General features: G+C 38.6%; 1 protein-coding gene across 1 annotated transcript; it reads right to left on the reverse strand.

Moving 5' to 3' along the window:
* Positions 1-20,273: 20,273 nt before the first annotated feature.
* FRZB (frizzled related protein) lies at positions 20,274-59,265 on the reverse strand. The gene is made up of 7 exons (XM_047773022.1): positions 59,105-59,265; positions 57,958-58,510; positions 50,192-50,239; positions 30,401-30,466; positions 25,755-25,959; positions 25,301-25,364; positions 20,274-21,536 (listed from the first exon to the last, which is right to left on the reverse strand). The coding sequence occupies exons 2-7, from the start codon at positions 58,433-58,435 to the stop codon at positions 21,420-21,422; spliced, it is 978 nt and encodes a 325-aa protein (XP_047628978.1). The 5' UTR covers positions 58,436-58,510; positions 59,105-59,265; the 3' UTR covers positions 20,274-21,419.
* Between the last annotated feature and the right edge of the window lie 12,824 nt (positions 59,266-72,089).

Below are 72,089 nucleotides of genomic sequence, written 5' to 3' on the forward strand. Positions count from 1 at the left end.
TGGGATCCGAGCTGCGTTATGCGACCTACACCACAGCTCACAGCAATGCCGGATCCTTAACCCACCGAGCAAGGCCAGGGACCGAACCCGCAACCTCACGGTTCCTAGTCGGATTCGTTAACCACTGCGCCATGACGGGAACTCCTTCTAAATTAAATCTTGACTTCCACTTTTTCTTTATCTCAATCATACCCACTTTCCCTAATTCAGAAGATGGTATCCTGTTTGTTGAGAACCAGAGCCCATGTTCCCATTTTGCTTTGAGTCTTTTTGTCTTTTAATGTCTCCTGCAGTGAATGCGGGTGCTCTGAACAAAGGGAAGCCTGCCTGGGTTTACTGAATGTGCAGAGCTAGTAAATCTAAAGAGAACTTTGAAATAAATGGCTCATTAGGATTTGTGGCTGTTTGTTTTATATGTAGATTCCTATCACATGAGCAATTGAGAGTTCTGTGTTGGCGCTGTCGGCCATGCCCCTCCAACCAAATCACACACCTCTACAAACTCCCCGGAACCCGTCAGCCCTAATGTATGTTGTCCCAGCCCTGTGTCTACTCTGACACTTTTCTGGGGGCAACCAGGGCACCCTACCAATGGGGGCCCCTCACGAGCACCTCTTCACTCACCCCTGCCAACACACAAAACTGAAGTGCAGGGGCTTCCACACGCCAGGATCTCTTTTGACCAATAATACATTTTCTTGCCTTTTGCTCCATCCCTGAACATGGTCTCTCCTAGATTCAAGCAAGCCCCTTTTGCCTTAAGTCCTAAGAGTATTGTCTTTTGAGTCTTTGAAACCCTATCCCTTCTAATTCTTGTTTCTTTACAGAGTTGAAGTCAGGTTGTGGTTCTCCTAAAGAGAAGAATGATGAAGGAGAAAAAAAAGTGGGGAATGTAATGCTTATATAGGCCTGACACAGATGTGGTCCATCCCAGAGAGATGGGGCACTGGTAAGAGGGAGTCGCCAAAAACCATGTGTTACTTACATATTTTGTTACTTTGAGGGAGAAATAGAGACTTTTGAAAAAACTTTTCATTTAAATTTCATTTAAATCCTCTTACATTTATGAGAGCTCCTCTAGTTTTCTCTCCATATACTTCTTTGGTAAAACTTCTCTGTCTAGCCTGGACTTTTAAAGATCAAATTTACCCCTCTTCAATTTTTTTTTAACACTCTCATCTTAACTCTTACTTCCTGCCTTGTTGGCACTAACTCTGTGCCCCTTCTCCAAATCTCCACCAGAAACAACAACAGACGTTTTCTAGGAGTGAAAGTACCTTTGGATACACAGCAGTCAGGATTCGTATTCCAGCAGTGGTTCTCAAAGTGTGGTCCCTGGGATAGCATCCAGGAGTCCTGGAACTTGATAGAAATGGGAATCTCAGGTCTCATGCCAGACTTACTTAGAAAGTCTGGGGGCGTGGCCCAGCGACCCATTTTTCAAGCCCTCCAGGTGTTCCTGATATAAGCTAAACTTTTAGGCTATTATAGTAACCATTGCCACGTGGTTCTCATTCAGAACACCCAGGGAGCAGTGATCATTTAAGACCTACCCACTAGAGACCCATTTGAATTGGAATACGATGGGGCCCAGTTAGCAGGTGATTTTCCTGCTTGGCCAGAGTGCTGAAATATTGCAGTATCCTCAAATTGCTAAATAGGGAAACAATCTTTCTTCTATTGTGGAGGGTTTGGGGAGTAGGGGAAAGAAAGTGCAATACCGGTTTCCTGCTTTAAGTTCAAAATATTCAGCTCTCTTTATGACCTTAATTCTAAAATAGTCATTAACACGAGTATGAAGACTTCATGTCCAATTTTTAAAATCTTGCTTCAATAAAATATTTAAATGATCATTAGAATGTCTGAGCACATGTGGTAGAACTGCTCAAAGTAAGCAGAACTATTCCAAGCATCATGGACACGTAGATTGGCCATGGAGAACTTGTGGTTCATTGATGGCTGGCTGGCTGCCTTCCCCCTTCACAAATTTAGCAACCCTTCAGGTCGGTGCCCTGGGCAACTGGCCTTCTCACACCCTCATCTCAGCCCCCAGTCATCTGGAACACTACAATCCTGCTAATGTCTTCAGACAAAGGCATCGTTTTATTCAGCTTTTATTAATAGCAGCTAGTGTTAGAGACTTTGTAGACTGAACCCTGTGGGGGAAAATGTTAGAGACCGGGTGTGGATTTAAGCATTATGACACCTCATCAAGCCATTTTTCCATTTTCTTTTCACAAGGACCAAAATAGACAATGGAAAAAACACCAAGTGCAATTTTCCAAATAGAAATGAGACACTGCTTGGGGAGTTCACAAATGAACTTGATATTTAGATAAATAACACACAATCACACAAATCTCTACTTTTTCTGGCTTAATCTGCCTCCATTACTGCCCACTGATTCGATGTGGGGATTTTTTTTTTCTTTCAATTTAAATAATCACACAGCATGTGGTTAGAAGCAGTGTAACCTTTTTGTTTTAGGAAAGTTAAAGGTTGACCAAGGTACTCAAGTTTGAGTGTTTTCACCTTTGTTGCATGGGCTACCCTGATTAGAAAGTCAGTTACATTAACGAGAACCTACTATATAGCACAGGAAAATCTACTCAATAGTTTGTAATAACCTATATGGGAAAAAAGAATGGATATATGTATATGTATGACTGATTCACTTTGCTGTACACCTGAAACTAATACATTTGTAAGTCAACTATACTCCAATAAATTAAATTTTTTAAAAAAGAAAAGCCATCACACACACACACACACACACACACACACACACACACACACACACACACACACACACACAAGATCAATTACAACACAATTAGCCGAAACTCCGGTATGTTTTCTGGTTACGCCGTGAACTAATGGCTGAGCTACAGTTCAGGGAAAATCACCAAAATCACATGGCATTTATAGGGAACTTGAGTACCAGCTTGTTTTTATGTGAAACCACCAAAAAACACTTTATATCTATTCTGGGCTTGCAGTAGGTTAAAGAGCTTAAGGGAAATATGTAAGAGAAGCACTGTGGTTATCCTCTGAGTGAAGGCTTATCTGCTGTTTTGCTCACGGTATTCTGAACAGTGCTGGAGATGGTACGCACTGCAAAACTTACCGGCTGAGAATCCCATAAAATCTTGAACTTTGAAGTTATTGCAAAACTCAGGGAAAACAAAAGATGGAGAAAACACCGCAGAGATAATTTGAATGCTGGTTCATATCAGACACATACCATTTTACTCCTTAAAAATGTCACTAACTTGTCCCTGTTTTCAGATATGTAGTAGAGAGTTCAGTGAGACAGAACTTGAACTTGCCCCACGCAAACTATGAATATGCAGAGCCCAAAAGTAGCTGGGCAAGATTTGGACAAATTTGCAGTAGATGATTCCAGTCCCTTCTGAGCTTCCAAGTGCTTGACACCTGTCAGAGAACCTAGAAGAACTTGATCAAAGACCCAGCGGCAAGAAGTAAAAACATACCCTGTGGTAGTAGAGAAACCAGCTGAGGGACATGGCCACCACACCAACTGAGCCACCAAAGGGAGGCAGAGCTTCTAGGCCTTGGTGGTGGTAGTTCCCAGTTCTTCAACCTGACCCAGAGATGGAACCTTGGTGAGATGCCCTCTTGGCTGAGATGGCACCAAGGCAGGGATGTCATTCGACCTATAAGAGCAACAACTACAGCAGGGCAGTCTGCAGCAACCACATTTCTGAGGTGTGGAAACCTGCAAAGGGCCTGCAAACTCTAAGGAGATGTTATGTTTGGTTTCTTAAAATGGACCATATTACACAGAAAACTCCAAGACTGAGTGCTTCTTCCTTATTAATAAAATTATAATTCTAAGGAGCTACAAAAGAGTAAAAATTGGAATTTAAAATATGATGGGCTTTGGGAATTCCCACTGTGGCTCTGTAGGTTAAGAATCCAAATGCAAGAATTTGGGTTGCTGCAGAGGCGCGGGTTACGTCCCCAGCCACGCACAGTGTGTTAAAGGATTGGGTGTTGCCATAGCTGTGGCGTAGGTTGCAGTTGTGGCTGGGATTTAATCTCTGGCCAGGGAACTTCCATATCTTATGGGTACAGCCGTAAAAAACCATACTGAAGGTAGAGAACACTGTCGGCCTTGGAAGGTGTAACATAACTTCTGTCTTAGCTCTTATGGTTTTCTGAGGAGTCTGCTGATTCATCAGTTATATAGAACCAAGTTAAAACTGGGCTTGCTCCGCATCAAAATTACATCATCATTGGATACAGCAAAATGATTATGTAAATTTGGAAAGAATTTAAGGGCCAAAAGCAGAATACAGAAGAGGGAATGTTGGAATGAATCTTGAAAGATGTGCCTATACTTGTCAGGTTATCAGAGGGCAGGACTGCCAGGCCCAGAGAGGCAGCAAAAGGTAAAACACTGGAACCTTCAGCAGAAAAAATTTAAAAAAAAATTTTTTTTTAATCTTTTTAGCTATTTCTTGGGCCACTCCCGCGGCATATGGAGGTTCCCAGGCTAGGGGTCGAATCGGAGCTGTAGCCATTGGCCTACGCCAGAGCCACAGCAACGCAGGATTCGAGCCGCGTCTGCAACCTACACCACAGCTCACGGCAACGCCGGATCATTAACCCCCTGAGCAAGGGCAGGGACCGAACCCGCAACCTCATGTTTCCTAGTCGGATTCGTTAACCACTGCGCCACGACGGGAACTCCCCTAAAAATATTTTCTGCCCACAAAAAGACCTTTAAGTTGCCAATTATATATTGTATCATAAAAATAAAATCTACAGGGTATAGCTGATACTGTGAAAAATACAAATGTAGATATTTAAAAACTCATAAATATAGGCAACGCTTATGAACTTTACCAGCAGCCAGGCAGCAGCTCCGTGTTTTCTGTGCATGATCTCACCTGGTCATCTAGGGATCCTGTCAGATAGATAGGTGATGTTATCCCTCTCCCTTTATAGATGAGGAAGCTGAAATCTGACAGAGATCACCCTCCTGATCAGGACGTGATTACACAGCCTTTTTGTTATGAGTTCCTCCAAAGATAACCAGTGTTGCAATCCCCAAGGATGTTTATCACCAAGGTACATGTAGGATGAGAATTAATTTCTTGGCCCAAGTTGTAAAAGGGAATGCTTGGGGAATTTCTGCTGTGGCTGAGCAGGTTATGAACCCAATGAGTATCCATGAGGATGCAGGTTCGATCCCTGGCCTCCCTCAGTGGGTTAAAGATTCAGTGTTCTGTGAGCTGTGTTGTAGGTCGCATATTTGGCTCATATCTGGTGTTGCTGTGGCTGTGCTGATTTGACCCCTAGCCTGAGAACTTCCATATGCCGCAACTGCAGTCCTGAAAAAACAAAAAACAAAAACCAGTGAATTCTTGGCTCTCAGATCCTTCTATTTTATACTTTCTTTTGGCATTTTACAATTTTTAATGTTTTTAATGCAGTATCTTTTCCTCTGCATGTTTCTCAAATCATTTTCAGACTGCCAACTATACTTTTTATTTTGAATAATTAATTTTATTGATTTACAATGTCTTAATTTACAGTATGTTAATTTCTGCTGTACAGAGAAGTGATTCAGCCATACATATACACATATCTATTTCCCATATATGTTATCACAGAACATTGAGTAGATTACGCTGAGCTGTCCAGGGGGTCCCTGTTGATCATCCATTCCATATGCAAATGTGTGCCTTTGCCATTTCCAAACCCCCAGTCCATCCCTTCCCCACTTCCTCTTTGGTAACCGTATGTTTGTTTTCAAAGTTTGTGAGTCTGTTTCTATTTTGCAAATAAGATCATTTGTATCATTTTTAAAATTCCACTTAGAAGTGATATTGTATGGTATTTGTCTTTTTCTGACTTCAATTAGTATAATTTCTAGTTGCATCCATGTTGCTGCAAGTGGCATTATTTAATTCTACTTTATGGCTTAGTAATATCCCATTGTCCAAATGTACCACATCTTCTTTATCCATTTGTCGCTGGATCATATTGTAGTTCTACATTGATTTTTTTAAGGAACCTCCATACTGTTTCCCATGGTGGTTGTACCAATTTACAAACCCACCAAAGGTGTAGGAGGGTTCCCTTTTCTCAGCACCTTCTCAGCTTTTATTTTTTGTAGACTTTTTAATGATAGCCATTCTGACTAATGTGAGGCAATACTTCATTGCAGTTTTGATTTGCATTTCTCTAATAATTAGTGATGTTGAGCATCTTTTCTTGTGTTTTTTGGCCATCTGTCTTTGGAGAAATGTCTATTTAGATCTGCCCATTTTTTGATTGGATTGTTTATATTCTTGATATAAAGCTGCATGAGATGTTTGTATTCTGGAGATCAATCCCTTGTTGTTTGCGTTGTTTGCAAAGATTTTTCTACCATTCTGTGGGTTGTCTTTTTGTTTATTGTCTCTTAAAAAAAAAAAAAAACTATACTTTTTAAGTCAATACATTTGGCTTATCAGAAGTGGGAACCAAAAAAGATGTTTTGATGTTTACCTCTTTTTTAATCTCAGAATTTTTTTTTTTAGTCCATAATCATTATATGGACAATTCTGTGTCCTGCTTTATTTATTTATAATTTCTTGCATTATTAAATTCCTACAAAAACATTTGAAAAGTTGATAGTATTTTCTCTAAATATAGGCATTTTAGCCAATCTTCTGTCAAATGACAGACATAAATCTAAAATTGAAAATTAAGTTATCCTAACTCTTACCTTAGCTCTAGAGATCTAGAAACCAATCAGTAGATACTGCTCTCAGAATTGGTACCTAAAAGGCTATTGCAATCAGTAAATTATACAGCCTGTCACAGTTGATCAATTTTTACCATATTAACAGTGATTACATGTTTCTCATGTTTCACTGGGAAAGCAAATAATTGACCACAGCTGGCAACATTTTATTTTACACGGAACACCGCAGCTGGAGGAATGCCAGCCTGGCCTTGAACAGGGCTTTAATTGATGCAAACATTTAGGGGCAATGTCTTGTGCTGGCTGACTTTCCTTCCTTTGCTAACCTTTCACTTGGTGTCTGAATATTTTCAAAAGTATACACAGGAGTTACATGGCCTTCACCGAGGCCCAAGGAGACCCAGGAGTTTTATCCCAAGAATGCAAACAACCCTCAGATCATGTAGGATATGTCATAGGTGTTTTTAAAAGCAGTGTTTCGAAACTCATTTGATCCCCTCAGATTTTACAGCTGCTTCAAACCATAAGCAAGTACACAACTTCAGAGGACATGTTTTGAATACTAGTAATTCCTACCACAGTTTTTTGTAAGCAAGAATGAAATAAAAACGAGAAAAGCAAAAGTAATTACTTTTCCTACCACTTAGGTTTATAAACTCTTTCTGATACATACCATATTTTTTACCTGAATCAACCGATTAAACAAAGAAAGTTTCTATGAGTGAGAGAGTTGTAGATTTATCAATATCATGTTTATCCATTCATCAGAATATTAATATGCAATTGTGGTTGTTTTGTTGTTAGAAATATCAAATACATCCTACCTACATAATCCAAAGAATTTGAATCAACATGTTGTATAAGTTAGACTTTAATTTTCCTAAGGTTGATTTGTTTTCACTGGGCACTATAAGGAAAATTTTTTAAAAATCATAGGAAACATTTTTTAGGACATATCCTTGATTTACTGAAAATAGAGACAGAAGCAAAGAACCCAACGTCATTATGGTTGCTTTTTACTTCACAGAACAAAGAATGCTGCTGTCTATAGTAAAGTCACACTTGAAAAAAAAAAAACTCTTAAAAAAATTAGATTACTACAATATATGTCATACTCTAATTTTTCAAATGCAATTAAAGATCAGTTGGAATCAGCTGATGAAAATATTTTCTTTCTAATAGCCATATACATACATACATGTACACACACATACATATACTCTTCCCACAAGCTCTGGCCATCTGTGTAAATTTAAAAACTTTAATAAGTTAGCACATTAAAGCTTATTCATTATTTTCACTATGTGCGTATCCACAAAAGAATGATTGTAAATTATTTACTTTCAATTTTAAATGTAGGTTTCAAATGTCTGTTTTCATGGGAACAATTTTTAAAGTTAAACTGTTCTACTTTTAGCAGCTTTCAAAGCTTTACTTTAGGTATTTTCAAAATCTTACATTTAGGAAAATGTTGACTGGCATCTTTATACCTGCTTCCAGATCCTATGGGCCATTTTTCATGGCCTCTCCTGTGTTATCGCATTAACCAGGTTAACAAGTTAACCCTTGCTATTAACACACACCATACCACCAAGGAACAGCTTTAAGGGTAAAAGAAGTCCCATAGGTATTTTATTCCAGGGATTATTTCAATAACACCTCAAACCAAGATGTCTTTGTAGCTTAGAACAGTTTATAAATAATTTTAAGTGGAAAAATATGTTAAAATTCCAACCTACTAGTGACAAGAGGATGACGTCACACAATTTTAAAAACTAGTAACTTCAGTTTATGTTACTACAGCACATCGCCAGGAAATGCAAACTTCTATTATTTTTTTTTAAACGCAGCCTACAAACCTGCAGTCCTTGACATCCACAAGTGTCAAATGGAGCTGTTGTATTGCTACAGTGTCTTTTGTACCATCATGTGTAGGAATTTAGCAGCATTTTCACGACCACAATTACAAATAACAAAGAGGTATGTATTCATTCAGTATAAATTCGGAACATCAATAATTGGTGCAAGACTGGTGAAGTTATTAGACTGGTTCATATCAGGCTCATTGTGCTGCCACCTTGGTAAAATAAGCTTTCAGTGAGGTTTTCTCATGCTTGAGGCTAGACACCAGTTTATGGGGCAAAAGGCAACAGAACAATTTAACTTTTAGTTCAGTGTTTTTCCATTAATTGGGCCACACATTCTTACAAGCACTATTGCACACAGTTTGGTTCTGAGAAGATTTGCAAGAGTTTTGTGTGTCTTTGGTTAGTTCCAACATAGAGCTTATCCATGATTTAGCAAGCTACAGTTACACAAGACTTCTATTAATTGCTTTTCAGGCACAGTTGGGAGAAACAGCAGGCAGCCTTTAAGTGAAGGTTTTGTGGCCCTGAAATGGTAGCTTGAAGTGCCTCCTTTCCAGTGTTTATTATTGACAATTCAATTAGCATGCCAAAGCAGCTGAAGGCTGCAGAAGGCAGAGTCAACCAAGCTGCACAAAAAACTAATTTTATTAATAGATAAAACAGAGGGGGCAAAACTGTGATGCGTTTATCTTGTGTACTTACTGAAGAACATGACAGACAAGGGAAAGTATGGCCAGTTTTCCCAAACTTAATCTCATGGAAAGTCACAAATTGAAGCTCCCCCTGCCATTACTAGCTGATGAAATGTTATCCATTTTCTCTCTCTTCGAGCTTTAACAAAAAACATACTTGGCAACAATGAGATAAAGATCTCATATATCATTCAGGATGTTCTTCAATAAGTGATTTTTTTTTTAAACCAAAGGCAGGCAAACAAAATAAGTATCAAATAGGGTATTGAATGGACAATGCAGTCAACAACGATATTTGGGGTAGCCATAGCATACTGAATTATTTAGTTGCTTGTAGTAGTTCCAGTGTTAACTGGTGAGACAACCCAAACAGTGCCAACAGCTATGTGTAGGTAGATAAGCTGAGGTGACTACAGGGACAGAAGGGGAGGAGCTCCTGTGGTGGATCTGGCTCTGCAAGTGGGTCTGGGGGCCATTTCCAGACAGCTGATGTGGGTGCTCTCTGGAAGCCATGCAGCACAGCCTCCCTGGGATACCTGGTGGAGTTCAGAGGTGATGGCTACATTCCAAGTTTAGCACTGAGACTGGCTATAGCATCAGGAATGACTGACAGCCCCTTGGCTTGTCCCACTCAGAAGGAGGGAAGGGTCACTTTTCAGAATTCACACCTGGTGGCATTGGCTTCCCCGATGCTAACACTTCTAATGTCTTAGTTTGACTTTGGACATCAAAGTCTTTGTTGTTGGCTGCAGAGAGTCTGAGCTTGAGGCAGAGACTTCATAAGGAAACAGCTTAGGGTGACTAAGGGTGACTAACAGCTTAGGGTTCTAGCTGCCCTCTTTAGTTTACATGCCAAAAATTCTGCAACAGGCAGAATTTGAAACTGCATGACTTTTCTTTCTAGTCCTATCAGCACTGTCTCCTGAATCATTCCATTCTAATCCTATCATAGTCTTTGTTTTTTATCATGCCATGACATTGTACTTCTTTGGGGTTTAATACTCTAATTAAGCAACCCCCAAATTTCACTCCTAATGTTCTCATGTTGACTTCCTGTTGTCCTTATCATTTTCTCCTCCCTTCCTCATGCCTATCTTTCTTCCCCCCATATTAGACTTTTTGTCAAATACCACTAGGCTTCAAAATAAGTATTTCAGGAATTGTGTGTGTGTGAAGATAGTGGAGGGCAGAAGTCCTGTAAGGTAAGATAAAAAACTCCAAAATCACCAACTCTCATCAAAAATAGAAAAATCTGGGAGTTCCTGTCACGGCTCAGTGGTTAATGAACCTGACTAGTAGCCATGACGTTTTGGGTTCGATCCCTGGCCTCGCTTACTGCACTAAGGATCCAGCATTGCTGTGAGCTGTGGTATAGGTCGCAGATGCAGCTCAGATCCTGTTTTGCTGTGCCTGTGGCATAGGCCGGCAGCTGCGGCTCCAATTTGACGCATAGCCTGGGAACCTATATATGCCACCAGTGCAGTCCTTAAAAAAAAAAAAAAGAAAAAAAAATTAGAAGAATCTGAAAAAGTAGGTTGTAAAATAAGATGGAAACTCAGCCATGCAAAATTCACTCATGAAAGATTTCATATAGGGTTGAATGCTGAGTTGACAGCCATTCTTCATATTGCAGTTAGAGGTGTCAGTTCCTAAGAATCTTACTTTGCAGCCTAGTAATCTCCTTCTTGAATTTCAAGGTTATTTCAATACCTGTGTGTTTTCTAAAAGCCTAATGATTTAATGTAATAAGTTGTTTAAGAATAATATAACCTTAGGAGTTCCTATCATGGCTCACTGGTTAATGAACCCGACTAGGATCCATGAGGACACAGGTTTGATCCCTGGCCTTGCTCAGTGCGTTAAGGATCCAACATTGCTGTGAGTTGTAGTGTAGGTTGCAGACACGGCTCAGATCCCCTGTTGATGTGGCTGTGGCGTAGGCCGGCGGCTACAGCTCTGATTGGATCCCTAGCCTGGGAATTTCCATGTGCCATGGGTGCAGCCCTAAAAAGACAAAAAAAAAAAAAAAAAGAGAGAGAGAGAGAGAATAATGTAACTTTATGGAGCTACTGATATGTTTACTGCTATATTCCCTAAGGAAAAGATAAGAATTTTTTGTAAGACCAGCATAACTGTTACTTTCTCCTTACAATATCTTCACAGTTCTTTGATACTGTCTCTAACTCTACAGACACCACACACAGATATGGAATTGTTAGGATCCTAAGCCCTCAGACTGAGTTTAATTATAGCTGACCCCTACAACTTTCAGTTACACTTGGAAGAAATTAGAGAACCAGATCAGTCAATATTTCTCTTCCTTTCTTATTTGTAAAATGTGTCTTTAACTCTAGGAAGACATGTCCTAGCCAAAACTTCCTAAAGTCAAGGTCTTAATCCACAGGAAAACACAATGTTGGCCACATTTCATGCATGCTTTCAAAGCCTAGTTTCTTCGTTATTGGAATGATTCAGTGTAATTGTTTCTCACAGGCCACTAAGAAATGTAAACTAACGCTGATAACAAAGCTAAAGTCTGATTTGTTAAGATGGTAGGCATATTTCACATACCTAATTCATCCAGCATCCTCCAGTGGGATTAAATAACACAGAATTATGTCTAACTCTACAATCCTGCTCTTATATCACCTTTAAGGAGATGTCAGCATTGACATAGTCACACGTAGGTAGTCATATCCATTATATTAATAAATGTCTTCCTGGACATTCCTAATACAACTTTTTATGATTATTGCAACCTTCTGGCAGTAATTCTGTCCCACCTCCAGCATCTTTTTATTAAGAATCCTGTAGTTTCATGTGAAAGTATCTCTTCAACCGAGCGTTTCTGCTTCATCCAGTTTAGAGGGTTTGTCCTGTCTCATTTAATTAAATTATGGAATGAAGAACCAGTAGAAAGAACAGAAATAGGAACTCTATTATAGTTTAGAAATATGTTACATTTACCAAACATATGTTGGTAACACCTCAATTTTTACCTGTTGCTTTAAGTTCCAGACTCATACAGTTGACAGCCTATTCAACATCTTCCTGTTGAGTAACTTACTGAATGTCTCACACTTAATCCAACCAAATTGGAACTCTATTCTCTCATAACCCAGCCTTGCAAATTTTCCCTTTCCATCAACCCAATGGCTCTAGTCAAACAATTTATTCAGGTCATTTTTGACTCTTTTCTCTTCCCAGCTCCCTTCATCCAACCCATCAGCTACGATTTCAGTCTAATATGTACGTTAAATCTGTTCAGTTCCTTCCATCACCACTATGACCACTACTCTAATGCAAACCACCACCATCTCTCACCTGAAACATTCCACCTGTCTCCTGCCTACAATCACGCTCCCAATCCCATATCAATTATTATGGCATGAATAACCTTTTAAAAACATAAATCTGATTATGTCATTTGTCTGCTTAGAACATGCCAATGGTTTTACACATCTCTTTGACACAAACTAAACTCTCTAATGTGGCTACTGTGGTCCTCCACATTTGTCTACACTAACTCCTCCTACTCTCTCCCCTACCTCTTTCTCCATTCCCCATTCTACTCCTTCACATGTCCTCCGAGTGGCTAGACAATTTCCAGCTTTGGGATTTTCAAAGCGCCCTTTAACCCAACAAGACTACTATCCCCATATCAAGCATGGCAGGCTCCTTCTCACCCTATCGGAATAACCAACATGTCTCTTTCTTCTCAGAAATCTTCCTTAACCACCAAGCATGAAGTCAGACTTTGTGGGCCCTGAAGCTTGCACATTTGGGGAGAACTTTCTTTAATGGAAAAATTTTAAATCTTAAATTTGTAAATCTTATAAAAGCCTATGCTCATGAGACTCCTCCAGCTGGAACAAGTGAAGGACACAAAGTTTAGTGTCATTAACATCACAGTGATTCTCACTCCATGACTCTACTCTTGCTAAGCAGGTCCTGTCCACCTCCACATCCACCTCTACCCCAACGGTCTCTATTAGCACACCCTTCTTAATCTTCTTAGCTCTTCTCACAATTTATCATTTGTCTCATCTACCTCCTGAATCAGACTGTATGTTCCAACAGGGCAGCTGCCATGCAAAAACATCTACCACCAAACATTGCATCTGGCACAGTGGCACTCAGAAAAGACATACCATTGAATGAGTGGGTGACAAAGTGTTCTTTGAGATTAACAATGCTAGATAGGGAGTTCCTGTCATGGCTCAGCAGTAATGAACCTGAGTAGTATCCATGAGGACTCTAGTTTAATCCCTGGCCTCGCTCAGGGGTTAAGGGATCTGGTATTGCCATGGCTGTGGCTGTGGCCGTGGCTGTGGCCTGCAGCTGCAGCTCTGATTCAACCCCTAGCCTGGGAACTTCCATATACTGCAGGTGTAGCCCTAAGAAGAAGAACAACAACAACAAAAAACCCAAACAAACAAACAAAAAACAATGATGCTAGATAAAAACTACCTTACAATTTAAATTTGCCTGTCATTAAAGTGGGCTTGTTTTCTGTCCCTGTCTCCCCTGGCAAGAAGAACCTTAACGTGTGACATAATTCCTGGTGTGGAGGAAACAATTGTTATACCCTCTCTATCTGCCTCAAGCCTCAGGAACTTTTAAGGCCAGTTCATTTCCAGAGACAAAAAGAAAAAAGAATCTGTTGTTCAAGAGGATAGGTTCGGTTACCTGGGTCAAAAATCACCCATCCTCTGTGTTTTGGAGAAAGAGTTCTGCATCAACACAGCTTCTGGCCGTGGTGACACTAGCCAAGGGCCGAGGGCCAACCTCCACTGTGGAGACTGGGCTCATCCCAGGCTCAGGCCTTTCCTCTCTGGATATGTTTGTGCACCTGTTGCCTGGTTATATTCACATTGCTGTTTTTCGGCCTGGCCTTGTCACTGCAAGACGCTCTCTGGGCTGTGGCTCTGAAACGTGCACCAGGGAAAGGCCCTAGAGTTTGTCTACAAGGAGAGTTGACACCTGACCCTAGGAGTATTTGGAGCTCACACATTTTCTGAGCTTGAAGAGTAGAATGTGAAACCTAAGTCTGAAATATTTACCAATTTGGCTATTTAGGTGTCAAGTGCTGAACAAGTACTTGAAAAAAAGGAAGCATAAGCTTCATAGTTGTAGCTAAATATTTCATGTAACTTGACATTATTCTTACTCTAAAACCTGCTGTGTAACTTGCCAATAGCAGGAATACTTATTTAGCCTTAGAATTATCTACAAATAGAAATCATTAAATGACTTCCAGCATACTTTCTGAGTGGGAGAGATGATAGATAAGTCACTTTCTTAAATGGTTTCAGTGTGGTTTGACCTGGACTGGACAAGAGTGAATGGGGTTGCTACAAAATTAGAATGCTACAAACACTGCCTCCCACTGAAAGTCCCTCAAAGTCCTCAAAAAAGAATAAGCAGCATAAATTGGGAAATGAACTTGGGGTTCTTCTGTGTTTATACGAACGAACTACATTTCACTCATGGAGTGGCTCAGAATCTATGCTATTCGTTTATTTGTGGCAGGTGAAGTAGTCAGCTAGAGTGTATATTTTATAGTTAACCTGAGTTAGGTTAATTACGGTGGCAATTGCACCCCAATCCTTTACCCTGTAGATTGGACTTCATTGTGGCCATGTTCCACTCTAAGATACGGTATATCAAACACAAACTTCTGACTGGGAGCAGTTTCAGAATCAATTTACGTTCAAATAAAAAGGCCCTCCAGTGAGAGGTACATTAAGATGTTTAAATTATGGGGCATGTGGGATTCATCAAGCAGGGAAAGCCATTGTAAATCAAGCATATGGTGAATGGGTTAAACACACAAGGGGGTTTCAGTGCATGAGCAACAACACTTCCTGGTATCTTTTTCTACTTTTAGCAACTCAAACGGAAATATTAAAGAAATGGCAAAGAATAAATAAGGTTTTTACAAACAACAACTACTAACCATATGTTTAGTTTTTCACTATTACTCTTACACCAACTTTAAAAGTAAGAAATTATCAGCACTAGGAACACATTTTAATACACCAAACTAGAATGAATGGGAGGGAGGACAAGAGAAATAAGACTGGCAGTTAGAGGGACTTTGAAAAAGAATTATCCTTTGTTCTTGCTTCTTTTGCAGATTCTACCATTTTGTATTATATATGGATTTTCCCTGCTGGATTATCCTATTCCACTTCTTACCTTCATTTCCTAGTGCTGAGCCTTGCAACACAATTGATGCTTGTTGAATGGGTGTGCAATGAACGAAGTGGTGCTGCCTGTCTGGGTATCTGAGCACTCATTCATGCAGGACTTTATTCCTTAAGAACGTGCTTTTGCAGTAACAACAACAACAAAAAATGTTATTGGGTGGTCGAATGGATCCTTATGAATAACTGTTTAAAGGGTAAGACAAATACCTCCCTTTTTCATGGCTCTCCCCTTTCAATCCCCTTTTCTTTACCTGAGATGCTATGTATTCCCATGTAGTTTCTTCAGGCTGAGCTACTTAACTAAGGAAATGCTGACTTGATACATTTCTTAAGCCTTTGCATTTTAAGCAGATTCCTTAAAAGGGCAATATTCAAACCATAAATTAAACTTCTAATGGTAAAAATTTAAGCAAAGTCCTATTTAAGCACAAATCTATCTTTTCTTAGTAATTTCTCTATGCTACCAAAACCACCTATTTCATTAAGTCTAACAAATAATAAAATAATTCAAACTAGTCAGAGAGTATTTGATGAGGTCCACAGAGGAAAACTGTAGCCCAAGGGCTAGAAGCAGCCTACTTCCTATTTTTGTCAGTAAAGTTTTATTGGAACACCACCATGCTGACTCATGCATGTATTGTCAAAGTTTGTTTTTGAGTCTCAGTGACAAAAGAGATGGTATAACCCACAAAGCATGAAGTATTTGCTATGCAACCCCTGAGTTAGGTTGTTCCCTTTTTGAGCTGGCTCTTAGGTTATCTTCTATTTTTCCAGTTTGTACTAGTCCAAGCCCTTGTGAGTGTTCCTTATTTCCAAGTTTCAGTAAAAGCTGCCTGTGTTTTGAGAACCTTCAGTGTGTAGCCTGGAATGCAGAGCCTGCACTTTTGAAACATAAACACTTGGTCTCCATATAATTTTAGTACTTCTGGAACTTCCTAGGAAATGCAAAACACCAAGAAGCTCCCCTGATGAAATTCAGCTCATATTGAGAACGCATATCTTTGCAAGAGATCTCTCCTTGCCTACCTAAACCATGAACAATAGCCTTTTCAGAAAGCCAAATTTTTACCAATAATGTTAAGGGAAAATTGTTTGACCTGCTTTTTGTTGTGAAATAACTTATTACTTATAATGGATAATAGTAAAATACAAAAACCCAATTACACTTAAAAATTTAAAGATTAAGGAGTTCCCATTGTGGCTCAGCAGTAATGAATCCAACTAGTATCCATGAGGACGTGGGTTCAATCCCTGGCCTCGCTCAGCAGGTTAAGGATCCATTGTTGCTGTGAGTTGTGGCGTATGTCACAGATGCAGCTCGGATCTAGCATTGCTGTGGCTGTGGCATAGGCCAGTGGCTACAGCTCTGATTGGACCCCTAGCCTGATAATTAATCTGGAAGTTGATATCTCCATAGAGATAACCAGCTTAAAGTTATTAAGCTTTCTATGGGTTTACCATCCTCTACATTTGAAAGTGACTGGAGAAGTATTTTGATTTCTAAAATAAATCATATTTGAAATAACTTCATATCAGTGATTTAAGTATTTGTAGAAATGAGTACTATGTCATTTTTATATAGAACTTCTCTTTTTAAAAATTAAGTATTTATCTAGTCTCCTGGTCATGTTATTTTCTAAGCACATCTCTCTCACTGGAGGAGGAAAAGGGAAATGATTTTCCTTATCTCCAACTTGAGGATGAGTTGAGGGGATTTTTTTTTTTTTTTGAGCCTGGCGTCTTAAAAATGGAGGAGAAAGAACAGAGTCGGGGTAGGGTCTTGGAATCCACGTTTTCTTCTGGGTCGCAAGCCTATATAGCAAATATACAGCATGGGAACTGAGTACCTCACAGAGAGTAAAGGTGGAATAATTCTCACACTTATTAAGCACCTCCCATGCTCCAGGCACTGCTCAGTGGCTCCACCCAGCGCAACTCACCTGATCTTAAAACTCAGAGTAAGCTAAACAGCCAGTAAATTGCAAAGTGAGAATTTGAATCCAAGTGCCTGTGTTTTGAGAACCTTCAAGGTGTGATAAAGGGGTCTTTTTGAATGATTGAAGGTCTCTAAGCAAAAAGGTGTGTAGACAGCTGTAGTTCCAGGCCAATGGCATTGGGTGTTTACATCAGGAAGCACTTATCTTTTTATCAGCATCTGTGATGGTGAAAAACATATAATTTGTGAAATAAGAATAAGATGGTCTGAGGCCCAGCTGTTACTTACATAACTCTGAAGCTCTAAATTCTTGATTTCCTCATCTGTAAAATGGAAATAATTCCTCCTTCACAGGCTTTCAGGGATGTGAGGTAATGCACGTCAGTGTTTTGTAGAGAACTGCAGCCACTGTCAGACATTAGTACCCCAAAGAGATAAATTATCAACAGTATGAGTACTTCTAATAGAGTTGGCAGCCATATTTTAAAATCCTATTGGTTGAATTTCAGTAACAGCATTCGAAATCTCTGCTTTGGAGTTCCCACTGTGGCTCAACAGAAACAAATCTGACTAGCATCCATGAGGATGCAGGTTCAATCTCTGGCTTCACCTTGCTCAGTGGGTCAAGGATATGGTGTTGCCATGAGCTGTGGTGTAGTTATGTCGCAGACATGGCTCAAGTCTGGCACGGCTGTGGTATAGGCCAGTGACTACAGCTCCATTTCAACCCCTAGCCTAGGAACCTCCATATGCCGCGAGTGTGGCCCTAAAAAGACAAAAAACAAAAATAAAAACAAAAAAAAAAGAAAGAAATCTCTGGTTTACCTCATTTTTACCCATGTTCTTGAAAGCTTGCATTATTAAACTGTTAAAACTCAGTCTAAAAAAATGCTTAAACTGAAATATTTAATTTTTCAGTCATTTTATTTGTTGAAAGATAATAGAAAATAATTTCTTGCAGAATAAGTTGTGCTATTTACTTGAAGTGATTATAATTTTTGTATTTACCTTCTTAATCTATAGCAGATGTGGAATGACAGGACTTTGTCCCGCCCCACCCCCAAATGCTCAATGCAGCATATGGTACCGAATCAGATTACGCTCTGCATGTGACACAGTAAAATACTCACGTATCTGTGAAGAGAATCCAAGTTTGCTGTTATTTTAGTTTTTGCTCATTTATTCAGCATGCGTCTAACATTTTGTTGTTGTTGTTAGCTAGGGAAATTAAAAACCTGAAGGTGAACCAAATTTTCCAAAAAAAATTTAATTTTGCAGATCAAGGTTACTGACAAAGAGGCATATACAATAAAATTTTAATGGCTTTGAAAGCTAATACCTGCCAAAAAAAGTCTGTAGAGGGCATTAATTAGATGTCTGTATTATGGCAATTGCACAGTAAAAATGATTTTGCTGTTTGAATGTGACCATTACGATAAAAAAAAGTCGTATCTCTAAAGAGGCCTCTACATAATTTACTAACGGAGATATTGCAACTATTCAACTGAAAAAGCAAATGTACTTGATTCATGGACCTTAGACCATTAGAAAATTTAACTGACAGAACTTCATGCCAATGAGCAAAATGGAAGGCGGTCCTCTTTTGCTTATGAATATCATAATTGTATATGTATTGAGCATAATTGTGCCAAATCTCTACACAAAAATTACCCCCCCAAGAAAAGAGAAAAACTACAGGCACTTGAAACACCTGTGGCTTTCATTGTGCATCTAAATATTTTACCACTTAAAATTCCTCTTACTATGGTTTGGAAGAGTTGAGAACATTTTTTGGATGTAAGGAATCACTTCTTTAAATCTCCTGCAGTCAGTTCTTGCCCTTCATTCCACCATTAATGTGAAAAGGGCCTGAGAAAAAGAGGAAGAGGCAGAACTGCCACTTTCCCATCCTTAGTCCTTGAGGCTCAGGTTGAGGCATAAAGGTCAGGAATAAGAGATATGCGGTGTACTTCTTCCCATATGGGACTTCACTTCTACCCTGTGACACACAAACTTTCCTTTTAGGCTACAACAGCAGCACCTGGAAAGAAGTGACCCTATCTTAGTCACGTCAGAATAAAGCCCAAAGGGCAGAGGGTGAAATACCTGAAAGCAATCATATGGAAGCTCAAAGACTATGTGATCCTGATGCAGGCAAAGGTGAGAACTCCTTTGGGACTATAGAAATTGTAAGGGTTTGGGGGTCAGTCAGAAGGTAGGATGGGCTCTTCAAAAGAAAGAATTTAGATGAATTTTTTATTTTTAAATTTTTAAAATTTTTTTATGTTTTTAAGGGCTGCAAGTATAGCATATGGAAGTTCCCAGGCTAGGGGTTGAATCAGAACTACAGCTGCCGGCCTACACCACAGCCACAGCCATGCCGATCCGAGCCACATCTGGGACCTACACCACAGCCCACGGCAATGCTGGATCATTAACCCACCGAGCAAGGGCCAGGGATTGAACATGCATCCTCATGGATACTAGTTGGGTTCATTTCCACAGAGCCACAAAGGGAACTCCTAGATAAATTATTGTTTACCATTTTGGGAAGCTTTTGTTCAGGAGTGAATTCACTCTTGCATGCTTGCCCTTGTAGAAGGAAAGAGCACCATTTTGCTTCACAACTGTTTTCTTTTCAGCATACCATAGCTTAGAAATTTGGTTCTATTAATATCAAATATGTAAGCATAAGAGAATGAGACTTTCAAGAGATGGGCTCAGGCTCTAAAGAATCCTGCTGGAGGAAGAAGTAAGAGCATCATTTGTTTCCCATGGTCTCTGGGGACCCCACTGCAGCTTGGGTAATGAGAATGTGCATTTGTTTCAAAAGTCAGAATCACCTTTCTCCTGACAACCATAATTCCTTTTATTAGGCATATTTTACTGCACATTAAACAGCACAAATCCAAATGACAAAGTGCAGGCCAGTTCATAGGCCTGTAATTCAGTTCAGCTTGGGTGTGGGTGTACACACACACACATACACCCACACACACACACATCCCACAACTCTGCACATTATGCCCTCCTGCAACTACAGCATTTTATAGAGATTCATAGCTTTTAAAAATAACACCCTGGTGCATATACACACATACTTTCTTCTCCTGGTCAAATGCAGCAAGTGAGATTTATTTCAAAAGAAGAAGAAAAAGACTTACACCAATGGGTTTTTCTAAAAGGAAGCAAAGTAAACAGAGCTATGCTGATAACAGCAGATGTCTAGTTATAATTCACTTTCCTAATGCTGATTAATATATTCACAAACAAATCAAATGTATTGCCAAAAGAAAAATGCTTCTGTTAAAACCCCAACAGCTACTGGTTTCAGTTGTGCTTCTCAATTAGGCAAAATGTTCGTTCCCCAGCTCCTAACGCTATTTATTTTGCTTCCTGCCAATCTTGCAAATAATTCATCTTGTGTGTTGTTTCCTTATAAATGCTTCCTGGTGCTTGATTGCTTTGCCTGTGTGGCATTTGATTTCAAACTGCCATTTTATCTTTATAAACATTTAGAACTTTCTAAGCGTGAGAATGCCCAAAAGGCATGCAAAAATGAAGCTGTAATTAGATCAGCAAAGTATGCTTTATAGCATATCTAGCTTTCTGTGTATACCAGAAATCTCTTTGCATCCAATACTGCATTCACAATCTGAGTGCAGAACAGTAAATTCACATTTACTCCAGCAAAGAGGCCCTGGTATCAACATGTTTAATTTATTATTATAGCAAAGAATAGTTTTCCCATGATTAGTGAAATAGAATACATATACTATATTTAAGGATCTGCACCCAGACCACCAAAGGGGGGGGGGGGAGAAGGAGAAAAGCAGAAAACAAAAGAAAAAGTAGAAGCAATATCAGTTTACCACCTGATTTGTGTGGTACAAAATAGAATACGACGTGCAATAGTGCAATTTTCCTTTGCTAGTCCAGCAATGCAAGTCTTAATAGGAAGTCCAGGGAGGATTTTCTGGATTTCAGGATTCAGTTGCGTGCTTGCCGAGGGTTAGAGCTCCTGCCAGATTTCTGACTCTGGGTGGAATCACTCTGACTAGAATCACTTTTATTCAGTCCTAGATGACGGAGCTTCGTATCCCAGCGCTGTGAAATTTAGAACAGAACACGGTCATCAGCACACGTCACCATTTCTTCATTCTATTATTCTGACAACTGACTAAGATTGCATCTCAAAGGCATTTTACTACTTTTCCAAAAGTAGAAAAGCTATATCCCATGTTAACAATGAGACTGATGCTCTGTTAACGTAATTCTTTTATTTGAAAGCGCATGACATCGGCCACCTGTAACAGGTCACTAATGCTTTTGTATCAAATGTCAAGCTTAAAATCTCCAGGTCAGGGAGCTCCCACTGTGGCTCAGTAGGTTAAGAAATAGTATCCATGAGGATGCAGGTTTGATCCCTGACCTTGCTCAGTGGGTGAAGTATCTGGCGTTGCCACAAACTATGGTGTAGGTCATAGATGCGCCTCAGATCTGGCATTGCTATGGCTGTGGCATAGACCAGCATCTATGGCTCCAATTCAACCCCTAGCCTGGGAACTTCTATACGCCACAGGTGCAGCCCTAAAAGGAAGAAAAAAAAAATCTTTGTCATTAAATGGTGACAAAAATATACATTGATCTCTCTGGCTATTTCCTTAGGTAACATACATGAGACTAGCACTTCATGGACAATCAACAAATCGAAGGCTCAGAGAATCTGAAGGAAGGGTTGTCTTTTATCTTCCTCTCTTACAACACATAAGAACACAGCCTTTTAAACCAATGTGATTTGAGCAGGGAAAAAAGTGAAAATGGGGGGAGAGAGGAGGAGGGTCCCTTAAAAATATTTTTCTAAGTAATACCTACTAAGTACAACAAAGCAGAAAAAGTTCTGCCCTCCTTCTAAGTTTTACAAAGCATACATTACCAATTTTTTTTTTTTTTAGTCTTTTCAGGGCTGCTCCCACAGCATATGGAGGTTCCCAGGCTAGGGGTCTAATCAGAGCTGTAGCCACCGGCCTACACCACAGCCACAGCAACTCGTGATCCGAGCCATGTCTGCAACCTACAACACAGCTCACAGCCAACGCCAGATCCTTGACCCACTGAGCAAGGGCAGGGATCAAACCCCCAGCCTCATGATTCCTAGTTGGATTTGTTAAACACTCGCCACGACGGGAACTCCACCAATGTTTTTAATAACAATTACATTGACTAATATTTCATATTATCAATTTCAATAACATTTACATGTAATGTAATCAATTAAATGGAAGTTATATAATGGGTAATACAGGGAGTAAGAATGAGGGCTAGAGCAGTACTTCTTAAATTTCAATGAATATAGAAATAACCTGGAGATCTTATTAAAATCACAGAGCCTCAATCAGTGGGTCTAGATCTGGCCCAAGATTTTCACACCTAACAAGCTCCCAGGTGATGCCAATGTTGGTAGTCCATGGACCACACTTTAGGCATCGAGGAGCTCATGTCAGATGGTCCAAGTTCAAATTCTAACTCCATCAGTTACCATTTGAAGTTTCTTGAACTGACTAGACCTTGTCATTTACACATTAGGATTATAATATCCACTTAGTGCTCTGAAGATTAACAGAGGAAAAATACATAAAATACTTAGTAGATAACAAATTCTCAATTTTCAATTACTTAAAGTAATTCTTAATTTTAGCACACTTTAATTCCATAATCTTATTGTTTTTCAAATTTAAAGATTAAAAAAAAAAATCTGTTGAGGAGTTCCCGTTGTGGCTCAGTGGTTAACAAATCCGACTAGGAACCATGAGGTTGCAGGTTCAATCCCTGGCCTTGCTCAGTGGGTTAAGGATCTGGGTTGCTATGAGCTGTGGTGTAGGTCGCAGATGTGGCTCTGATCCCATGTTCTGTGGCTCTGGCACAGGCTGGTGACTACAGCTCCGACTAGACCCCTAGCCTGGGAACCTCCATATGCTGCAGAGGCGGCCCCAGAAAAGGCAAAAAGACAAAAAGACAAAAAAAAAATTAAAAGTCAGTTGAGTCTGATTCTCAACTCCCCAAGACAGGCCATATATCTTGATTTGAACAACCTACTATAACGGAGACTTCAAAAAAAAAAAAATCTTTAATTCTTGACCTATCCCTGAGAGGGGGAAAAAAAAAAATCAGCCAAAAAGGGCAACTCTTATTAACAAAACAACAATATTACCTTCCATAAAACTCCTTTTCACATTCTCAGAATTGACTGAAAAACTAAAGTAAGGATCTGGATAATTCTAGCCAAAAGAGGTTTCCCAACCACGGTCTTTAACCCTAAGTTCTGAATATGTTATTTCAAGTTATTTCTTCCCTTCAGCATGTTTCAATTCAGACTGAAAATATAAATAATTTCACAATAGTAACTGTGAGTTCCCTGTAGAAGCAATGGAAATATGTTTGCTTCACTACGGAACAGGACAAAAAGTCATGTCCTGGGTCTTTACATGATGATGATTGTTTTGGTACCAAAAAAGAAGCAGCAAGCCGTTCCACATGCTTTGCAACAAGGATGTTGAAAGCTCTTCTAACTGGTACAGGAATTTAGGACAAATTCCTGTTCTGCGTTAGCAAGCAGAAAACTGAATTAAAAGGACAGTTTGAAATTCTCACATACTGAAAAGTCACTTTTTAATAAACCCCAAACAAACTGAAAAGAGATACAAATAGAGGATTCTCATAAGTCAACTTGAAATACACCTCGCTTTTGACAAAATATTGGCGGGGGGGAGAGTTTACTGGAGGGTATTTTCTTCCTACAACAGAATGCCCTCTACATTTTTGTAGGTCACTTAAACTGAAATGTGTCTGCTGTGTCAAGTGCCAGATGTATAAGATAAACTGCCCAGGGGTGTTTAACTTAAAATGTTTCCCAAGCCTTCAAACTCACAGAAGGAAGAGGATGTATTATGTTTGGTACAATTCCCACTCACCCCTCCCCCCTTCCTGCCCAATACACACACACACCCACCCTTTATGATTCTTTGCCCATCTATGCAAACTTCCCCCACATGCCTTTCATTGAAACAGATTTGCTTAGTGTAGTAAAAGGAAATGGAACCTTCTATAATAACTGTGATTTTTTAAAAAAAATGCATCACTTACACAATCTAAGAGTCATTGCCTTAAAGCTACGTTACTACTCTAAAGGCCATCTTGGTCAGATCTCTTATACACAGATGAATGAGGCTGCACTTTGTACATGGTTAGTGGTGTCTATGCACAGTGACATTTCTACCCATGCTTTATTCTCCCCTTCTCTGACTCACAGAACTATAACTGTGCAAGGGACTAACATATTCAGCTCAAAAACATTTTCCAGCTTCTCTTGCAGCTAGGGATGGACATGAGACCCAGACCTGAGTAAAATCTGCCAGGTGGGGTGCTTAGAAATCTTTTTTTACCTCCCTTTTCTTTTTCCCTGAAATGTAGGTGTGATGTGCAGCAGAAGTGGGGCAGCCATCCTGTGATCTCCAGCTGAACATGAATATGGAAGCAATACTCTTAAAAGCAACAGAGCCATAAGCTAGAAGGAGCCTGGAGCCCTAATGATAATGTGGTGCCACCCAACCAAGGCTGGGCTAACTACAGCTAGACTTCCCATTGGGAGAAGTTAGGCAGCTGTGGTTGGATCTCTGATATACACACAGAGAATTTGCTCCTTAAATGATACTGATGTTAGAGACAAACTCAGTTCTTGGAATACTAAATACATACATTAGGCTTTAATATTTCTCATGTAGTTGAGGGCAGCTATTTGGTTCAAATGACAAATGGCTAGTTTTCTACTTTTATTTTCTATGTGCCATTTTGAATATAAAATTGAGGCTTACCTTAACTTTTTTACCAAGCCGATCCTTCCATTTCTCAGCAATAGAACCTTCCACCAACAGTAATCTGTATTTTTTAAGGAAGCAACCATTTTTGAAAAATTAAAATACATTTTTGAAAAATACAAGGAATCATTGCCAAGAAAGACTTACTGTTTATACCAGAATGGGACAGCCAAGTTTTAAAACAGTAATTCTTAACTATTTGAAAGTCATGGACTCCTTTAAGAACAAATGAAGTTATGATCCCTCTCCCCAGAAAAGTACACACCCACAAATTTCACACATATACTTTCTATCCTATATGTGAAATTGAAGGATCCAACTAAACTTATCTTTAATCCCCCAGAAGGTAGATAGATCTCAAAGTCAGAACCCCAGAGTAAGATCTCTAGAGAAAAGGATTTAGGATAGGATATGCATAGAAATTATTCTGAATCTTTAAGGAGTGAATTACCTGGAGCGTTCCTCATCTTCATAGCCCATGATGATATACTCCTCATTGACGTTAAGTGGAGGACACAGGCAGCCAGAGCTGGTGTAAAGGTTAACAGTGTCCTTTGGAATGTTGACCAGGGAAGCCTTTAAAATCTCCTTCACCTCAACTACTGCAGTCACATCATGGCACTTGATCTTTACTTCTTTAACTTTGGCACGAATGACTGGATAAAAGACAATGAAGCTGATGTGCTAATATGATACACAATAGGTGCCCCACTCAAAAAAGACAACTAGGTTTCTTTCTTGTCAGTTCAATTCCACTTAATGCTCAATGAACAGAGAGAAAAAGTCAACCACATATTTTCGCCTTAGATAGTAATGAGTGACACTCTACACAACTCACCTGCCCCCTTAATATTCAGCCCTGGAGTTCCTGTTGTGGCGCAGTGGTTAACGAATCCGACTAGGAACCATGAGGTTGCGGGTTCGGTCCCTGCCCTTGTTCAGTGGGTTAACGATCCGGCGTTGCCGTGAGCTGTGGTGTACGTTGCGGATGCAGCTCGGATCCCGCGTTGCTGTGGCTCTGGCGTAGGCCGGTGGCTACAGCTCCGATTCAACCCCTAGCCTGGGAACCTCCATATGCCGCGGGAGCGGCCCAAGAAATAGCAACAACAACAACAACAACAACAAAAAGACAAAAGACAAAAAAAAAAAAATTCAGCCCTGATCCCCTTCAAATTTCCATGTACGTTTATATTTGTGTGTATATATGCATATGTGTTGTATATTTCATTGTGAGAAACAATTTAGATAAACAAAAGTTGAATGAATATGGATTTAATTTTCCTCCAAAATTTCATTTTGGATGTGTAGATATTTATGTGCACAATTTTAATAGTTGCCAATAGGATTTAAACTATGTTAATTTCAGTCTGTGTACAAAGTACTTAAATATGCCTTCTTTGTTAGCATTCTTTTATCAAGTCTAATAATAGGATTTCTAAAGAGTTGTGTTTTTGTTTTTTTGAGTTGTGGTTTTCTTTTGTGTCAGAAAGTTGTCCTGTTGTACGGTATTCCCCACCTGGTTCTGAGATCTTTTCCATTCTCATCTTAACTCACTATTCAGACATGAGCTCCTTTCTCCTTTGTTTTGGTGTAAATTATCTTTTACACTCTCCTTTGGGTATGCCTCATTTTCTTCTTGAATAAACCTGCCATGGAATATACTGGATATATTGTCACCCAATTTATCCCAGAAGACTGCTTCATTTCTCAATATAAAGACATAAAATAACCAATTTAGTTGCAAAGTCAAAATATTTGACTCAGAATCTAGAAAATACAGTCCTCCTTCCTTTCTGTATTTCTCTCCTTGGAGGAGCCAAATTCTTTAGATTCCTACTTCTGGTAAATGAGCTCCCCCCCCCCCAAAGGGAGAATTTGAAAAAGGCTAAGAAGCAGCAAAAATGTCAATTAGCAAGAAGCCAATGGCTTTTGCCCAGGCACTCTCTTTGCTCTGGTTCAATATCCATGGATGCTATACAGAGGAAAACAACATATCCAAATGAATGTACTTTTTGAAAGCTTCTTAGGCACATATATGCAAACCACTTTCATCTGAGTCCCTTCCCACATATTTTAGGGGTTTTGAACTACAAAGAAAAAAGTAATCCATGAAAATATAAAGCCAGCTAATAAACCATTCCCCCCATCGAGGCCCCAATTCCATACAGAAACTTATTCAATGACATTCCATGAGTACAACACACATACAATAGAAATTAAGCTACTAATTCTAAAAACTTTAGGGCAAAACCTCATTTCTGCCTCACAGGTATTTCAATCTTCAGAGAATTAGTTGTCTCAAGAACTCACAGCACACAAAATATAACTGCCAGCTGCCCTGGCTTGGTGTGATTTGTGAGTGAAAGAGTTCCTTTCTACTAGTGTTCTCTCTATTCTTAATTTAACAAAAGGTAAGACTGCCCTTTTTGAAATGTCATTTGGGAGAATCAGATGATAGATTCAACGCCCCAGCTAGCAGACATGTTTTTGTGTCCTGGCTTCTGTGAATGTGCTTCGTAGCATTCAACAGCTCTTAGAGATTAGTGAACTGTGCAAACGTTCTCAAACTAATGATTTATTTACCCAGTGTGGCTACTATTTTCATTAGAAATTTTTAGCACATGTACCCACTCCAAAATAAGTATCTCTCTACAAGACTTACTTTATTATTCAAGTAATTTTGTTAAAGCTCAAGAGCTTTTAACTGAATTAATCCAAATGAAGCAGAGATTTTTATTTGAAGTAGCAACTGCTCCCACCCCCACTTTATCTCAATAGATATATGTTGATATTTAAGAAAGATAAAAATCAACATTTTGGAATATAAAATGTATTTTTCTTTTCAGAGTTTCTCCTTCTATTTAATAATTTCAGTATCTACCTTTCCCCAAAGAAGCTCAAAGCTTCAGACAAGTGAAAATATATCGTGTCGGCAATCTGGTTATTTTTTGTCTATGAGGAAAAAACTATCTTTTTTCCATTAATCATGATCTCTATCCCATTTTCTGTTATAATATCCACTCAGCTACCTTGCTGAAGATTTTCTCTTCCCATGATTTGTAACCACTAGTATTTTGTCTTTTAACAAAAATAACAGCACTAACCATTGCAGCACTAAGAAAATTGGATAAAATAAAAATCAATAATGAGTAAAATAAATACAAACTCTATTAAAATTCCACAATATAAAATTTTTATCATGCTTTCGTTTTTAATACAGCTATCCTTGAAAGTTCATGGAAGTTTCCGCTGTGGTGCAACAAGATTGGTGGCATCTTGGGAGCTCTGGGATGCAGGCCCAGGAAATTCATATGCCACGGGAAGTCAAAAAAGAACAAAGAAAAAGAAAGCCTTTGGAGTTCCTGTTGTGCCTCAGCAGTAACAAATTTTACTAGTAACCATAAGGATATGGGTTTGATCCCTGGCCTCACTCAGTAGATTAAGGATCTCACGTTGCCATGAGTTTTGGTGTAGGTCACAGACACGGCTTGGATCCTGCATTGCTGTGACTGTGGTGTAGGCCAGCAGCTGCAGCTCTGATTCAATCCCTAGCCTGGGAACTTCTATATGCTGCAGGTTCGGCCCTAAAAAAAAAAAAAAACAAAAAAAAAAAACAAACAAAACAAAACAAAAAAAACTTCATAGCATTTTTCAATCTTATATAGGTTATCTAAAAATTAAGAGTGCCTTTTCCTTGTGATATTGCACATTAATTTGTAGGGAAGGGTCCTCAGATGAGCCCCAGGCATTTGACTTCTTAGATAAACATTTTAACCTTGGAAAGTATGTCTACCCTTGGCTAAGAGAAATTAGATGCCTCTAAAGATTATTAGTAAGCCAAAAATAAAAATCAATTTCATTGAAGAAAAACTTGAGGAACTAGGTATATTTATTTTAAAGAGATTTAACTACACTGAAAATTTTTTACTTGATACCTTTCAATACACAGTATTTTCAAAGATATCAAAGGTAACTCTTACAAAGATTCACCCACTTCTCTCCTTTCAATTCCCAAAAGTATAAAAACAGGAATAAGTCTGCTGCGTATGGCCTATATCCTCTAAAGTAGGGCATGAAAACTCAACAATAAAGCCCTCATTTTCATAATGAAGGTGCCTTTAAACATCTATTTAATTGCCATGTTTATTCATTTACTGAGCATCAACAATCTTCTGTAGAGATAATAGCATGAACTTTATTAATATCATAAATACCAGAGGAAAAATCATAATAAAATGCCTATGGAATACAGCAAATGTTGATTTGCTCCTTATCAACTGGGAAACTCTATTAATTGACCACCCCAAACACAATGGTAATTGCTATTTGTGACTCTGAAACATCCCAGTACCCAAAATTACATTCCGAATAATCAAAAGAAGGACAACTTGGGTTCAATATTCACTGATACAGTAAGGAGAACACATCTCATGGGACAGTTGAGAAAATCACATAAGATAGTGTATGGAAACCACCTAACAATACCTGGCACAGAGACAACTATTTCCCCCTCCAGGTAAATTTGTCAGCTGTGTTTGGATTGGTAGATCTTCAATTATTATTTTGTTTATCAGAATGCCACAAATCTAGGTCAGGCTAGATAACATTTCCTTCATTGAACACTAACGACTTCTGTTTTTCTTTCCAACTCTGTCAGTATTCTCCATGAGATAGACTAAAAAATCAAGTTTGATTCTTTGAATCACCCTTATGCATTGAAGTGCTCCTCTGTTCACCCAATTCACTGTTCACCCCAGTAAAGCACAACTGATGATCCACTGTAGCTCAAAACCCTCCTCAGCTGTCAGAGGGAGAAGAGTCCCTCCTACCTGTTTTGAAATGCACCTCTGTGCATTTGCTTAATTGCTTGGTTTTAAGAGGCCAGCCATGCTGCCTGATATGCTTCCCCCAAAATCAAGCATTTGCTAAGAATTGTGCCCATATGAGACATTTTAATTGGTGTGGAACAGGAAGACTAATGCTCTTAAAATTTGTCCTTGTTTATTTGTTTCCAAGCCTTATTCTTAAAGTGACATATACATATACACCCCTTTCTTAACCCAGCAGTTTACAGGTCAGTCATGAAGTTCTTCTTACCATAGTTGTAATTGTTTCGGAAATAGGTCTTCTGTGTAGCTCTAATAGGTTTACATTTGCAGCGTTCTAAAAAATAAAAAGCAAAATTTCAACATTAGCTTTCCTTTGTATGTGCACATGTTAGGGTTAAGATCAGATCCAAATTTGGTAGCAAGGACGCTCTTAGCAATTCTCTGTCTGATCTCTTTCTCCTAGAACTGCAATCATGTTTATTCTGTCTACAGAGCCTCTTATTCAATGTCAATATGCTCATAATTTCCCACTCTGCAGCAAACCACCCAAATCCTGAGGAAACACAGTCACTACCATGCATGAGGAGAACATGACCCCAGAATCCTGAAAGAGACAGGCTTAGTGCTTATGGTACCAGAGCCAATGCCAGCTCAGAGGCAACCTATGCTTATGCTTCGGTAACTGGTTTACTCCCAGGCAGGACCACTTGCATTCACATACCATTTACAGCTTACATACCACTCCTCCAAATATTAGCTTCTGGATACAAAAGCAATTAAGTGAGATTACTATTATAACCCAGTGAACTTACTAAAGTTCTTAAGAAGAGAGGCATGAATTCCTTCTTTTCTGTAGTTAATTTTTAAAATGTTTAACTGAAGTTTAAATGATTTACAATATATTAGTTTCAGGTATACAACATAGTGATTCTCATGAGTACCTTCTATAGACAATAACTGCTGTTTACTCAATGGTGTTTTTAATGTTAATTGGAGGAAATGATTACACACATATTTTGAAATGAGAACTTCCATGTTTAAATATCTGGTGAGTTCTGATCAGAAAACATTGTCTATGTAACATACTACAAGTATAGATAATAAAGATTCTAATTATCTCAAAATATTTCATGTATAGGATAAATCATTTGACATCTTGGAGTATGGATTACCATACTGTTCACAGAGTACTTAGCTAAGAAATATACATCATATGTACATCATAGCCACAGTAAATTGTTAGTCATTAAATCCACATAAAAATAGGAAATAATACCCAATTACCTTAGAAGGCATTCAAGTTTATGTAAAGATTTCTTTATTTTAAAGAAATAAAGGGGTACTATTTTAGTACCCCTGTCGGTTGCATCATTTGAAACTATTTTCTCCCATTCTGAAAGTTGTCTTTTTGTTTTCTTTTGGGTTTCCTTTGCTGTGCAAAAGCTTTTCAGTTTGATGAGGTCCCATGGGTTTATTTTTGCTCTAATTTCTATTGCTTTGGGAGACTGACCTGAGAAAATATTCATGATGTTGATGTTAGAGAGTGTTTTGCCTATGTTTTCTTCTAGGAGTTTGATGGTGTCCTGTTGTATATTTAAGTCTTTCAGCCATTTGGAGTTTATTTTTGTGCATGGTGTGAGGGTGTGTTCTAGTTTCATTGCTTTGCATGCAGCTGTCCAGGTTTCAACCCAACAGCAAAAAAGCCAATCAATCAATGGAAAAATGGGCAAAAGACCTGAATAGACATTTCTCCAAAGAAGATATACAGATGGCCAACAACCACATGAAAAAATGCTCAACATCGCTGATTATAAGAGAAATGCAAATCAGACCTACCATGAGATACCACCTCACCCCAGTCAGAATGGCCATCATTCATAAATCCACAAATAACAAGTGCTGGAGGGGCTGTGGAGAAAAGGGAACCCTCCTGCACTGTTGGTGGGAATGTAAACTGGTACAGCCACTATGGAGAACAGTTTGGAGATACCTTCGAAATCTATACATAGAACTTCCATATGACCCCGCAATCCCACTCTTGGGCATCTATCCGGACAAAACTCTCCTTAAAAGAGACACATGCACCCGCATGTTCATTGCAGCACTATTCACAATAGCCAGGACATGGAAACAACCCAAACGTCCATCAACAGAGGATTGGATTCGGAAGAGGTGGTATATATACACAATGGAATACTACTCAGCCATAAAAAAGAATGACATAATAATGCCATTTGCAGCAACATGGATGGAACTAGAGAATCTCGTACTGAGTGAAATGAGCCAGAAAGACAAAGACAAATACCATATGATATCACTCATAACTGGAATGTAATATCCAGCACAAATGAACATCTCCTCAGAAAAGAAAATCATGGACTTGGAGAAGAGACTTGTGGCTGCCTGATGGGAGGGGGAGGGAGTGGGAGGGATCGGGAGCTTGGGCTTCTCAGACACAACTTAGAATAGATTTACAAGGAGATCCTGCTGAATAGCATTGAGAACTTTGTCTAGATACTCATGTTGCAAGAGAACAAAGGGTGGGGAAAAAATGTAATTGTAATGTATACATGTAAGGATAACTTGATCCCCTTGCTGTACAGTGGGAAAAAAAAAAAAATAGTACCCCTGGTGAAGTTCCTATTGTGGTGCAGCAGAAATGAAACCATGGGGTTGCAGATTCGATCCCTGGCCTCGCTCGTTGCCTTGATCCCTGGCAACACTGGTTAAGGATCGGGCATTGCCAAGAGCTGTGGTGCAGGTTTGCAGATGCAGTTTGGATCTGGCGTTCCTGTGGCTGTTACATAGGCTGGCAGCTGTAGCTGCAATTCAGCCCCTAGCCTGGGAACCTCCATATGCCACGAGCGCAGCCCTAGAAAGAAAAAAAAAAAATAGTATTCCTATTGAGTTCCTATTGTGGCTCAGTGGAAATGAACCCAACTAGATCCCTGAAGATGCAGGTTCAATCTGGCCTTGCCCAGTGGGTTAAGGATCCGGCATTGCAGTGAGCTATGTTGTAGGTCGCAGACACAGCTCAGATCCCATGTTGCTGTGGCTGTGGCATAGGCCAGCAGCTGTAGCTCCGGTTCGACCCCTAGCCTGGGAACTTCCACATGCTGTGGGTGCAGCCCTGAAAAGTAAAAAAAAAATTAAAATTAAAAAAAAAAGTACCCCTGAGAAAGCTCAAGATGGAATGGTATGTGTTTCTTTTACTTTCACACAGGAAAAGGGAAAAAAACAAAAACATGAATCATAGACAAGGAACCAACAAAATATATTTATTTAAAAAGCGTTTTATGTTAGCATGGAGACCAATAAAAGGCAGAAGTTTTTGTTGACCATTTGACATTGTGTGGTCTAATCAAAATAAATGTTATTTCTAGTTGAACTCACAGATAATATGCTTTGAAGTAACACTCCCAAGGAGAGTTAACACCACTACCCTCACTAATTCTTCAATTCTAGAAATAAGCATCTCTCCTGGGAATAGGTGCTGAAACCAGAAGCAAGAGCAATCGCACTGCTGTTCTCACCCAGGAGAAAAGTTAGCATGTTCTCAATGTAGTGTTGAGAAATTCTCTTGTTCTGCAGATAATTGTTAACACAATATCTGTGGAACAACAATCGTAGCCCAATAAATAATAAGTAATATCAGTGCTGGTTTCTACTTTGAAGAAGACTCTTCAAAAAGTAACTTTCTTATTAACAAAATGTTTTTATTCCCATTTCAAACAGAATGGAAAGTTTCTACTTCTATTGTATAGTTTTACTTTGTACCAAATGTCACACATTTTTAAGAGAGATTACTCTTGAGATGAGACTATTTCTGAAGAAGTAAATGCTATGGTCTTTGACTTACAAATCATCTTCACCCACATATAGATATGGACTTGTGTTTTTCTATCTCTTTAAAAATACCTATCTTGGGAGTTCCCTGATAGTGTAGCAGGTTAAGGGTCTAGCACAGTCACTGTTCTGGCCACTGCTGTGGCATGGGTTCAATCCCTGGCCTGGAAACTTCCACATACAGTGGGTGTGGCCAAAAAATTTTCTTGATTTTTAAATAAAAATATCTATTCATTAAATTAATGCATATAGATAAATTATCTGCATATTTGTAATTCTTCAGAAATTTCCACTTGTTCTAATAAAAATTCTTGGCAAAAATACTGTCACTGGATTGAGTCTAATTTGAGATTGTTACCATATAACTTTGCTTGAAGCATAAACAATGGATTCTACAAAACTTTCCTGGCAGAGATTTTTCTAAAAAATTACATCATACAATAACTCAAGAAGATTCCAAATGGGTATTTCCACAACTACATGCACAAATGCATATATATTAGCTAGACTCTTTCCTATTAGCTTAAGACATAAGCAATTTTATTCTTGGAGCTGAATTCTGTTCCTCCCCAAAGCACTGGTTTCTCCTGGTGGTCTCAGAGGTGGCAGGGTCATACTAGATGTATGAGGCCTTCTCTATGCTCCAACCCCTAGCTCTTGCCACAAGCAAATATCTGTCCAATGGAAGTAACTAGTAGCTCCATAAAATAACAGATCAATAAGGAGGAGTAGAATTTTATATCCACATGGCTCAAACACAGAAGAACTTACTTTCACTTATTTATGCTAAATCAATCCAAACATTCATGTCTGAGGATATTCATGAAAAGTGTATCTTAGATCAACAGATCTAGAGGACTATTCCTCTTCTAAAGTATTTCTACTCACATCTATATATTTATTCCAAAAGCCCAATAACTAGGAAATGGGGGAAAAAACATATAGGGATATACTGCATGCATTATTTACTACATTTTTTTTCTACTAGACATCCTGAATCAGATTGCAACAGCTTCTCTTTATTTACCAATAGTTGTTTTTTCAGAACTTTTATTGGGCCTGTAGCATTATTGTATCTACTTTAATTCACTAATAATTTTGCTAATGGCCTTCCTTTCTCAGCTTCCCAAGGGCACAAGGTCTTTCTTTCCCATGGTGGCAAAGTACAAACTTATTAATTTACTGAGCTACACACAAAGACCATTAGATATTGATTTCCTTGCATTCCACTCTCAAGAAGAAAAATTTGTAAAGGAACTTCCTTGGTGCTCTTATCAAGGAAAAAAATGTAAAAACCTTAAAGTAGTTGGCTGCAACAAAATAAATTAAGAAGTGGCAAAGAGTTCTTCAAATGTGGGGAGGGTTTAATATTGGCAATTCATTTCCCTCAAAGTCTAGAATTACATATTATGCTCTGAATTACAGAATGGAATATGGTCCTATATCCCACAAGTGCTCTGGAGCAGGACCAGGAAACTGTCTTGGGCAGCCTTCCTTCCCGCCTTCTAGCTGGGTTCTCTCCCTACTCTTCTAGAATCAACAATGCCCTACTTCTCTGCTAATGAAACTGAATACTCTTTATTACCCTAGGATGAATATGAATTTATCATCCTAGGATAGATAGGAATTCATAAAATTAACATGCATCATGCACATTAGAATCTGGTCTACAATTCAGGGGAGCTGCCCTCCAGTGCACTGCAGTGCCCAAGCCCTGAACGGCCCCACTGTCTCAACACTGAGGCCTCTTAGAAACATAGTTCTAGGTGGAAAGTGACCACATCCTTCTTTATTCAGTTTTTTACTCAAAAAACAAAAACAAAAACAAACCCTGAACTCATTTATTGACAACACATAAAGAGAATAGTCTTAGTCATATGATTTTACAAGATGTAAAAATTTTAAGTACCTGACACAATTAGGAAATTTAATACTCAGACCTTCACTATTTAAGGCAAATTTGAGTCAAGCTTTAAGTGTAAATGACTTTCTATCTAATCCTGACCTTTGTTGGAAACTGACTTCTTTCTCCTGGCTGTCCTCCAGAGTTGTAAAACTATAATTAACTTTAGCAGATTCTTAAACCCCTATAACCTTTCATGCACCATGACTTTGGAATATTACTATCTAATAGCATTTTTCTGACTTTTTAAGGCTCTGTGCTCAAGATTTACTGCCAAAAAGTAGGGGGGGAAAAAAGAAAATACAATTCTAATTGTATTGCTATTTCTGCTATCACCCTTTCAAGACTGACTTTTCCTAATCAGATCAGTTTAATTTTAATTTGCACCATATGAATTATATGTTTTAAGTTTGACCTTGCAAACCTACTTGTCCATCTTTCCTCCATTGTAAGACACATAAGAGCAGACCATGACAAATTTTAAAATAGATGTAAGAAATAAAATGTTGGAGTTCCTTGGTGGCTCAGCAAGTTAAGCATCCAGCATTGTCCCTGCTGTGGCATGGGTCGCTGCTACGGTGCAGGTTCAGTCCCTGGCCCAAGAATTTTCACAAGTCATGGGTGCAGCCCCCAAAAATGTTAGAACCCTTAATTGTGATTTCTTTACTGATATCCAAATCTATATTTTCAATTGCTTATAAGCGGTGTCCATGAGCATGTCTTAAGTAATTTTAAACATATGTAAACATCCTTTGCGTCATAAACTTGTCGTTCTTCCACAGAAATAGTATTTTCTGATTCTACAGCCCTGGGATATCTATGCTTCTCTACATATGAAATGGGAAAGAAAAAAACTAACATTTGCTAGACACTTTAAGTCACATATATTAATTCATTCCTTTTACAAATATTTATTGGGCATCAGCTACATGCAAAGCTCTGTGCCAGGCATGTAGGACACCAGATGAGCAATATTGACAATACAGAATAGGATACAGACATTGAACAGATAATTATACTCAAAATAATTTGTTTTTAGGAGTTCCCATCGTGGTCAGTGGTTAATGAATCTGACTGGGAACTGTAAGGTTGTGGGTTCGACCCCTGGCCTCGCTCAGTGGGTTAAGGATCCAGCAATGCCATGAGCTGTGGTGTAAGTAGCATTCATGGCTCAGATCCTGCACTGCTGTGGCTCTGTAGGCCAGTGGCTACAGCTCCGATTAGACCCCTAGCCTGGGAACCTCTATATGCTGTGGGAGCGGACCTAGCAAAGGCAAAAGACCAAAAAAAAAAAAATTTGTCTTTATACATAATACATACTGTGAAAGAAAAGTACAATGTGCAATGAGAACATACAACTTGATGATCTAAACTAGTCTGATCTTCAATGCTCTCTGAGAAATGACATTAAAGCTCAAAACCTGAAAGAAGAGTTGTAGTTATCTAGGCAGAGGCTATATCTTTATACGCAAGATGTAAAGAAGTCCTTAAAGGAGACTGAGAAAGAGCATCCAATGGTGAGAAAGAAATACAGGCGAGTGTGGACTAAAAAAGCTGAAAGAAGATGGTGTTTCAAGAGAAGATGAGAACTCACTTTGAGAAGAGCACCCTCAAAGCTCAAATGACTTACAAGAGAAAGGGTGACATTAAATTCACTTGGGAAGAAGAAGATGGGACACTGAACTAGGGGGAGAAAAGGACGTGGAAAGCCAGAGGGACACTCCATCCACTGCACAAGAATAAAAAGGAAGGAGGGGCACTGATGTCAACAAGCTTATAAATCTGTTGGTGGGATGATTAGAGTTCCTTCTAATAGCTTTTACTTTCTCACTGAAGGATGACATCATTAGCCATGGGAATGAGGGGGTAAGAGAAGCAGGGGTTGGAAAAGGAGAGGAGATAAAGTATAAAACAGTTATTTTATTGAATGGAAAGGCAACTTTCTAGAGAAACAAGGTAGGATTGCTAGGCAATGTTGATTGTGTATTTGAATTTTATCTTGAACTTAAAGTAAAACCAGTAACCCCACCTGAGTAATTTTCGCCAGCAAAAAGAATTGAGAATTTGCCAAGCAAGTATGGCAGAAGAAAAGATTGGCAAGGGAATTGAGGGAATGATTATTACAATAGACCATGAAATCTCAGGTAGACAAGGAGGTTGGGGCTGAACAATAATTCTAAGTGGGATATAATGAAGAGGCAATCCTAGTGGAGTCAAGTTTTTAGCGGTGGAGATAGAGCAAATCTGCTGGAATGAAAAGAGACGGTAGGCAAAGAATGGGATATTTGAAATTAGGATTACAGAGTTGTAACCACTGCTAAAATGTGCCCATGGAAGTAGATGGCTGGGGTAGAACAAACAGCTTAGTGAAGTGCGGAAGTCAATGCATTAGATGGATGATCAACTTTACCATCAAAGTCATCAAAAGAGCAATAGGGAGCATTATGGAACATGCACCGATGGAGCTTAGTGGAGGGTAGGAGGGTATCATTTGGCCTTCCAGAAGTCAGTTTCACTGCCCTTCTAGAAACAAAGAGATGGTGAAACAACCCTAAATTCTACCCCTAGGACCACCTTCCCTCTTCCCAAAATTATAAGTCATGAAATGGACACTTCATTGAAAATCTAGAGGATCTTATTATTCCTGGTGCATTAAAAAAAAAAAAAAACAGAACCTAGCTTCCTGATCTCAATGATGAAAGCAAAATTTTAAAAAGAACAGCAATGCATCTCTTGCAGAATGAGAAATCAATTTGATCTATACCAATAAGTGGATCTATACTGCTCAGGCGGAGTCCCGAAAACACCATGGTTAAAAGGATGAACTTTTACTGTCAGATACAGCTGGGTTTAAATATATGATTCCTCTTTTACTATTTATGTAACTGTTAATATCTTAAAAGTGGTATCTTGTGGCATTACTGAGAGAATTAAATGAGATGATGGATATAAAATACTTTTCACAGCACCTAGCACACCATGGCCCATAAATGTCAGATTTACTTTTGCACAATCCCAATCCCTCATTTGTAATGACCATTTGATGAGTAAGAGAAGCAATAATTTCCCAAGGCTCCTTGCCACCTATAGAACTGTGGTGCCTACCAAAAGTAAGCAAAATAATCAAATTTTTTCAACAGTGCCTGACTGTACTATTTTGATTCAGGTACTAAGTTAATTTCTGTCCTGATGAAGGGAGTCCATTTGAATTATCATGTACACATCCAGATTTGAAGGATTAAGCTTAGCAAGCCAAAATGATCATATATGTGGCTGTTCTAATAATCATTATAGAACTAAAGAATATGGCAAAGTGATTAAGGGCACATGAGATTAAATCCCAGTTCTATCCCTTCTGAGCTATGTGCCTTGGGCAAGTTACAAAACCTAGTTCTAAACTAATGTGGCTACCTCACAGAGTTATTGTAAGAATTTAAAGAGTAATTCACATAAAGAATTTAGCACAAAGCATGTTACTTAACCATTCATTGGATGTTAGCTATTAGCAGTAGCAGGAATATATAAATCCAAAAAAATCAGAAGGCATTTTATGCAAACTTGAGCTGTTTATGAAACAGAAAACTTTCTAAAAAAAAAAAAATCTCTAAGTTTGAGGATAAAAGTTTGCAAATTTTTTTCTAAAGATAGAAATTTGATTTATATATACTATATTTAGTTTGGGGAGAACTATATAAAAAAGAATAGAATTTAGAAATCACACTGGCATTATGTTCATATAAAAGTATACTATCCCACAATAAAAAAGAATAAAATGATACACAGAACTAAATGGGTAAATCTCAAAAGTGTTATGCAAAAATAAAGGCAGCCAGTCAAAAAAGAGTATGTACTATGTGATTCCATGTCCACGCAGCCCAAGAACAAACAGCATTAATCTTATTAATCTATGGTAGTTAACAGTCAGACTTGTGCTTGCCTCATGGAAGCATGGGTGATTACTTCAGCCTAAGGGAATTCTCAGGGGTCATGGAAGTGCTCTTTATCTTGACCTGGGTGATAGCTACATGGGTACCTACATTTGTCAAAATTCAATGTGCATACACTTAGGAACTGTATGTGCCACAATTTTACTATAAGTACCATTAACATAAAAATTCATACTTATATTAATTCCTTTCATTTTTCCATAAATTAAAGTGTGTCATGACTTAGCAGCTATACATTACGTCTTCAAAATAATAATTATTTCCTAAACATATACACAGGGCAAAGAATATCATATTAGGTTTTATTTTGGATTAGAGCAAAATGTGGAAAATGCAATGAAGTTGATTGGTGACCTTAGGTAATATAATAAGGCTTTAAAAAGCAAAAATAACATTTACTCAATTTAGCTGAAAAAGCAAACCTCAAATATAATAAAGGCCTCAATTCATTGTAATTTGCACTTTGTAAAAGGGGATTGCTTAAGATAGAGGGAACCTTGGGTTAAGGATCCGGCGTTGCCGTGAGCTGTGTAGGTTGCAGACTCAGCTCAGATCCTGTGTTGCTGTGGCTCTGGTGAAGGCCAGTGGCTACAGCTCTGATTAAACCCCTAGTCTGGGAACCTCCATATGCTGCAGGAAGTGGCCCTAGAAAAAGGCAAAAAGACAAAAAGAAAAAAAAAAAAACGGAGGGAACTAATATTATATTACTCAGAAAAGGAAATTTAGTTTACTCCTTTAGGATTTATGTCTTTGGACAATTTTAAATAAACAGCCTTTTGGAAGATTTCTGGATCCAATACTCATTCAGGATACATAAATTATAGAGAACCAATGCACAATGCCCGTTTTCTCTTCTGAGATCGGAAGTGTTTTGTGATATACAGGTACTTGAAAGATGTCAGTTAACAGAAGAGCAAAGTGGGCTTTACAGTCTTTCAGAACATCATGTATCCACTCGGAGCCAAGCACATAGAATAGAGGTGAAAGAAAAGTGCCTTCAACTCTTCACTCCTTTACTCCCTGTCTTTGGCATACAGTATGCCTGGTGCAAGAGGTGGTCCTTAAATTTGTGATGAAGAGTGGGATGGCTGGACCAATAGATTGACATGATGTTTCAGCAGACAGGGGATCTAGGGAAACAATGGTGCCACACAGTAAAACAAAAGTTGCAAAGAGTAAATTTTTAATGAAAAGATAATGATTAAATGTCATATTTGAAGCACAAATAGGTTGCTTGAGTAGAAGTGTTTATTGGAGGAGAAATGTGGAACTCTACCTGGGAGAGTGACAAGAACGGTCATTCACAAGAGTGATCATTAAGCCCACATAGCTGAATGACCTCCAACAGGAAGAACTCATTATGAGGTGCAGAGGCCAAGCACAGAGCCCTGGGGGATGCGGACAGCCGGAGAACAGGAAGAGAAGAACTAGGACAATTTGGGTAATAGTTCAGGGAGAAGAATGCTTTGGAATATGTATTAATCAAAAGTGTCCAATACAGCAATGAAAAAACAAAACAAAACAAAAAACCCCACCATATATTTGTAAGCTACTGTATAAATATAAAAAAAAGGGGAGAAGTTGCCACAAGGTAATTCAGCTCCTATAATCACTAAACATTTGCCCCAAAAGGAAAAAATTGGACTCCTTCCTCAAATTAGTAGGAAGCCAAAGGTGAGGAAATAAATTTGGAGAAGGAAAGAGAGAGAATGGATCTATACTACTAAAGCTAGGCATTGGTCATCCCATAAAAGGGTGGGGGTGGCTGGGGCAGGCCTGGCATTTGCAGGCAATCAAGAATCTCCAGTTACTCAGCTGCTCAGAGGAGTTTCTCTGAAGCACCTTTGAATAAGGGCGTTGAAGATGTTAGTGAAAACTGTGAAGAGTACCCAGCCCACAGAAGGAGCTACTATTCATGTTTCCAAAATTTGAAAATACATCACAAATATATACCAGAACTCAGACGTCAATATGATCTGATTTTATATTTAAAAAGAAACAGATCCAGAGCAACAGGTTAAGTAATTTGGTTATGCTCATAAAGTTAACTAGTGTCAACTCTATCACCTCTTCGGGGAAATTCGTGTTTCTCAAATACAAAAGCTCATAAATTGGTCACCACCACCAAATAGAAAACTGAGGGATTCTTTTTCAGAATTGCTTTGATAAACAATTTATCTTTTCATTCCACCATGTGAATACCTGCCTTAATTTTCTGTGTTGGTTTTTGACAGACCAAGTGACTCAGCAGAATAGAACCAAAATTGTTTGTCTCCACATTCCATGTTATAGAAACTAGAGAGGATGTACTCCTTATTATGATAGTGGGTTTATAAAACCAAAACACATTCACAAATTGGAAGCTGCTCAGACGGAGTGATTATCTCCAAAAAAAGAAGACTGTTCAGCTTTGAGGCTAAGGACAAATTAACTGGGAGTGAAAGAATTTCTTTTCCAAATTCCAGACAGAAACAGCTTGACACTTTTGAAAGAGGGGTTATGAGGGTTACAATGTTTCTGTGTCTTCCTCATTTCCTGTTTTATCATAATCAACCTCAGCTGTTACACTACTCCAAAGGATAAAGTTCTGACTGTGGATAAATTGTATTTTCTTTTTGGAACATGTGACTATGTCCGTGTATCTTTTCACAAGAATGAGCTTGGTTTTGCCTGCCTATTAGTTTGTTCTCACCACTCTCATTGTATCAGGGGACAGGAAAACACATTTATAAAAGAGGAACAGAAAACACTGAATCCAGGAACACTATTCATTCTAGGCAGTTCTCACACATTGAACTATTTTTGTATATCATTTATAGTGTCATTAATATTTTCTTCTATACAATGAAGTGCTATATTATTCTAAGCATAATTTCTTCACAAATTGAGAGCATGTGAATGCATTTGGCCTGAAATTTTGGTCACCAGTTGTACTATTTGAATTTTTGGTCTGTTTTGACCAAATATAATAGTAGGAGTGATTCTCAAAACAGCACCACTACTAGATAATAGTGATTTCCAGGTGATGTTATGACACTATAGGAACATTCCCAATCACATTAAGAAGGCAACAAAATAATTCTAAATAAATCACTTTAATTTATTTGGAGTATTTTTGGCCATGGCTGCAGCATACAGAAGTTCCAGGGCCAGTGATCAAACCCACGCCATAGCAGTGACAACACCAGATCTTTAAACTATTGAGCCACTGGGGAACTCCAACTTGTGTTTTTTCAAAGATAAATGTTTGTTGGGGCATACCTATCCTCATTTCAAATACTTGTCACTCTGGTTAAGATTCAGTGAAAATCATCAGTGAAAACCATTTCAATCTTATTTTCAACTTAACAAAGGTTTCACTTCCACGTATAAGACACCTTACAGATCCCTACATACAGACCCAAATCAGTGCGAAGTACTATTTCTGAGAAAGTAAAAAAGGATACAGTAACTAATTGTAGTTATAATGTTTTTACAGAAACAAATGCAGCATTAGTTGTAGTTTAAAAAAAATACAACAAATGAAATGTCCAGGAACATTAAAATGAAAAATGAAGTGTGGTATATTCATATGATAGAATACTACATAGCAATGAAAATTTAAAAGTACTGCTATATACAGCATAATGAACAACAAAGGAAGCCACACGCACACCACACACACAGTAGGATTCCATCCATAAAAATTAAAAATCAGGCAAAATTAATCTATGCTGTTAGAATTTATGCTAGTAGTTACCTTTGGGAAGAAGAGTGGAAGTGGTTTGGAAAGGTACATGGAGGCTTCTGGAGTGCTGGTAATGGAATATATCTTTATCTGTGCAATAGTTTACTTTGTGAAAGTGCACTGGGCTGCATGCTTATGACTTGTGCCTTTTATGCACATATGCCCTACTTCTTTTAAAAGTATATTTTATGGAAAGAAGGAGTAAGTAGATTCCATTATGTCTCTCTCACTGAATGCAGCCCTAAAACCTGAACAAAATTCATGAAGCAGCTACTTAGGGACTCTGAAAAGTAAATAGCAGCAGGAAGAAGAGCAGTACCACCAAGTTGGTGGTAGTAGGTTCACCATTTTTTCAACCTTTGCTATCCTCTCTGGTTTCAACACAGCCTGTAACCTGGAAGTATGCATCATGCAGAAAGAGGGCAGTCCAGTTCTGACTCAGGAAGCAGGAAAAGGTCTCCTAACACTTCATTCTCTTCTATCCCATATCTGAAACAATTCTAGGACAGTGGTGGCAGCAACAGCTGCACCATGGGAGACCCTCAGAAGCCTAAAGTGTTAATGGATGAAATCTTCCTTTCTGAAAGGACAACATGTGGTGTCAAGAGATTGGGTCAAACCCTCACTGCTTTGTCCTCCACAGCTTGGCCCCTGATGCAGAAGTAGTAACAGGAAGTACATCACAGAGCAGGATAAATAAAGCCCCAACTTTTTAGCCAAAGAACCAAAAAGGAGACATCCAAGGAAATGAAAAGTATTGAGGCAAACACAGAGAGGAAGGAGCTTGGGAAATAATTTCATAAAATTATTTATGAACCACTGGGTTCACCATTGGGCATGTCTTAACCTGATAATAAACAGCATATTTTACTCTAAAAACTAAATTATGGGATAGATCATTGCCCTGACCTCAAATCAGCTACTGAGTAGTACACACAGGGGAGAGATATGAAAGGCACTTTAAATGCCTTTGGAAATGAAACTGTATTGAAAATCACAACCTACAGAAAACTAATTAGGATGTGCAGCCGAAATCCAGCTAGGTTGACTACTGCTATAACAAAAATATCAACATTCCCCATAGGACTTTAAATAGCCAGAGTCTTAGAAAGTAATACACAAAATGTCTAGAGTGTAGTAAAAAATTAGTTTATATAGGAAAAACTAGTAAAATCTCAATTTTTATCAGAACAATAAGATGACACAAATGTTGAAATTATCCAACAATGACTTTTATAAAATTCTGCAAAAAGTAATGATGACCACCCTTGAAATGGATGGAAAGATAGAAAGTCAATTCAAGAGTAAATTTTCATATTTAAAATTGCAATAACTGAAACATAAAATTCACTTATTGGTATCAATAGAAGAATGGAGATGACTACAGAAGGAGTCAGTAAACTCAAAAGACAGATCAATAGGAATTATCCAATCCAGAAAATTGAGGGACATGGGGGGGAGGGTGTTAAAGAACAGAGCCTCAAAAGACCTAAGATTCATATCATCATGAACTCAGAAATAGAAGAGAATGTGGCATAAAAATAGTACTTGAAGAAATAATTTCTGATAGCCTTCAAAATTTGAGAAAGGTATAAACTTATAGATTCAAGAAGCTCAGTTAACCCTAAACAGGATAAACGCAATGCAATCAATGTCCAGACATACCATAATCAAACTGCTGAAAACTAAAGACAAAAAAATTTTTCAAAGCAAGCAGAGAAATCTGATGCATTAGTACTGGAGGACTATTTGAATGAAAACCAATTTCCCATGAGAAACAATGAGGACAGAGCAATTGAAATAATTTCTTTTTTTTTTTTACTACTGAAAGAACTGCCAACCTAGAATTCTATATCCAGTCAAATTTCCTTCAGGAATGAACAAGAAATGAAGATATTTTTAGATGAAGGAAAACTGATAGAATCTGTTGCCACCAGTACTGCTCTAAAAGAAATAGAAAGGAAGTTCTTCAGACACAAGGGAAACAATACTAGAAGAAAGCCTAAAACATCAGAAAAGAAATCATAAACATCTGTATGAGGACAGTAGGCTATTTTCTCCTCTTGAGTTGTTTAAAACGTATATAATGTTTGAAAGAAACAAAGTTTGAAAGAGAAAATATAACACTGTCCCATGGAAAGATAGATAGATATGTATATATCTCACAGACACACACTTGAGTGTGTCTCTGTGTGTGTACACACATGAACATGAGCAAGAGAGAGATACATTCAAATAACCCAAGACAAAGCTATGAAATAGGAAACAGGAATGAAAAAGAGAGGGAACAATCATAAAACAAATAATAAAACAGTGGCTCTAAATACAAATATACCAATAATTACAACAGATGTAAATGATCTAAATACACTAATTAAAAAGATGAAGGTTGACAGAATGGATAAAAAACCAACACCCCACCCCCAACTACATGATGCCTAGAAGAAATTTATTTCAAATATAATGATAGGGAATTTCTGTCACAGCACAGTGGAAACAAATCCAACTAGGAACCATGAGGTTGTGGGTTTGATCTCTGGCCTCTCTCAGTGGGGTAAGGATTCTGTGACGCCATGATCTGTGGTGTTGGTCGCAGATGCTGCTCAGATCCATTGTTGCTCTTGATGTGGTGTAGGCTAGCAGCTGTAGCTCCAATTGGACCTCTAGCATGGGAACCTTCATATGCTTTGGGTGCAGCCCTAAAAACCAAAATAAAATAAAATAAAATAAAATGGTATTAGTATGTTTAAAAGGATAGGAAAAAAGTACACTTTACAAATGCTAATCAAAAGAAAAATGATGTATCCATACATAAAAGAAAGTAGAGTTTTAACATAAAACAAAATGGACTTTTAAAACAGAGAAAATTACCGGAGATAAAGAGGAACGTGACATCATGAAAAACAGTCAATTTGCCAAGTGCGCACACCAAATAATAGCACTTTTGAATCCATGGAACAAAACTGACAGGAAAAGAGAAATAGAAAATTCTGCAATATTTGGAGACTTGAACATTTATCTCACAGTGATCAATAGATGTAGTAGGTAGAAAATCACCAGGAATATATAAAAGAACTAATCAAATGTATCAGTCCTTGAATCTAATTGATGTTGAAAGAATATCCCACCCAACAATGCCAGAATATATATTTCCTAAATGCACATTCATCAGGATATCCTGGGTCATACAACTAATCTTAACAAATTTAAAGGAATTAAAATCATACAAGAGAACAGAAAAGCTTCTAAACAGCAAACAGCAGCAAATTTAATAGGACAATCCTAAATAATGCTCATTACAGAGGTAGTCTCAAGGGAAATTATAAAATATTTTGAACTGAAGAAAAATCAAAATAAAACTTATCAAAATTTGTAGTATGCAACTAAAGTCATTCTTAAATGGAATTATAACATTAAATTACTATATTAAAAAAGAAGGAAAATTTCGAATAATTTAAGCTTCTACTTTAACTAAAAAATAAAATAATAAGAGCCATAAAATAAATACAAAGCAAGTAGAAAGAAGGAAAGACTAAAGATAGAAGTCATAAGAGTAAAAACAGAAAAATGGAGAAAAATCAATTAAATGAAAAGATGGTTCTTTAAATATTGAATACATTAAGAATTTTCAAAATTCAGTAGTATGAAAATAGTTCAATTTCAAATGAGCAAAAGAGAGTTCCCACTGTGGCATGGTGGGTTAAGAATCCAATTACAGTCACTGCAGGGATGTGAATTTGATCTCCTGCCCTGCACAGTGGGTTAAAGGATCTGGCATTTGGGATGAAGATGGCAGAGTAGGAGTAGAGCTCACCTTCTCTCATTAAAACAACAAAATTACAACCAACTGCTGAACAACCTTCAACAAAATAGACTGGACTACCAAAAAAGATATCCTACTCCAAAAGTCAAAGATAAGGCCACACTGAGATGGTAGGAGGGGCAATTATGCAATATACACAAGCCCATACTATAAAACTCTTAGAGGAAAACATAGGCCAAACACACTCTGACATAAGCCACAATATCTTCTCAGATATACCTCCTACAGTAATGACAATAAAAACAAAAACATGAGACCTAATTAAACTTAAAATGTTTTGCACAGCAAAGGAAACCCTATACAAAATGAAAAGACAATTCAGAGAATGGGAGAAGATATTTGCAAATGAAGTGACTGACAAGGGATTCATCTCCAAAATATATAAATACCTCCTACAGCTCAATACTAAAGAACAAACAACCCCACCAAAAAATGGGCAGAAGATCTAAACGGACAATTCTCCAAAGAAGACATATAGATGGCCAAAAAACACATGAAATGATGCTCAACATCACTAATTATTAGAGAAATGCCAATCAGAACTACTATGAGGTACCACCTTACACCAGTTAGAATGGCCATCATCAAAAAGTCTACAAATAATAAATTCTGGAGAGGGTGTGAAGGAAAGGGAACCCTTTTACACTGTCAGTGTGAATGTAAATTGGAGCAACCACTGTGGGAAACAGTATGGAGTTTCCTCAAAAAACGGAAAGTAGAACTACCATGCAACCCGGCAATCCAACTCCTGGACATCTATCCAGAGAAAACCGTAACTTGAAAAAATACATGTACCCCAATGTTCACTGCAGCACTATATACAATAGCCAAGACATGGAAGCAACCTAAATGTCCATTGACAGAGAGTGAATAAAGAAGATGTGGTACATATACACAATGGAGTATTACTCAGCCATAAAAAGGAATGAAATATAATGACATTTGCAGCAACATGGAGACCTAGAAATGATTATGCTAAGTGAAGTTAGTCAGTGAGACACAAATATCATATACTATCACTATTAAGTGGAATCTAATAAAAGACACAATGAACTTATTTGCAGAACAGAAACTAACTCACAGACTTTGAAAAACTATGGTTACCAAAGGAGACAGGTTGTGGGGGAGGAATGAGCTGGGGATTTGGGATGGAAATGTGGTAAAATTAGGTTGTGATGATGGTTGTACAACTATAAATATATTAAATTAATTTAATTAAAAAAAAAGAAAAGAAAAAGGATCTGTCTGTGCCACAGCTCCCACGTAGGTTGAAGCTACAGCTTGTATTCAATTCATGGCTTAGGAACTTCCATATGTTGTGAGTGAGGCCATAAAAAAATTTTTTTTAAAGAAATAAAATATGAGTGGAATTCCCATCATGGCTGAATGGTTAACAAATCCCACTAGGAACCATGAGGTTGTGGGTTCGATCCCTGGCCTCCCTCAGTGGGTTAAGGATCTGGTGTTGCGGTGACCTGTGTATACACCATGTAGGTAGGTCACAGACGCAGCTTGGATCCTGCATTGCTGTGGCTGGCAGCTACAGCTCCCATTAGACCCCTAGCCTGGGAACCTCCATATGCCACGGGAGCAGCCCTAGAAAAGGCACAAAGACAAATTAAATAAATAAATAAATATGAGCAAAAGACTTGAACAGGCACTTCACCATAAAGAATACATATGGATGGCAAACAAGTCCTTGAAAAGAAGAAAAATACAAATTAAAATCCTGACAAGATATCTCTAGACCTATTAAAAATGGCTAGTTTTGTTTTGTTTTAGGGCCACAGGTGGGGCATATGGAAGTTCCCAGGCTAGGGGCTGAATTGGAGCTGCAGCTGCCAGCCTACACTTCACCACAGCCACAGCAATGCGGGATCTTTAACCCACTGAGCAAGGCCAGGGATAGAACCTGCATCCTCATGCTTACTAGTTGGGTTCATTACCACTGGGCCACAACAGGAACTCCCAAAAATGACTGATTTTTTTTTTCCAATACTGATAATACCAAGTGCCAGAAAGGATGCAAAGTAACTGGGACGTTTAAGTATTGCTAGTGTAAAACTGAACAGCCATTTTAGAAATAGTTTGGCAGGTTTTTATAAACTTAAACAGACCACTTACCATTTAACCTAGTAATCTTATTCCTAGATATTTACCCTAGAGAAATGAAGATTTATGTTTACACAAAAACCCCTACACAAATGTTTGTAATAGCTCTATCTATGATTGCCAGAAACTGGAAACAACCCAAACATCCTTTAAGACATAAATGGATAAACAAATGGTAATATATCCAAGTAATAAAATATTCAGTAGCAAAAAGGAATGGACTATTGATACATGCAAAAACTTAAATGAATCTCAAAGGCATTCCACTGAGTGAAAGAAGCCAATATTCAAAAGTTACATACTCTATCATTCCACATCTATGACAATCTCAGAAAGACAAAACTATAACAACAATGAACAGATTGCCAGTGGTTAAGGGAGAGAGAGCTTGTAATTATAAAGAAATAGCATGAGGGAGGGTTTTTTTTCTTGAGGTGGGGGAGATGTTTTGGAACTGTTCTATATCCTGATTGTGGTATAAATGCAAATATATACACGCATTAAAACCCATGGAAGTGTATACCAAAAGAAAAGATCAAATTTTACCATGTTAATTTTTATAATAAAAGTAATACAAAGAAATATTCTTATGTTGACTTTTAAAATGTAGGGCATAAACTCAATAAGATTTGAGTGTCTAGGTAACATCAAAGATTAATTTGACTACAAAATATAAACTAGGAAAATAGTGATATACTCACCACTGCTTGCCCCTCTACAGTTTCCATTACTAGAATCCATAGGAAAATCTGAAAGGAGGTGACAGAATAAATAAATCACAACATATTCATTATTATTTCAAGAATTCCCATATTTAAATTTAATTCAGTCACAAGTTGATTTGGGTAGAAAACCCAGGTGTCTCAAGGAAATTCATTCTTATTAGTGTCATGAGGTTGGCACTCTCTCATTTGTATGTCAGATAAGTACAAGATGTATTCTTTCATGTCATTGAACGTTGATATACTCTTTTAAATCCCCATCAACTGTACATACTATTTCAGGGTTTAATAACCGAAGTTTTTCTTAAAATGTGTGAATTATGAGTGTCTTATAACAATAAAGCCTATGCATTTATTAGGTACTCTCCCACCACTTGTTTCTTGATGACTAAAATACTAAATACATCTCTTCCATAAATACATTGAAGTAAATACACTTTACTGACATACATTTTAATTCTTAGTGCTTAAGGAAACATGCAGAAAGCATTCTTATGCTCTTGGTTAACTGAAGACTAAACAGTTCTGTAGCAGAAAGGAAGCCTACCATCCAAGGACTACTCAAGCCAGTGCAATTAATAGACATAGTAATAATTGGAAATTGCCATTGACTCTTTTTGTGACCCCATAATCCCAGGAAATAGTAAAATGATAAATGGTAATGAAAATGGTAAAGCAGTCTCTGATGAATAACACTGAGTACCCCACCAAAGTACCATGCTGAGAGATGCTATACCTAATCTTATATTCTTATTGATACTTCAATTCACTACTCTTTTATGAGCATTTTACATTTATATTAACACTTTATATTTCAGTGGGTTATGAATCCAACTAGCATCCATGAGGAAGCAGGTTCAATCCCTGGCCCTTCTCAGTGGATTAAGAATCTGGCATTGCTGTAGCTGTAGGGTAGGCCAGCAGCTATAGCTCCCTTTCGACCTTTAGCCTGGAAACTCCCATATGCCTTGGGTGTGGCCCTAAAAAGACAAAAAATAAATTTAAAAAAATTAAAAGACACTGTATCCTAGGAGTTCCCATTGTGGCTCAGTGGTAATGAGCCCAACTACTATCCATGAGGATTTGGGCTAGATTGCTGCCCTTGCTTGGTAGTTTAAGTATACGGCATTGCTGGGAGCTGTAGGGTAGGTCACAGGCATGGCTCAGATCCTGTGTTGCTGTGACTGTGGCATAGGCCAGCAGCTGCAGCTCCAGTTGGACCCCTAGCCTGAGAACTTCCATATGCCGCACCTGTGGCCATAAAGAAAATAATAATAATAATAATAAAACTTTATCCTAGGAAAGATAGCAGTCACCAAATTTAAAAAAAATAGATAAGCAGGCAAGGAATACTTGATTCTAAAACATTTGGTTCCATTCGGGTCAGATACTATGAATTTAATGACTTTTATTCTATTCAAAGACTACTCATCATAAGTATATCCAAGTATTAAAGTACTGTGCCAATGGTTTTTATATTCCTGAATAAGTCTAATAATCACATGCTGACATGAGATGATTTATACAAAAATGATCTGTGTAAATTAAAAAATTGTATTATCCACATTTAATTGTTTAATGTTAAAAGGTTGACATAAAAATGAAAAATAAAATTCTTTCTTTCCTTGGAACAAGAAAAACCCCTTTGAAGCAGCTGAACATGAGAGATTGGTTTTCTTTTTCTATTCTTATTCATAGGAAAATGTTTCTACATTTTTTTAAAGTGCTTAGATATCATCTGTTAGAATTATAAGCAATCATAAATAATCCCCAAAAAAATGTTTTCAAAAAGTTAAATTTAGGAATGCTAACAAAATTATTCCAAATTAAGAGAGTAGGTATTATTAATAAGTTTTATACCCCAAGGATTTCAAGGTAGGGATCAGATCATAAATAAAGGTTTCCAGAAGAATTCTAAAGAAGCTCAGGAAGGAAGGGAGGGTCTCCTTTTTTTAAATTTTTTTTTATTTTTAATTTTTTTAATGTCTTTTTAGGGCCGTACCCACAGCATATGGAGGTTCCAAGGCTATGGGTCCAATCGGAGCTATAGCTGCCAGCCTATATGCCACAACTATAGCAACACAGGATCTGAGTCACGGCTCAGTGCAACACTGGATCCTTAACCCACTGAGAGAGGCCAGGGATCGAACCTGTGTCCTCATGGATGCTAGTCAGATTCGTTTCTACTGAAACACGATGGGAACTCCAGGGAGGATCTCCTGAATAGAGAATGGCAGGTGCAAACATATGGGGTGAGAAACGACAATACTCATCAAGGGACCTGCGTGTCTTATAGTGAGGCTAAAGAGTTGTAAGCAGAGAGAAAACTAGAGAGGGAAGAAGGCCTGAGATCATGAAGGCAAGAGGCAGATACCAAAGGATTTTAAGCAACAGCTTTGTATTTCAGAAAAATCACCATCATTAGAATATGGAATAAGCAAGCCAATTATCAGTCTATCTCCATCATTCATGTAAGAAATGGTGAGGCCCAAACAAAGAAAGTAGCATTAGAGACAGAGGGAAGGGAACTGCATTCAGAGTAGATCTAATAGTACCTACTGAATGTGTAGGATAAAGAAAAGGGTGGAGCAAGGCTGACTTCAGGGCTGGAGTATGGGTGTGGGAATGCTTCTCAACAATATAGAAAATACTAGAAGAGAATAGGCATATGACGGTAAGGAAATGAAGAGTTTACTCTGAGGCCTGCAGAGACTGAGGAGTTAGACACGAGACTGGAATGCATGTCCTCTGCTGTTTCAGAAGTGCAGAGAAGTACTTTTTATCTCTTGGGATCCATTGTCCAGGGCTGCCTGTTATTCACTTAAGTCATACACAAAAGGGCTTTTGAAATATTATGAAAAAGACTTGTTCCTTTAACTGCAATCTGATGGGCAAAAGACTGAGTTTCTCTATAATATTAGAATTATCTATTACTTCCTAAAAGAGAAAGTATAGCTTAGAATCGCTCTGACTTGAATCTTTTTTCTATTAACACCTTTATGAACTTGGTTCACTTCTCTCTCTCTTTTAGCTTCCCTTTCTGCAAATAGGAAGAGCAATAGCTACCATGGAGTTATTAGCAGAATTAATTAACATGCATCACACACTTAGAACAGCACCTGGAACATATTAAGTGTTGTTAGTTCTTACTCTATGGCTTCTAATGATTCCTATCCTGAGAATGATGTCCTCTTCCCAATTGTTTGTTGCTTTACCATTCATCACCCACTTGACGTGACTGTTCCTTTTGTTCTTCACAATCTCAATGTTAATGTCAAATGACTTGCTCAAGGCACATCATTAATGGTAAATCTGGGATTCCAACTGAGGGCCTATAACCCCAAAACTGATTCTCTTTCAATTGGAGGCATATAGTCGATTCTTAATCATTCAAAACTATACATCTATATGATGGTTCTTGATCTCCTCTGTCGATACATGTAGTAGTAAGAGAAAGACAAATATAGTCAATTTTGCCATTTAGAGCAAACAACCATTTAGAATTTTGTAGGAACAAGATAAAAATGAATTATTAAAATGAGATTTGGGTAGTTCCCATTGTGGCTCAGGAGGTTAAGACACTGACATAGCATCCATGAGCATGCTTGTTCAATCCCTCACCTTGTCAGTGGGTTAAGGATCCAGCATTGCCACAAGCTGCGGTGCTGCAGTATAGGTTGCAGATGTGGCTTAGTTCTGGTATTGCTGTGGCTGTGGGGTAGGCCTCAGCTGCAGCTCCGATTCGACCCCTGGTCCAGGAACTTCCAGAGGCCACTGGTACAGTCATAAAAGAAAAAAAATAAATAAATAAAAGGGATTTGGAGACTACATAAGATACCATTACCACTAATAATCATGTCAGCTATTAACAGAATACCATCACATCCTAAGATACTCTTCCCTAACCCATCCAGAATGGCTTTCAATATTTTACACGATGAAGAATCTTTAAAATCGTTTTCTCTCTAGTCTTAATATAAAATTTCCATTTCTCCTTTCCATTCCATTTTCCTCCTCCTATCACACTAAATAATTCTTCCTTCTTGGTATTTGGCCCCTCAAATATTTGCACACCAGAGTTAAAGAAAAGGCTGCCTGTTCCCCAGAATGTGGAGAAATGATTAAACAGCAGCCCATGCATGTAAAAGTTGGCACAGCTCTGCCAGGCGAGAAAGGGCTGGGAGAAATCTGCTGAGCAAGAACTGGGGTGACAACAAAAAACCAGGAATGACTGAGGAGTGATTATAAAGCCCTTGGCATGGCAAACCATACGGACTGCATAAATTGCTGTTAAAGATCATCCCATAAAATTTCTTAAACACTGAATGTCTACTTTTCTGAGAAAAACTATTTGTAATTAACAGACATCCATTAGACTCATTCTTTCCTCCTGTTGCTCCCAAAGGGATTTGTTCTTGAGCCTGAGGTCCAGGTTGATTTGTGTAAAATGAAATATTAAGTACATATTCAAGAGAAGCAAGATCTTTTCCAGTTCTCAGTGTAAAAAGCTTATTTTCCAGAGCTGACCTGATAAAAGTGCTAAGCTGTATTTGCATGTACCAACAGACCATGTTCAAAAAAAAGAGAAGAAAAGAATCAATTTGAACAACAGTAATAACAGTAAAATAGCAACAATAACAGCAGCAGTTTATTAAGGACTTACTATGTGCCCAAAACTACATATGCTGTTTCATTTCATCTTCACAGTGCTCATGGGATGTAGGCAACATGTCCCCATGCTACAGATCAGAAAACTTTGAGTTGGAGAGGTTATGTTATTTCCCTATAGTAATAGTTAATGAGGCAGAATCAAGATTCGACACCTCGTCTACCCTACTCCCAGCCCCTACCCTTTACTCACCATACAATAATAAAGATTTGATTAATATCTTAATTAACTGACTGAAACACTAAACTGAATTCTCAACTAAAGCAGATAAGGCAGTTATGCATGCAGTCATAACTCTACAGTAAACATAAAATGTAGAAAAGAATAAATTTAATGTGAATGTATTGGTAATAATCAGGAGGATATGGTCTTTTCTTTATAAAAATATGCTTGCCCTTAATTGACAGAACACTGTAAACCAACTATAATGGAAAAAATAAAAATCACTAAAAATAATAACAATGAAAATTAAACCTTGGCTAAATAAATAAAAATATGCTGGCCCTTAATATTAAAAAAAAAAAGTAGCTTGAAGTAACGTTCCATTTCAGTAAGATTTTGCTTTGTAAAATGTCCTTAAACTTGTTGGTGGAGTCATAATATACTGCATGGAACAGATCTGCAAAAATGGTAAGATCTGAAAATCCTCTAGACATTGAAGAAATATAAAAAAAATTGTTCCATTCAGAGAGACCTAATTTTTATAGTCTGCTAGATTCTAGACATAAGACCTCTGTTTATACCTCGAAGAAAGGGGAAAAAAAAACACCCTGATTCTTGAACTATCATATCCTACTGAACCAAGGAGCATATTGCATCGTAAATTAAACTGGCCACATGTGGTAGTTCCTAAGTAATTCCAGGTGCCTGACAGTTTGACCCAGGAGAGGGAATGTAATTTTCATCAAGCTGGCCTTGGAAGCCAGGGGACCCTTCAGGCTAGAATCCACCCCTCCATTCTCCCTCCCCACCTCCCTTCAGCTCCCTCCTGCCACCATAGTCTCTGATTCACACTGAGGGTTATAATAAAGGGAGGGGGAAGGGAAACCATCATTAAAATATGGTTCTAACTGCCACATACCCCTACTTCTTTTTTCTAGCAAAGCTGTCAGCAAAGCATTTTAAAGCAGCTTAGCAATCAGGTCCCAAGGACTGACAAATTGTTTCCATGCACGTCCTATTTGAGTGCTTCAGTGAGGCAATTGTTCTACATTTGGTCCATGATGATAGGTAACTCAGGGACACTTAAGGAAACTGCTTCCCATCCATAGTGACCATGGCTTTTGAAAGCCATTAACCTTGCCAAACCCCTCTCATTTGAAGTCCATTTCTAAGAGAGGTTTCAGAGCAAGAGGAGGAATGCATTTCAGTGTGAAACGTAGCCACCTCATTCTTAGCCTTTGGCCTGAGAGGAGTGCCAGCATTTAACTGATTCTAAGTGCCTGGCAGACCAGGGCAGCAACTGACTGAGCTCTCCCAGCGTCTGCACAGCCTACGACATTAATGAATATGAAAGCTCTGGAGTGGTCTTTCAACCCAAAGATTAATAAGAAATACATTTCTTTCCGATTATATTATACAACCAGTTGTTGGTTTGTCATTAAAATCCAGACAAGAGGTATATTCGATGGTGATAAACTAAGTGAGGTGACCATCAAGAAGCTCTTGAAATTTCTGAGCTATTTTGGCTTTGTAGCTATTTATACAAGTACATTCCCCCTCCCCATTCACTATATGTTAAGTTGAACAATGTGCATAGAAAGCAATTTTCCCAAACCAATTTCCTGACTACTAAGAAATATTATCTAGAAATGGACTGAGGATGTGAGCTTAGGTGGAGCAAGTTGAGAGGCAGAAAAAGAAAAATGTGATGGCCAAGAAATGAATAGAGAAGGACATCTAAGGACAGAGTTGACGTGGGGAGGGTCTGAAAGAGGCCCAATCATAAAAGATTTGGTTTATTTTTAAAGTATATGAAGGCTGAAATTTGAGTCTGGGATTAATTGGTAGGAATGATACTGAGTTAGAACTAAATGGACCATAATGAACTAGGTTTACTTGGGGTCTTAAGAGTTATGACTGCCATAATTAGACCAAACACTAGTGAGAAAACAACCTGTGATTGAGTCCATTTCATGTAGAACAGCAGTAAAGTTTTACAGTAGAGAAAGATTTAAATGAATCTGTAGTTGATGAACACAGAGAAGGGGCATGAAAAAGGGTATTAAAGACAAATTATTTGCAGAGCATAAGAGTGGGATAATGGGTGAAATTAAAAATAACATTACATGAGTGTATGAAGATAACACACATTAAATATAACTCCTTTCATCCATATGTCATTTACAAAATGACTTGAAGGCATGTGGGATTGTGAAAAGAGCCCAGCAATTTCACCCTGCCAGCTCTGTGGCTGGAGCAAGTCACAGAAGCTAATTAGCAGTGCATAGCAATGTTTCACAGCTATTTCAGTCTGGAATGGAAGAACAATTTATCTCATTGAAAGGAGGGGAAAATTTAAGGTGAAGCTAATTGCTCAAATTGGATGTTGAGCAAACACATACCACTAATATCTGCAAGTTGGAATAAGGTTACTGAAATTATCTTGGTATTTTTAATGATTAGAAGAAAATGGTGCTTCAGTTTTCTGTTTTCACCGTATAATCTTGACAAGCAGCTAAACATGAAAGATATATAAAACTGATGCCTGAGAATGCAAGAGAATCAGGCAAGAAAGCTCAGTGATTATAAACAAATTAAGAAAGTAAGAAAAGAGCATCACTATACAAGATATGGTTACTTGGACATGGAAAGAATGGAAGTGAAGAGGCACTGTGGAGTGGAAGTGTGATGGGAGTGGATGAACAGGTCACCAATTGGAATGGAGTGTATCTATTTGGACGGATGATGAGATGAGAAAAAAAGGTGTGGTGTTCAATAGAGGAGTAACTAAGAGAAAGAGAAGTGATCCGAAGAGAAACAACAGAATTAGAAGTCTAAGGGCAAGTAACAAGGACCCTTTAAGAAGTGAGAGGATGGAAGGCAGGGGAGGAGGCTGGGTAGTGCCAGGACTCACCTGCTCCATCGGCAGTGACAATGGCCTCTGGAGAAATGCATACGCCACGGTCATAAACCGGCAGCTCTTCGCAGGCCAGGCTTTCCGGCCACGAGTGGCGGTACTTGATGAGAATGGGCTCACAGCCCTGCCGGGCCCGCTCGCACACAGACTTGCAGGGCTTAATAGGCTCGTGTTGGAAGTCAATGGTGCAGATGGGCGCGTACATGGCACAGAGGAAGAAGAGCAGATCCGGGCTGCAGTGGGTGCCCAGCAGACCTTCGAACTGCTCGATGGCCAGGATGGCGTTGGCCTGAGTGCTGTGGTGCAGGTGGTTGGGCATCTTGGTCATGTTCCATGGCAGAGACTTGCACAGGGGGATGCGGACGGGCTCACAGGCTGCAGCCCGGGCTCCAGGCACGCGGAGCAGGCAGAGCGCCGCCAGGGCAAGCAGCCCAGCCCGGAGCAACAGCATGCCTCCTGGGCTGCCGCAGACCATGATCCCGGCAGGACGGGGCAGGGTGCAGCAGTGCAGAGGACGCCGAGAGGCCCGCTCCGCCGGCTCCTCCTACCCCTGGAAGTGGACACAATGATCTGTGAGCTTCTCCTCCCCCGGCAATCTCACAGCTTCCTTGGATCAAATTCCCCCAATGGGGTCCCACGAGCTTCGCTGAGCTCCAGCCGCCGCCGCCCCAGCCGCTCTGGCTGCTCTTTCCCGACGTCTAAGCCTTCTGGGGCCGCAACATCTATTTATTCCCCCGCTCCCTCTGGCAGAAGCATCAGACTTCACAGATGAATCAGATGAGAGGAAAACAAGAGGAAGCGAGGGAGAAATAAAAACAAAAGTAGAATTCAGCTGAGGTAGTTGGAGCCTCGGGGTGTCACGTCCCCTGGATTACAAAAAGGTGCTAAATGAAGCAAGAAATTCTCCCAAGTGAGGAGGACCAGAGGCTGAAGGCGGGGGTCGGGGAAGGGGTCGGGGGCGGGCACAGAGAGCAGGAGAAGAAGGGTGCAGTGAGAGTCTGCAAGTCCTTGGAGGCTGAGCAAAAAGATCCAATTTGGGGTGTGAGCTGTGGCAGCTGCAGAGATCGCTGCTGCCAAGAGGGACCGGCAAGAGGAGCCTAGACGGGAGGTCTGTGCCTCGGACCCGCCGCCTTCACTTTCCCACCTCGGGACCCGAGAAGCAGCTCCGCCCCCATGCAATCTCAGCCCTCCAGCGCCCGGTCCTCTTCCTGGGAAGGGAGTTGGGGGATCCGGAGACAGAAGGTCTGCGGGTTGGAGGCAGAGAAAAGGGAAGCCTGGAGAAGCAGTTGGGTTGCGATAACCCAAGAAAGAGCGGACTTGAGACAAGCACCTCTTCCCCGCCCCCACACGGGCGAGACCCGCCTCCCCCGCACACACACACGTATTCACATAACCTGGGTGCAAAGGAGAGCCCCCAGGCCCTCACTGTTAAACCCACCCCAAATTCTCACGAAGGAGTGCTCTCAGTTCCCCACTTGAGAACCAGCGGAGCCCCTCTTTTTCTCTGGAGATACTTCCTTTAAGCAAACTACAGCTTCACCTCTGTGATCAGCAGTTCTGCAGAAAGTCAGACCTGAGGGCCAAGACAAGCAACGGCACTTGAAATGTCCAAGTCGCAGAAAACACGGACCGCTGCAGCGATGCTGGAGCCTTATTATCAACCTAGAGCTCCAAACCACAGAGGTCTGCATTTTGACTAACTAGGTGGGGGGAAATTGCCTTTCATAAAAGGAGAAGAAACGCCATACATAATTATAAATCGGGTCACCAGACGCAAGAATCAGAGTTTTATTTTTCTTTTTAATTTTTTTCCATTTGCTTTGCAGAATTTGAACTTTGAGCTTTGCCTTTTGAGCTTCAAAGTGAAAACTAATTGCTTTAAAGTATTTGGGCTTTTTTTTTTTCCTCCTGATTTTATGCACTAAAATAAAATGTCACTTCTATTTCACTCTTCTCAACAATAGTTTCACCTAACACTTGAGAGAAAGGTATAAGAAAATTACACCACACTGGTGATAATAATGATGATAATAACAATAAAACCCTTTCCATCCAAATGAGTTCAATCTAGAAAAGAAAATGGAGAACAGCTTCCCTGTGGGTCTGCACTAATGAGCTGCCTCTCCTCCTCCCTCTCCCCCTTTCTCCCTTTTCAGGGCACATTGTAAATGGAATGACCTGCAGAGGCCCTCCTACCCTGCCCTTTCAATGGGAAATCACTGAGCAAAAGGATTGCAGAAAGTCAGAAAACACAGCCTTCATTGAGAAGAGAAGGAAACAAACCCTAAAACAAAACAGGAAGTCACCTTTGCTCTGCGTCACTGAAACATTTCACTGCTTTAATCTAGCCATTTCTCACAGTCAATAATAAGCAGAGAAAAGATGCTTCCACTTTAGAGCACCCAGTGAGATGGTTTCTGTTCCCTAGTATTGACTTGACAGGACTTATAAAATGTCAGTGCAAACTTGAGTTTAGGGGGTTTATCTCTAAAATGACCATAAATGGCTGTTTGTGATTGCAGTAATTTTTTTTTTTTTTCAGAAGGAAGTTTGTTCCACTTAGGGGAGAAAAAACAAAAACAAAACAAACAAAAAACAGATGGCAGATAGAGAGTCATTTAAGTTAGCACACAAACTTTGTCTGGTCTAGAATTATTTACTGTCATTTAAGAAAAGAAGGCCAAAAGCTATATAAATGAATTAGATGAAAAATGATTTAACAAGTAAAATTTAGAGGGAAAAAACAAATTTAAAAACAGTCAAAAGTAGAGTTTTCGGGAGCCCTGTAAAGAAAATGCGGGTGGAATTTTCAATAAATTAGAAGTAAGGAGTAGGTTATAGTAAGATTGTTTGATAAATATATTTTCTTGTTCATCTTAAATCTTAACAGTATGAGAAAAAATGAGGCAATTGTTTCAGTGGTCCTACAACTATCTGAAATAAAGTGTGTTTTCCTTCCCCTGCACAAAAGTCAAATATCGCCTTTGTCTATGTCCTCTCACATTTCCCTAATCCAAGTTCATCTTTATCAAACCCCAAAATAAATTTCACTCCTTCCCAGAAGCCTTTTTGAGTCCCCTGCCTGGTTCTGTTCATTCTTCTAGTTGGTTCCCTTTGAACTTGGTTCATTTTTCACAAATTATTTTTAGCACCAATTCATCACTTCAAAATTTTTTCTTCATTATTTCATCTGAGTGTGCTCTGCCTTTATAAACAGCATTTTTTTTTTTAAAGAAGATAATTCATCATCTATTTCTTTTGAAAAAGTCATTTGAGAAATTTTGGCTGATGAAACTTGGAATGCAGTATGTATCTTTTTAGGGCCACAGGTGCAGCATATGGAAGTTCCCAGGCTAGGGGTCAAATTGGAACTGCAGCTGCCAGCCTATGCCACAGCCACAACAACTCGGGATCCAAGCTGCATCTGCAAGCTACACCACAGCTCACAGCAACGCTGGATCCTTAACCCACTGAGTGAGGCCAGGGATCGAACCCACATCTTTATGGATGCCAGTTGGGTTTGTTACTGCTGAGCCACAACTGGAACTCCTGCAATATTTTAAATATTAAACTTTACATGTCTTGCAGAGACGTCAGATATAAACTGGGTAAATTATGATAGCCAGCCCTGAAAAAGTAGACTATCTGATCATAAAGGAAACATAAATGAGATATGGCAGTTTATGCTAGTGCCTAAGCTGTACCCCCTTAACTGAGTGCCTCCAAACAGGCCCACATTAGAGAAAATTAAGGGAAGAATGAAACCTGGTTCCTCAGGGGAAATAGGTCACAGGTAATTTGTTTCTCTTATATTCTATTTTACCATTTTATTTAACTGACAGGACACTGATCTTTGTGTAAAACTGCACCTGGGCTACATGAAACTGCTTTAGACATTTCCCTATATCTGGTGAAGAAGTTTCAAAGTAGACAATCTGTAGGCCACAAACAAGGGGCTGGAGAATTGGAGCTTTTAAGTAATATTTTGATAGGCATGCCTATAGTGATCTTTTAGAACTCACATTTTAGAACTAAGGATGATAATCAAAGAGTTTTTTTTGCAATGGATTTTCTATTTGAGAAAGTTATCAAGGTGGCGAATGCAACTTATTAATGTACCAATGCCTTGCTGGAAATAAATCTTATGAAAATTAGATTCCAGGACTTTGAAGAGTCCCTCAAGGCTCATCCGGTCAGTTTCTTCAAGGGAAGGGGGCACTTCAGAGTAACTACATGGCACCTGGCTCTCTGGAAGCTGCAGCATAGCAGCCCCTAGTACCTAGTTGGGACTGTGGGTCAATTCCAGGCTCAACAAACTGCTTAGGAACTAGACCCAGACCCAGTCACAGCCAGTCTTTTTAGAATGCCTCATGCCACAGGGTCAGTGGCATTCCATTTAACTTCCTGTGGAGATATCACACAGGAAGAGGTTATTACTGTGAAATAGCCGTACTTCCAAAATTTGTTTTATCAATTAAAAAAACTTTGCAGTGTCTTATTTTGTCAATAATTTAAACACTAACATTATTTTTCATCTGTTTAAATACACTTTAAACTTACCCCAGGTTTGTGTTTGTAAGACTAACCACATCTGTCCTATAAGGAAAGGTGAAGGGGAAGTTCTGACTGTGGCTTAGCGGTAACGAGCCCCTCTAGTATCCATGAGGACGGAGGTTCAATTGCTGGCCTCCCTCAGTGGGTTAAAGGATCCGGCGTGGCCGTGAACTGTGGTGTAGGTCACAGATGTGGCTCAGATACAACGTTGCTGTGGCTGTGGTGTGGGCCAGCTGCTGTAGCTCCAAATTGATCCCTCGCCTGAGAACTTCCATATGCCATGGAAGTTTTTTCTGTACCAGCTGAGCAAGCATCAGCCCTTGGTGCCCAGAGAACTAGTGTTTATTGAGTATCTACTATGTGTGAGGCACATAAACTGTACCACACTTTGCCAGAGGTATTAGTTCCAAAGATGAAGAAACTGAGGCTCAGAGGAAGGAATTTCATGAAGCTCTCACAGCTGGCTAAGGAGCTGCAGAAGTGGGACCTGAATCCATGCTCTTTCACAATTCCAACAAGCACACTTCTTCCTGGGCAAAAAGGAGCTGGGTATGGGAAAGACAGGGCTCTCTGTAAGCCTGGGTCTCTGTTGGAACCCAACCACACTGGTGGTCAGTCTCTGGTTCTGCTTCCCAGGAAGAGTATGCAAAGCCATGCACTCCAGAGAAACCTTCCTACTTCATGGCCTCTGTCCCAGCTATTCAGCAGACCTAGTAATTCCTTGAATTCCACTTTGGGAGGATCTCACCTCTCTAGTCTCCAGGCAATCCAATAGCACTTCCCACCTGTTAGCTATACCACAGTAAGGCCATGACTCTCAAACTGGAATGTGCAACAAAATCCCCACAGGACTTCTGAAAACACGGATTGCTGGGGCCCATACAGAGTTTCCAATGTAGTGGGTCTGAAGTAGAGCATGAAAATGTGCATTCCTAATATGTTCCCAAGTGATGCTGATCCTGATGTCTAGGACATTAGGGGTATAGTAACTTTTTACGAGCTATAAAGATTTCATTTTTTTTACCAGCTGGTTATATTTTCTTACAAGGAATTCAGAAACAAAAATTTCAATAACGACATTTAATAAGTAAATGGCACTCTGAAGGTGAGGGGGGTGGTAGGAAGGAAGAGAGGACTAGATGCCTCTCTTAATTACTCAAAGGCCATCCTCAGAGCCCCAGTGAGGCTTGACAATAAAAGCAGCTGGTTCTCTGACCCTAATATATTTTCCTAAAAGAAAATATCCCCTTAAGAAAAAAAAAAAAAAAAAAGAAAACATCCCCTTTCCATCCCAATTGCAACAAAAGAACAATAGACCCAGTTTCAAAGAAATTCCAGAAGGAACCAAGGAACCATAGTATTTTGGTAAAGAAATGAACCTCAACAATATAGCCCCCCCACCTGTTCCCCCTCCCTAACCTCCCAGCCCTCCATATGGTGGGGGTTGGGGAGTGGTGTGAGGGGACATGCCTGTAGCACGCTAAAGTTCCCAGGCCAAGGATCGAACTCGTGCCATAGCAGTGACCTGAGCTACAGCAGTGATAATGCTGGACCCTTATCCAGCTGAGCCACCAGGGAACTCCATCCATATCTTAATTTGAAGAGAAAACTCAGAGATAAATCACCTACATAAAGTTATGAAGTCAGTTAATGGCAGTTAAATATGCCTAGTTCGACATTCTTTCTCTGTACACCATCCTGCTTCTCTGTTGAAAATGTATGTTTTAATCCATTTAGAAACACCAAGTGTCTGTATAAAGTATATATGATAATTAAGTATTCAGTTTACATGAACGCCGTAAGATATCCACAAAATCTTCCAAACCTTCCAAACAGCTCAAAAGGATTTGGGAATCCAAAAGGGACGATAGGGGACACATTCCAGAAAACCTCACCCTGTGGCGCTCCCTAGTTCTGATATCAATAGAACCCAAGGTGATCCTGGATTTCTTTCTAACCTCTCTTTGGTGGTTTAATTGCAGATGATTTCTAGAATACCCTTCATATAATCTTACTCTAGAATCAACCTACATGTTTTGTTTCATCTTTCCTCTTATTTGTGCAAGCTTGATTTACTCCTCAGTTTCCCCTCTTATGGTGACAAGGGAGAAATCAAATCGCACACATGTCATTCCAACATGGGCTTTTAGGCCTGAGTTATGATGTCAAAAACTGAGCAACCAACTGTGACCATTAAGGCCAAATTAGGAAATGGCCTTAAAATGATCCCTACAAGATCAGAAATCCTGCCCCCCCCCAAAAAAAATAAAAATCAATAATGGAAATTTCCTTGTGGCTCAGCGGGTTAAGGATCTGGCATTGTCACTGCCATGGAACAGGTTCAATCCTGTGGCCCCAGGGACTTCCACAGGATATGGGTGAGGTGAAAAAAAAAAAATCAGTAGGAAGCAATAACCTGGCTAGTCCTCTGTCATCTGTGATTTGTTGAATGTGAGTCATATACATCATGTCTAAGCCGGAAGATGAATCAGTCTCCTCCATGGATTATATAAATACTGAGAACATGAATCTGCCACTTGGCAGATTCATCAAATACTAAAGCCAATGAATTTTTAAGAAAAAAAATTATTTGCTCAGTTTTGAAGAATAAATGCTCATGAGAATATCAGAAATAGGTATTAAAATATTCTCACATTCAAAGTGAGATACTGCAAAATAAATTAGCCAATGTAAATATCTTCAATCTTAACATGGATTCTCTTAGCAGAATCTTTCCTAGGACTAGGATTATTACCCATATATCCCCAGTCAACTAATTTGCCCCGTGTGGGAATCCCAGACCTGCTTAACTTCTTGCTAGTATGCAGAAATTCCCAGGCCAGGGACTGAACTCAAGCCATGCAGGAACAATGCCAGATCCTTAACCCTCTGAAGCACCAGGGAACTCCCTCCATCACCCTTCTAATTGAGGCCCTTGACTCTCAAGTTGGACATCAGCCCTGTCTTACTTTTCCTATCACTGGTTATAACTCTGCCTCTGGCTAATACACTTTCGATCTTTCTGTCCTTTCTCCCATTATAAAGAACTGGATCATTCTAGTGCAGCTCGGGCCAGAACTGTGGGAGCCACCCAATGCTAACAACTTTAGGGACACAATTGTTGAGTTAGCAATTAGAGAATTGCCTAATTACAGCTCTCAAAAGATAAATGCAGACATTTTGCCTCTTTCTTGAGATATATTTAATGCCATTTTACAGACAGAAGATATTACTTCTTAGACTGTAGCAATGTCAGGAGGCAAATGTTGATGTTGTTTTCTTCCTCTGTGATTTGTTGTTGATTACAGTCTGATATCTATCCCTTAGAAATCCAATTTTCCTTAGTCAAAATTTGGCTCCTTTTTTCATGTGTTTACTCACTAAGTTGGAAACAGAAAGAGTTGGAATTCAGCCAACAAGAAGAATTATGGGTTTTTTTTTCCACTTTCTTTTCATGGCTGCACCTGTGGCATATGGAAGTTCCCAGGCTAGGGGTTGAATCCAAGCCGCATCAGTGACCTACACCACAGCTCGAGGCAGCACAGGATCCTTAACCCATTGAGTGAGGCCAGGGATCAAACCAAATCTTCGTGGATACTATGTTGGGTCCTTAACCTGCTGAGCCACGATGGGAACTTCGAGAATGATGTTTAGAATTTTGTAGACTATATGTAATAATAAATATTTACATACCATTTACTATGATTTACTATGTGCGAGACACCACAAAAACGTCTAATTCACTTAATCATCACAACAACTTGATAATACGGTAACATTATTATTCTCATTTATGAATGAGAAAGACGAGTTACAGAATAAATAAATATTTTTCCCAAGATCCCATGACTTAATAGGAGGTCGTATCAGGATTCAAATACAGACAGTCCAGCTGTAAGGCCTTTGCTCTTTCTCTTGGCACTACATTGCCTCCATGTGAAAGCTCACTCCTCTTGTCTTGGCACAGTTCCTGTTAGCAAGTTTGGTTGCTTAAGTATAAATACCTTACCTATTAAATTGCATGCCAATGCCACAGATTTTTTATAACATCTGACTGAGATATAATTTACATACATTATATTAAGTTTGCTCTTTTAAAGTACACAATCCAGGAGTAGTTAGATTATTCAGAGTTCATCACATTATTTTCATCACCCGCCAAAAGAAACCCTTACCAGTTAGCAGTCACTCCTCATTTCCCCTAATCCCTCCAGCCCTAGACAAATACAAATATATTTCCTGTCTCTATAGGTTTGCTTATTCTGAACATACATATACCTTTGCATATAAAGGTAATGGAATTGTACAATATAGGGTCTTTATGACTGGCTTCTTTCACATTTCATTATGTTTTTAGGTTCATCTATGTTGTGGCTATGTATCAGTAATTCATTTCTTTTTATTTCTGAATAATATTCCATTTTATGGGTATACCACATTTTGCTTATCCATTTATCAGTTAATGAACTTTTCAGAAGTTTCCATTTTTTGGCTATTATAAATAATGCTGCTATGACTATGTCTATCTAAGTTTTTATGTGAACTTATATTTTCATTTCTCTTAGGAATACACTTGCAGGATCGTATGTTAACTCTATGTTTAATCTTCTGAGGAAATGCCAAACTGTGTTCAAAGTGGCTGCACCATCTTGCATTCCTATCAGCAGCAAATAAAGTTTCCAATTTTTCCACAATGTCCCCAATACTTAATATATTCTTTTTTTATGCTGGAGAGTGTGTGGAGAAAAGGAGACCCTATTACCCTGTTGGTCGGAATGTAAATTGGTGCAATCACTGTGGAAAGCAGTATGGAGATTCCTCAAAAATTTAAAAATAGAATTACCATTTGATCCAGCAATCCCATTCCTAAGCATCTATCCAGAGAAAACCATGACTCTAAAAGATACATGTACTCCAATGTTCATTGCAGCACTATATGCAATAGCCAAGACATGGAAACAACCTAAATGTCCATTGACAGAGAAGTGGATCAAGAAGATGTGGTCCATATACACAATGAAATATTACTCAGCCATTAAAAGGAAACAAATACCAGCATTTTTAGCAACATGGAGGGACCTAGAAATTATCATGCTAAGTGAAGTTAGTCAGACAGTGAGACACCAATATCAAATGCTTTCATTGACATGTGGAATCTGAAAAGAGGACAGAATGAACTTCTTTGCAGAACAGCTACTGACTCACAGACTTTGAAAAACTTATGGTTTCCAAAGGATACAGGTTGAGGGTGGGGGATGGGCTGGGGGTTTGGGATGGAAGTGCTATAAAGTTGGGTTGTGATGATCATTGTACAACTATAAATATAATACAATTCACTGAGTTAAAAAGATATATGTCAATCTCTTTTGATTACAGTCATCCTTGTGAAGTTGTATTTCATTGTAGTTTTGAAGTGTATTTTCTTAGTGACTAATGACATTGAGCATATTTTCAAGTGCTCATTGGCTATGTATTTGTAGTCTATGGTGAAATCTCTATATGGATACTTTTCATCTTTAGATTGTCTGTCATTGTTGGTTTGTTTTTTGATTTGTGTTAGGTTGTCTTTAATTATAAGAGTTTTTGATACAGTCTAGATACAAATCCTTTATCAGATATATGATTTGCAAATACCTGTTCTCATTCTATAGTTTGTCTTATTTTCTTAATTGAGTTCTTTGAAGCACAAAAGTTGATAAAATTAAATTCACCTACTATTTTTGTCTTTTGTGATTTTAGTGTCAAATCTGAAAAGAATTTGAGTAACCCAAGGTCACAAATACTTACTCCTGTTTTCTAAGAATTTTAGCTCTTGTACTTGGGTCTATGGTCCATTTTGAGTTAGTTTTCATGCATACCATAAGGAAGGTGTCCAACTTCATTCTTTTGTATGTGGCTATCTATTTTGTCTTAGCACCACTTATTAGAAAGATTATTCTTCCCCCATTAATTGTCTTGGCATCCTTATCAAAAATCAATTAAGCATAAATGTAAAGGTTTATTCTTGGCTCTCAATTCTATTCCATTATTTCCCTTGATATCTTGATTCATTGGGATGATAATTAGTGAAGACCTTAATACCAAGATTGGTTTAATCCTAGGAAATTTGTCTTGTAAAGCCTCTCCTTTGATCAATTGCTCAGAAAAGTAAAAAAAGGAGAATTATAACTTCCAAATCCTACTGTGAATGTATGACTGATCAATGCAGTATTTTTTATGGCTGTACCCATGGTTTATGGAAGTTCCTGGGCCAGGGATTGAATCTGAGCTGCAGCTGCAGTAACACTGAATCCTTTAAACAACTGAACCAGGCTGGGGATCAGACCCCTACCTCTGCAGTGACCAGAGTCACTGCAGTCAGATTCTCAACCCACTGCGCCACAATACGAATGCCAATGTTATATTATTAACCGAACACAAAAGTAAATAATTTACTGAACTGAAAGCAAAAACATCTGGTCAATTTCATGACATTATGATTTATGACAGTCTCTGGAATAATTCTAGGGAAGAATTACATCTATCTCTAAATAAAATATTGCTTTTATTTATTTTCTTCATAAGAAATAAATTCTAAAACTGTTCATGCAATAATTATAATTTATAAAAAACAATATTTGTTTTGATTTTCAATAGTAGCTGCCAGTCTGATCACATATATTATTAAAGGGAACAAGAAGTGAGTCTCTCCAATTCTTTGCTTGACCTAATGAAGTTCAAAATTGATATGACTTTGCACAAAGCTTATCTGGTAAAACCACACCCTCCCTCCTAGTTACATGTCATGTTAAAGGCAACACAGGGCATGGGAAAGATTCCCAAAGAGAGAATTAGGGAAAGATGTTAACTGGTGTGACATCAGTCACCTATTCCATCGGAGGTGGAAAAGGAGATGGGGACAGAAAATCAGAGACTTTAAAGCATAAAATTTTATAAATCCTTCATCTCCTCTCTTGATAGACTTTTCAAATTTTGACTTTTTACTAGTAGTTGCCAAACAAAAATAATTTGAATTCTTTAAAAATTTTGCAAGAAGAAGAAATATCCCCCTTCTTTTAGATTTCCTTTTTTCTCTATTTTGAAACTGAAATGTTTTAAATTTGTAAACAAAATAGAATCTGCTTTGAATGAAAACAAGCTATAGGTCTTTAAGATGACCTTGGAGTAGAGTACCCATTGGAGTCTACTTATACTATTTTATAAACAGTATAAATGATTAATGTTTTTGATTATGATGATGGTGATTGACACAATGAAAACATAGTTCTCAAAATCTAGAATATTGTGTCTAATAGAACCAAAGTAAGGAAACAATGCAATTTCTTTTTGGCAGGGGTGGGTGGGTGAGTGGGATATAATCTCCAAGGAAATTTTAAAAGAATATTGTTATCCTAGAAAAGATCATTCATTCATTCAACAACTGAACACATACTGCTACCTTCTAAGTGCCAGTTTGATGTTGTGGTGATGATGCAATAAAAAAAGCAAAGACTGGGCCATCATAAAACTTACATTATTATAAGTTTTCTCTACAAAATGGAAAGAATGGTATAATGGTTGGCCTTATATTTTAACTGAGGAAAGACTAAGTTACCACATTATGTTACAGCAAAGATGATTTATACTAGATCTGAAGAATGCTCTAGGTTGATGTTGATGAAGTCCTGAAATTGGTCTCTCAAACATTGAATAACCGTAGGGAGAGTGAACACATTTTTCTTCCAAGAGTTTAGATGACACTACCCTCCAAGCAATCCCACCAACACAATTTTCTGCAGACAGACCCTAAACTTTATGTGGAAGGAAAAGGCCCTGGGAAATGAGGATTTGAAAGAACTGGCAGGTGTAAAATAAATAACTTGGCATTTTTTTAATGGTACCTATAAACTGCTGTTGAAAAACTATTTATATTTCCCTGACATATTTTCAGGTTGGTATATATTTATTTAGTTGCATTTCATACAATAAAAGCCTGAAGGTATACATTTAAAATTATTCTTTGCCAGGCAGGTGTCATATTTAATTCTTCATTTCACCAAATTATATGTCCATATTTTCCTTTTTATTTTTGTTTCTTTTCCCACATCACCCATGGACATACCTTTGGCAAAAGATTGCATTTCCTCTTCTAGGTTAAAAATCTTTAGCTAGAAGTAACTATAAGGCCATAATGCCAGGTTGGCTCAGGCCTCAAGGAACTCTGTCACATGGCACCACATCAGCCACTCAGTGGTGTGTGCTGCCTTGTGTTAAAAATATCATTTATGATGAAAGGATAGGTGGGGAACCTTTCAATGCTTTACATCTGCTATGCATTTTGTTTTAGAGCTTGTTTTTCTTAGAAGAATGTGGTCAACAATAGGCTGAGATTTTTTTCTCAAGTATTTAGAAGAACCAAAGATAAAACCATAAAATTTTAACATTCAAGTCATAGTAAGACTATGACTAAGGTAATCAAGAAGCTACTTCACAAAGAAAAGAGTTCAATAACATTTAGAGAAGATAAAATTATCCAACTAGACAGCCAGTCCAATGTTTCTATCTTACTATTGCTGACATTACGGAAACAAAAATTTCTAGCTTCTCTTTATGAATGAAATTATTCTATGAATCTAACAAATGTAAGTTATCCACACATTCCATATTTTCAACCTCAGTACAAATTTATATTTTCTTTCCTGACTATAGATAATTAAGATTTGTGTCATTTCAAATATAGATCTCAAAATACACAAAGTATGTATTTCCATTGTTGTATTTGTAAATAGATATAATAAATATTGCTTTTATATTCCTAAGACCATGATATATGATTGAAATAAATTGTTAGGATAAAATGCAGAGAAAGGGCTAGCCATCTAGCCCTTTGATCAATACAGCATGGAACCCCCAGGTGCACAAAGGAAACAACACGGGAAATAAAAAGAGGCACAGCAAAAACAGGTTGGAAGGATGCTAGGGATGAACTTGATGCCAGTGGGGAAACAAGGAGATATTTCCCAGGAGAGGAAGAGATGTCAACTCCTTCCCAGGACTAAAAGCATGGGAAGAACTTGACTGAAAGAACAATTTCACTGGCCCTGGGAACTTGAGCAAAGAAGGTTTCTGGGCTTTTCTCTCTTCCTTGGAGATTTGCAAGCCCTCTCTGGTGCCCACCGTGGTCACTTCTAGAGATGGCACAGACACGGCAGGGAGGGTTTACAATAGTCCAGCATTCTTGTGACTGGGTACTTAATTCTTATTAAGTCCTGGGGTCAAAAGTTAGCCAGTCCTATGAGCCATAGATCTAAAGCCACATTCTCCAGTCAACTTCATTAGTAATTATATCCATCAGCTTGTCTGCTCTAAATTTTTTCCCACTTGGAGTCCTGGTTTGGACTGGTTAGACAGGGCTTTGTTTACTCAACCCCTTCAAGATTTATCAGAAGTCTAATTTCATCCCATTGGCCTTAGGGATGGCTATGTCCCTGGGGTCCAGCTCCCCTGTAACCGGGATAGTAATGGGACCTCTGTGCAGTCATACATCACCACGAAGGAGAAATTCCAAAAAGATGATCTGATGCCAAAGTACTACT

This window comes from Phacochoerus africanus, chromosome 3 (genome assembly GCF_016906955.1).
Source record: "Phacochoerus africanus isolate WHEZ1 chromosome 3, ROS_Pafr_v1, whole genome shotgun sequence".
Lineage (NCBI taxonomy): Eukaryota > Metazoa > Chordata > Mammalia > Artiodactyla > Suidae > Phacochoerus > Phacochoerus africanus.

Coding starts and splice junctions, on each gene's coding strand:
- FRZB (XM_047773022.1), bottom strand. CDS start 58,435: ATGGTCTGCGGCAGCCCAGGAGGCATGCTGTTGCTCCGGGCTGGGCTG. Junction 25,960..30,400: donor CCGAAACAATTACAACTATG/GTAAGAAGAACT, acceptor TCTTTTATCCAG/TCATTCGTGCCAAAGTTAAA. Junction 25,365..25,754: donor GAAGATGAGGAACGCTCCAG/GTAATTCACTCC, acceptor TAAAAAATACAG/ATTACTGTTGGTGGAAGGTT.